Here is a 72,089-nt window from a genome sequence, read left to right as displayed (position 1 = left end):
GGAAAGTCCGACGGACTTTCCAGCGGTTTGTCCACCAGACTAAGTCCGCCGGATAGTCTGATTGTGTGTACGCGGCATAAGTGTAAAATAATGCACCTAAGGAAAAATATTTAATTGAGAGACTACAACATTGGGGGTATGGTGTAAGCCAGTACTACAGAAGATTTGGGGGTCCTTATTTCAGATGATTGCAAAATGGGCAAACAGTGTGACCAGGCAGTGGGAAAAGTGTATAGAATTCTGGGATTTATCACTAGAGGGATCACCAGCAAAAGGAAAGAAACTTCTGATCCCCCTATATAGATCTTTAGTTAGACCTTATTTAGAATACTGTATCCAGTGCTGGAGAAAGATATTGATAAGATAGGATGAGTCCAGAGACGTGTAACAAAAATGGTGAAACTTGTGGGGGATAAATCATAATCGAGAGCGACTTCAGGAACTTAAATATGTACAGTCTGGAGGAATGAAGCAAAAGGGGAGACATGATTGAAAACTTTAAGTACATCAAGGGGGAGAATAAGGTTCAGGAGGGCAGTTTTTCAATATGAAACCAAAATCAAGAACTGGAGGAAAGTTCAAAATTCATTTTAGAAAGTATTAATTTACTGAAAGGGCAGCTGATGCTTGGAATAAAGTACCAGCAGTGGTAGTAACACAGTCAATGGCTTTAACCACTTGACCACTGGGCACTTAAACACCCTTAATAACCAGACCAATTTTCAGTTTTCGGTGCTCTCACATTTTGAATGACAATTACTCAGTCATGCAACACTGGACCTATATGAAATTTTTGTCCTTTTTTTCACACAAATGGAGCTTTCTTTTGGTGGTATTTAATCACCGCTGGGTTTTTTTATTTTTTGTGCTATAAAAGAAAAAATACAGAAAATTCTGTAAAAAAATGAATTTTTCTTTGTTTCTGTTATAAAATTTAGCAGATTAGTAATTTTTTCTTCATAAATACTTCATAAATTTTGGCCAAAATTTATACTACTACATATCTTTGGTAAAAATAAGTACAAATTGGTGGATATTATTTGGTCTTTGTGAAAGTTATAGAGTCCACAAGCTATGGTGCCAATATCTGAAAATTGATCACACCTGAAGTACTGACGGCCTATTTGAATTCTTGAGACCCTAACATGCCAGAAAAGTACAAATACCCCCCAAATGACCCCTTTTTGGAAAGAAGACATTCCAAGGTATTTAGTAAGAGGCATGATGAGTTTTTTGAAGTTGTCATTTTTTCCCACAATTCTTTGCAAAATCAAGATTTTTTCTTCTTTTTTTTTTTTTTTTCACAAAATTGTCATATTATCAGTTTATTTCTCACACAGCATATGCATACCACAAATTACGCCCCCAAACACATTCTGCTATTACTCCCGAGTATGGCGATACCACATGTGTGAGACTTTTACACAGTGTGGCCACATACAGAGGCCCAACATGCAGGGAGCGCCATCAGGCGTTCTGGAGCACCCAGGACAATTCTGACATTTCTCTCCTACATGTAAAAATCATCATTTGTTTGCTAGAAAATTACATATAATCCCAAAACATTATATATGTTTTTTTAGCAAACACCCTGGAGAATACAATGGTGGTTGTTGCAACTTTTTATCTCGCGCGGTATTTGCGCAGCAATTTTTCGAATGCTTTTTTTTGGAAAAAAAAACTGTTTTGTGCTTAAAAAAAAAAACACAGTAAAGTTAGCCCAATTTTTGCATAATGTGAAAGATGAAGTTACACCGAGTAAATCGATACCTAACATGTCACTCTTCAAAATTGCACAGGCTCGTAGAATGGCGCCAAACGTCGCTATTTAAAAATCCCCATAGGCGACAATTTAATTTTTTTTTACTGGTTATATGTTTTGAGTTACAGAGGAGGTCTAGGGCTAGAATTATTGCTCTCGCTCTAACGTTCGCAGCGATACCTCACATGTGTGGTTTGAGCACCGTTTTCATATGTGGGCGGGACTTATGTATGCGTTCGCATCTGCATGCGAGCACATGGGGACAGGGGCGCTTTAAAAAAATAAATAAAAATGTATTGTTCATTTTACTTTATTTATTTTAGTTTGACATTTTTTCCCCAAAAATAAATTTTTTGATCACTTTTATTCCTATTACAAGGAATGTAAACATCCCTTGTAATAGGAATATGGCATGACAGGTCCTCTTTACAGTGAGATATGGGGTCAATAAGACCCCGCATCTCACCTCTAAGCTGGGAAGCCTGGAAAAAAAAAAAAAGATTCTGGATTTGATCGTATTGGCGAGTCGGTAGAAGCACCGGAGGGCAGCGGGAGGGGGGGGGTGTCTATGGCTGGGTATTGCAGGGTATCCCCGACTATGGCTGGGTATGGCTGGGTATCTCAGAGTATGGCGTTGCAGAGTATTGCGTTGCAGAGCATTGCAGGATATTGGAGGGTGTTGCAGAGCATTGCAGTGTTGCATGGTATTGGCGGGTGTTGCAGAGCATTGCAGAGTGTTGCAGGGTATTGGTGGGTGTTGCAGAGCATTGCAGAGTGTTGCAGGGTATTGGTGGGTGTTGCAGAGCATTGCAGAGTGTTGCAGAGCATTGCAGAGTGTTGCAGGGTATTGGCGGGTGTTGCAGAGCATTGCAGAGTGTTGGCGGGTGTTGCAGAGTGTTGCAGGGTATTGCAGAGTGTTGCAGGGTATTGCAGAGTATTGCAGGGTATTGCAGAGTGTTGCAGGGTATTGCAGAGCATTGCAGGGTATTGCAGAGTGTTGCAGGGTATTGCAGAGTGTTTCAGGGTATTGCAGGGTATTGCAGAGTATTGCAGAGTGTTGCAGGGTATTGCAGAGTGTTGCAGGGTATTGCAGAGTATTGCAGGGTATTGCAGAGTATTGCAGAGTGTTGCATGGTATTGCAGAGTAATGCAGAGTAATGGCAGGGTATTGCAGAGTAATGCAGAGTATTTGCAGGGAATTGAGGGGTTAATTTTTCGGTGAGCAGCGATGTGGGCACTGCAGATGCAGCCCACATCGCTGCTGACACCGATCTCTTCCCCCTCCGCTGTTCCGATCGGTACAGGGAGGGGGAGGGAGGAACCGGCGTCATAACATGACGCCGGTTTGTTTACAAGTGATCACTCCGTCATTTGACGGAGCGATCACGTGGTAAACGGCCGCTATGAGCGGCCGTTTACCGTGATCCGTGATGCGCCGGGTCCTGTGGACCCGGCGGTCACGGATGCTCTCGAGTGCGTGCCCCAGGGGGCGCGCGAGAGCGGAATTCTGGGAGGACGTCATATGACGGCCTCCCAGAGATAAGAAACCGCCCTGTAGCCGTCATTTGGCTATAGGGCGGTTGTTAAGTGGTTAAACATGCTTGATCTACAGTGGTAAAAATGTGATCCCCTTAGATTTTGTAAGTAAGTAAGACTGGCTACAGTATGTGCTCATGTGCTACGCAGATTAGTCCTGTCAATTTAAGAACGTGCTAACTCGTTATGTGTAAAAGAAACACCAGTCCACAGAATCTCTTTCCTCCATTCAAACTACACCATCATGGGCAAGACCAAAGAGCTGTCAAAGGATGTCACGGACAGGATTGTAGACCTGCACAAGGCTGGAATGGGATACAAGACCATCAGCAAGAAGCTTGGTGAGAAGGAGAAAACTGTTGGAGCGATTATTCGCAAATGGAAAAAATGATCATGAGAAAAGTGAGGCATCAGCCCAGAGCTACACAAGAAGAGCTTGTGAATGATCTCAAGGCAATTGGGACCACAGTCACCAAACAAACCATTGGTAACGCAATACGCCGCCACGGATTGAAATCCTGCAGCGTCCGCAAGGTCCCCAAGAAGGCACATGCACAGGCCCATCTGAAGCTTGTTAATAAGCATCTAAATGATTTAGAAAAGGATTGGAAGAAAGTGCTGTGGTCAGATGAAAACAAAACTTGCTGTTTGGAGGAAGAAAAATGACGACTATAACCCTTAGGCCGCGTACACACGGGCGGACTGTTGGCTCAACTTTGTCCGCTGAACAGTGTTTCAGCGGACAGTCCACTCGTGTGTGGGGCTGCAGCGGACAGTTTCAGCGGACAGTTTGACGAACAAAGTTTTTCGGAAATTCCGAAAAACTGTCCGCTGAAACTTTGTTTGAGCGAACAGTCCGCCCGTGTGTAGGCCACTTTCGAAATGAGCAAACTGTTCCCGCTCGGAGGAAAGTCTGCTCATTTCGAGCGCGTCTCCAGGTAGGCGGGGCCTGCGAAGGAGACGTCGCGGGCCCCGCCGCCTGGTATGGACTTAAAGGGGAACCCCAACGCCGAAAAAAATCGGCGTGGGGGTCCCCCCAAAGTCCACAACAGACCCTTGTCCGAGCACGCTACCCGGCCGGCCAGGAAAGGGGGGCGAGCGAGCGCGCCCCCCCTCCTGAGCCGTACCAGGCCGCGTGCCCTCAACATGGGGGGTGCCTTGGGGAAGGGGGGGCCGCGCGGCCCCCCCACCCCAAAGCACCTTGTCCCCATGTTGATGAGGACAAGGGCCTCTTCCCGACAACCCTGGCCGTTGGTTGTCGGGGTCTGCGGGCGGGGGGCTTATCAGAATCCGGGAGCCCCCTTTAATAAGGGGGCCCCCGGATACCGGCCCCCCCACCCTATGTGAATGAGTATGGGGTACAATGTACCCCTACCCATTCACCTGTAAAATAAAAGTACCCAAAAAAAAAAAACACAACACACGAGATAAAATATTTTATTGCACAGCTCCGGGGGCCTTCCGTCTTCGGGGGTCTTCTCGCCGGACTCCTCCGCTATCTTCGTGTAGCTCTTTTGCTAGCGGAGGAGTCCGGCTTTCTTCCTCCCCGCCGCCGGCCTCTTCTCCCGACTTCGGGGGTCTTGTCCCCCTCTTCGGTTCTTCTGCCGGGCCACCGCGCCTTCTTATAGCTCTTTTGCAGGCGGTGGCCCGGTCTTCTGTCGCCGCCTTCCGTTCTTCTGTCGCCGCCTTCGGTTCTTCTGCCGGGCCACCGCGCCTTCTTATAGCTCTTTTGCAGGCGGTGGCCCGGTCTTCTGTCGCCGCTGTCGCCGCCGCCTTCCGTTCTTGTTCTTCTTCTTGTTCTTCTTCTTCTTCTCTAGGAGATGTGGACACGTCGCTCTCTCCGGCCGGAATGCCAGAGCCGCGCTGAGCGGCCACTTATATGGTGACAATGGGGCGGTGTCACATGGTATATGTCACATGGGTTGGTCACATGGTGACCCCGCCCCCTTATGATGTCATAGTCCCCATGTGACATCAACCCATGTGACCAACCCATGTGACATATACCATGTGACACCGCCCCATTGTCACTATATAAGTGGCCGCTCAGTGCGGCTCTGGCATTCCGGCCGGAGAGAGCGACGTGTCAACATCTCCTGGAGAAGAAGAACAAGAAGAAGAACAAGAACGGAAGGCGGCGGCGACAGCGGCGACAGAAGACCGGGCCACCGCCTGCAAAAGAGCTATAAGAAGGCGTGGTGGCCCGGCAGAAGAACCGAAGGCGGCGACAGAAGAACGGAAGGCGGCGACAGAAGACCGGGCCACCGCCTGCAAAAGAGCTATAAGAAGGCGCGGTGGCCCGGCAGAAGAACCGAAGAGGGGGACAAGACCCCCGAAGACGGAAGACCCCCGGAGCTGTGCAATAAAATATTTTATCTCGTGTGTTGTGTTTTTTTTTGGGGTACTTTTATTTTACAGGTGAATGGGTAGGGGTACATTGTACCCCATACTCATTCACATAGGGTGGGGGGCCGGTATCCGGGGGCCCCCTTATTAAAGGGGGCTCCCGGATTCCGATAAGCCCCCCGCCCGCAGACCCCGACAACCAACGGCCAGGGTTGTCGGGAAGAGGCCCTTGTCCTCATCAACATGGGGACAAGGTGCTTTGGGGTGGGGGGGCCGCGCGGCCCCCCCCTTCCCCAAGGCACCCCCCATGTTGAGGGCACGCGGCCTGGTACGGCTCGGGAGGGGGGGCGCGCTCGCTCGCCCCCCTTTCTTGGCCGGCCGGGTAGCGTGCTCGGACAAGGGTCTGTTGTGGACTTTGGGGGGACCCCCACGCCGATTTTTTTCGGCGTTGGGGTTCCCCTTTAAGTCCATTCCAGGCGGCGGAGCCCGCGACGTCTCCGTCGCGGGCCCCGCCTACCTTGACACGCGCTCGAAATGAGCGGACTGTTGCCTCGTGTGTGGGCGAGTCCGCTCATTTCAAAAGTTGCGCGGACTTAGTACGACGAACAAAGTTTGCCGTATTTGTCCGCTCAAAAAGTGCCGTGTGTGGGCGTGTTCGTTCATTCAAAAGTTTGAGCGGACTGTTTGGCGAACTTAGTTTCGGCAAACAGTCCCCGCGTGTGTACGCCGCCTAAGAACACCATCCCTACAGTTTAACACGGAGGTGGAAACATTATGCTTTGGGGCTGTTTTTCTGCTAAAGGTACAGGCTGACTTTGCCTCATTGAGAGGCCAATCGACAGGGCCGTGTATTGTAAAATCTTGGATGGAATCTTCTTCCTTCAGCAGTCATAACACTGAAGATGGGTCGTGGATGGGTCTTCCAGCATGACAATGACCCAAAACATACCCATGGCAATAAAGGAGTGGCTCAAGAAAAAGCACATTAAGGTCATGGAGTCTCCAGACCTTAATCCTATAGAACATTTATGGAGGGAGCTGAGTAGCCAAATGACAGCCAAGAAACTTTAAGGATTTAGAGAAGATCTGTAAAGAAGAGTGGACCAAAATCCCTGCTGAGATGTGTGCAAACCTGGTAACCAACTACAAGAAATATCTTATCTCTATAGGTATAACTAGAACTTTTATGGCCCGGTGCAAGAATCCATGAGCCCCCCCCCCGACCCTAGCAGGGGCCCTTTCCTCCGAGTCCGGGGTCCTCAATCTCCCTCTATGCATCCTCATCTGCACAGAATAAATAGACAGGTATAGCTCTTTACAGAGCTTCCCATTCATTCACAAACTGAAGCATAGTAAACACAGTTACTATGCTTCCATTATGAATGGACAAAGTGAGTGCGGTATCAATCTCTCACTGTGCCCATTCAGAAAAGAAAGGGGCAGGAGCGAGGGCACTGTGAAAGGAGGGGGGAAGTGTAACAAGAAGGGGGTAGTATTATGGAGGGTAGTGTGACAGGAGGGTGGCAGTATTACAGGGGTGGTAATGTGATGGGGAAGCAGTATGATGGGGGAGGGTATTGTGACAGATGAGGGAGCACTCTGAAAGGAGGGGACAGTGTAACAAGAGGGGAGCAGTATGACGGAGGGTAGTGTGACAGGAGGGGGCAGTATGACGAGGGGGCAGAATGATGGAGGGGCAGTGGGAAGGGGGGTCAGTATGATGCAGGCAGTATGAAATGAGGGGGGCAGTGTGACAGGTGGGAGGGCAGTGTGACAGGTGGGGGGCAGTGTGACAGGTAGTAGGCCAGTGTGGCATGTGGGGGGGCATAGTGACAGGTGGGGGGACAGTGTGACAGGTGATGGGGGGCAGTGTGACAGGTGGGAGGGCAGTGTGATGTGGGGGGCAGAATGACAGGTGGGGGGACAGTGTGACAGGTGGGAGAGCAGTGTGACAGGTGGGGGGACAGTGTGATGTGGGGGGCAGAATGACAGGTGGGGGGACAGTGTGACAGGTGGGAAAGCAGTGTGACAGGTGGGAAAGCAGTGTGACAAGTGGAGGGATGTGTGACAGGTGGGAGGGCAGTGTGATAGGTGGGAGAGCAGTGTGACAGGTGGGGGGCATGTGACAGGTGGGGGGGCAGTGTGACAGGTGGGAGGGCAGTGTGATGTGGGGGGCAGAATGACAGGTGGGGGGACAGTGTGACAGGTGGGAGAGCAGTGTGACAGGTGGGGGGACAGTGTGATGTGGGGGGCAGAATGACAGGTGGGGGGACAGTGTGACAGGTGGGAGAGCAGTGTGACAGGTGGGGGGACAGTGTGATGTGGGGGGCAGAATGACAGGTGGGGGGACAGTGTGACAGGTGGGAAGGCAGTGTGACAAGTGGAGGGATGTGTGACAGGTGGGAGGGCAGTGTGATAGGTGGGAGAGCAGTGTGACAGGTGGGGGCATGTGACAGGTGGGGGGCATGTGACAGGTGGGGGGCAGTGTGACAGGTGGGGAGGCAGTGTGAAAGGTAGTGGGGCAGTGTGACAGGTGGGGGGCAGTGTGACAGGTGGGAGAGCAGTGTGACAGGTGGGGGGCAGTGTGACAGGTGAGAGGGCAGTGCGACAGGTGGGAGGGCAGTGCGACAGGTGGGAGGGCAGTGTGGCGGGTGGGAGGGCAGTGTGATAGGTGGGGGGGCAGTGTGAAAGGTAGGAGGCAATGTGACAAGTGGGGGGGGGGGCAGTGTGACAGGTGAGGGGGCAGAGTCACCGGTGGGAGAGCAGTGTGACAGGTTTTTTGCATTGATACATGTCCCCTGGGGCAGGACCCCGATCCCCAAACACTTTTTATGACAATAACTTGCATATTAACCTTTAAAATTAGTACTTTTGATTTCTCCCATAGACATTTAAAGGGTGTTCCACGGCTTTTCGAATTTTCTGCGAACACCCCAAATTGTTCGCTATTCGGCAAACAGCCAATGTTCGACCCGAACATAAAGCCCATCCCTAATTGAGAGGGTAAATCGGGAATAGATAGCAGTAAAAAACTGACAGGTGTTCTAATCCCTCTCCACTCTATCCAAAACTAAGAAAAAAGTTTTCTTTAGCTACACTTACATTTTTATGTATTTGCGTTTTAATTCAATTAAATTACTTTTATAAGGTCTTGAACCCTGCACCCTGTATATATTTGCGTCCTGAACCCTGTATATACTGCATCCTGAACCCCGTATATAATGCGTCCTGAACCCCGCACTCTGTATATACTCTGCCCCGATCCCTGCACTCTGTATGTAACAAACTCCTGAATTCTGCACTTGTTTTGTAGCGCACTCCTGACCTCTGCACACTTTAAGACCCTTCCACTGCAATTTAGCCAAACCCACTATTTAATGTGGAATGTTCAGGAAGAAAAGGGGGGGGGGGGGGTGCATAGAAAAAAGCCCTGCCTGGGATGCAGCCAGCCAGTGCGGGAACTCAACGGGGGTATCGTAGAACCCTGTGATGATTCTTGTCAGCTGCACCTGCCTGTGCTGTGTGCTCTCTGCCTTCTCCCCTGTGGCAACTGACCCCCTCCTCTGCCAGTGTCATTAGTACAGTGACAGTGTATAGTATTATCACTGTATTAGTGTCACTAGTGATGTCAGTGTTAGTCCGTTAGTGTACCTCCCAGCGAGGGTCTGTTAGCACCAGATTTACCTCCACTATCACAAGCACCGCTAAGCTGTTCTAGTTTAGCTTGAAGAAAAGGTGGCAACCCTAGTACACCCCTAAGTGAAAATGTCCAAATTGGGCCCAATTAGCCATTTTCCCTCCCCGGTGTCATGTAACTCATTAGTGTTACAAGGTCTCAGCAGGTGTGTTACATTTGGTGTTATCGCTCTCACTCTCTCATACTGGTCACTGGAAGTTCAACATTTCACCTCATGGATAAGAACTCTCTGAGGATCTGAAAAAAAGGAATTGTTGCTCTACATAAAGATGGCCTAGGCTATAAGAAGATTGCCAAGACCCTAAAACTGAGCTGCAGCACGGAGGCCAAGACAATAGAGCGTTTTAACAGGACAGGTTCCACTCAGAACAGGCCTTGGCATGGTCAACCAAAGAAGTTGAGTGCAGGTGCTCAGCATCATATCCAGAGATTGTCTTTGGGAAACAGACGTATGAGTGCTGCCAGTATGGCTGCAGAAGTTGAAGGGGTGGGGGGTCAGCCTGTCAGTGCTCAGACCATATGCTGCACACTGCATCAAATTAGTCTGCATGGCTGTCATCCCATAAGGAGGCCTCTTCTAAAGATGATGCACAAGAAAGCCTGCTGAAGACAAGCAGACTAAGGACATGGATTACTAGATGGTGTCAAGTGTGTCTTGTCTACACTCATGGTGGTGGGAGTGTCATGGACTGGGGCTGCATGAGTGCCGCAGGCACTGGGTATCTACATGATCCCATCCCTTCGGAGAATGGGCAGCAGGGCAGTATTCCAACATGATAACGACCCCAAACACACCTCCAAGATGACCACTGCCTTGCTAAAGAGGCTGAGGGTAAAGGTGATGGACTGGCCAAACATGTCTCCTGACCTAAACCCTATTGAGCATCTGTGGGGGAATCTTCAAACGGAAGGTGGAGGAGCGCAAGGTCTCTAACATCCACCAGCTCTGTGATGTCGTCCTGGAGGAGTAGAAGAGGACTCCAGTTGCAAACTGTGAAGCTCTGGTGAACTCTATGCCCAAGAGGGTTAAGGTAGTGCTGGAAAATAATGGTGGCCACACAAAATATTGACACTTTGGGCCCAATTTGGACATTTTCACTTAGTGGTGTACTCACTTTTGTTGCCAGTGGTTTAGACATTAATGGCTGTGTGTTGAGTTATTTTGAGGGGACAGCAAATTTACACTGTTATACAAGCTGTACACTCATTACTACATTGTAGTAAAGTGTAATTTCTTCAGTGTTGTCACATGAAAATAAGATATAATAAAATATTTACAAACGTGTGAGGGGTGTACTGACCTATGAGGGATAATATATATATATATATATATATATATATATATATATATATATATATATATATATACATATATACACACACAGTAACTTCAATCAAACTCATGAAGTGGTTAAAAAGACTGAAGTTTTTTTTACCTTTGTTGCATTCTAGGTAGGTAAAGGTAAAAAATCTTCTGTGTGCTGCTCCACCAACAGCCGCCCTAATATTCAACTGAGCCCCCTCTCGATCCAGCAATGTGCATGGGACCCTCAGCTGTCCTGGGTTTCTCTATCCTCACTGACTATTGTCTCCCACTGCTGTAAATCACGAGACTGAGTCACGGCTCTATGAGTCTTATGGATGTATAGAGCGGGGATCGGGAGCGAGCATACACCAGTGCTCCCATAGCAAGCGGCTTACTAATAGGAGCACTGGTGAAGGGGGAGGAGCCAAGAGCATAGCTGAAAAACAGAAAACCAAAATAATCCCAAACACTCAAATCAATTTAAAAATACGTCAAGGCAAAACAGAGTATATACCTCTTTATTGCACCTTTAGAAAACTTTTCATAAAATTTCAGAGCTTTTGCCAAATTACATTTCTAATTTACAGATCACATACAGAGACAGATTTCCTAAATTATATATCATAATAGATGTTGGAAAAGGCCACTTATTGGTAGGCCAGTACAGTTACAAAAAAAAAAAAAAACATCAGTAAAATCCTAAATGAGTGCTGATGGAGGGTTGGATCCAAAGGTAAGTATGTTCAGATGTGATGTCCAGTTTTAGGAGGCCGCTCTCTATCGTACAGGGTCCCCAGGGCAGTCCAAACGAAATGTAAATGTTGAGAACATTTGTACTAAGTCCAGTATATATGTATTCATCTTGGAGAAAGATCTGTAGTAGATCAAAGTCAACATGTTTTGGGGACTGACAACTTCCTCGTCACCAAGGCTTAGGTGCTGGTGGAGATAGAAGAAGATACTGGACAGTAAATGCACAAAAATCAAAGAATGCGAAAAACAGTGCGGGGGCCAGTTTGATAGTGGCTGTTAGACTTGTGCCTGCACTAATTGATTCTTTGCATTCCCTGTGCAGTATCTTCTCCTATTGCCACCAGCATCCAAACCCTGATGAAGTGATAGTTGGGAGCCCCCGAAATTTGTTGGTCTTTACCTTCTAATCTTTTATCAAGATTAAAAAATCAAAAAATATAAAAGCAGCGCTAAAGATCATAAATGTGCAAAAAAAAATATACAGTAATATGCAATGTGCAAAAAATATAATATTACATCATTATTGTAATCACACATAAAATTAACAATCCCATATAAAGTACAAATTATGCCAACAATAGGTTAACTTTAAAACATGCAGGTGAGTAAGAGTAAAAACATAAATGCATACATAATAATGACACAAATCACAATTGTGCAAAACTTATGTATCAATGAAAACGAAAGTCCTATATCATATTGTACCAATAAAAGTGTCCATAAAGTGAAAAAAAGTGTCCATAAAGTGAAAAAAAGTGTCCATAAAGTGCAGCATGGGGTCTGGTTTTGATGGCGACTTCTGCAACCCCTGTAGGTCCGACCCTGGAGGAAGCAATATATCCCAGCAGACTGTCAGCTTATGCGGAAGGAAAAATATGTAATGGCTTAGCATACGTGATGTCATCCGTTCAGGCCAATTCCTGATGCGTTTAGTCATCAATGATGTCCTCTTAGGGGCAGGAAACTAAACGCGTTGGCTTGGCCTGCACAGATGACATCACTAATGCTATGATGATACTCGTGGCTTTCCTTCTGCATGAGCTGACAGTCTGCTGGGATATATTACTTCTGCTTTTATACAAGAATGTTTCAAGGTACTTCTTATACATTTTAAATAAAGAGAATGGAACATAAAACAGGCTTCACTATGCTTGCCTTTTTTCTCTATATTTGACCTGATTGGAGCTGTTATCGAGTGACCACCACCTACCTGGATGCCGGGTTATCACACTTCTATGACCATTATAATTTATGGTCCACACCATTCGGTAAGAGGCATACGTTAATGCTGCGTACACACGACCAGACTTTTCAACATCAAAAGTCTGACGGAATGATTCCAGCAGACTATTCGATCGTGTGTGGGCTGCAGCAGACTTTTGATTTGCAAAAGTCTGACAGACTTTAGAAATGGAACATGTTTCAAATTTTTCCGCCAGAACTCCGCCGGACCCAGTTCCTACCGAGAAATCCGCTCGTGTGTGTGCTAGTCCGACGGACAAAAACCGATGCGAGGGCAGCTAATGGCTACTGGCTATGAACTTCCTTATTCTAGTCCGGTCGTACGTCATCACATTCGAATCCGTCGTGATTGTGTGTGGCCAAGTCCGTTTATTCGGAAAGTGCGTCAGAACTCTGTCAGAACTCCGTCAGAACTCCGTCGAAAGTCTGTCGGACCTAAGTCTGGTCGTGTGTACGCGGCATAACTGTTGTTGTATGGTGGCGGAGTTCATCTATCAACAATTTTATTTTGCACTTTATGGACACTTTTATTGGTACAATATGATATACGACTTTCATTTTCATTGATATATCAATTCTGCACAATTGTGATTTGTATCATTATTATGTATGCGGTTATATTTAATCTTACTCACCTGCATGTTTTATAGTTAAACTATTGTTGGGATCATTTGCACCTTATATCGGACTATTGATTTATGTGTGATTTACAATAATGATCTAATATTAGATTTTTTCCAAATTACATATTATACATTTTTTTTGCACATTTATGATCTTTATATATCGTCTGGGCACTGACCCCTCTCCCATGCTTTGGGGCTGTTACGGTTCCAATAAACCTTCTATTAAACAACATTTTGGAGTGATCTTGCAACTACTGACATGACTATATATATATATATATATATATATATATATATATATATATATATATATACATACACATACACACAGTGTATCTAACATGCAATTTTTTTTAAGTGATTAAAAAAAAAAGAAAGGAAAAGGTTTATTACATTGTTCTGTTTAGGTTACATGTGATTGGAAAACACTTAGGGGCTTATTTAAAACAGAAAGCGGATTCATAATACATATAGTTATATAGTTATTCTCCATAGCATAGGGTGCATTTAAGGAACCACCAATAAATGTAAGCTGCAGTGGGAGCCAGCTGTGGTAGCTCATGGAGCTCTGTCTGCATTAAAGTGACACTAAACTCTGGTTTAAAGAAAAAAAAAATTGTATTCACATATGTATTCTTAAGGGTCTTTTCACATGGGCGTTCCGTATGTTTGTTTTTCCTCAATTAGTGGATGAAAATGGACATACATGTATGTTTATGGGCTAGCGGATGATTATCCGCTGACATCCGCCTCTGTTAAGTTCAGTTTTATGAGATGGAAGAAAACCTATTTTTCTTCCCCCAAAATCTATACCAGTACCCTATCTGAGCATTCAGCCTGGCAGGTCAGGAAAGGGAGGGGACGGCAGCCCCTCACCCTCCTGAACCATACCAGACTGCATGCCCTCAAAATGGGGGGGTAGGTGCTTTGGGGGGGCAAAGGCCTCTTCCCGACAACCCTGGCTGGTGGTTGTTGGAGTTTGCAGGCGAGGGCTTATAGGAATCTGGAAGCTGTGAAATGTAAAAAAAAAACATTTTTTGACAAGTCCTATTAAAAAAAATAGCTCCGAGCTGTCTTCTCCCGATGCCTTCTTCTTTCTCGCTGCCGGTTGCCTGCTAAAGGGGCAGGCTCTCCGGGTGACATCATTGGGTAGCCGAGCCCCATGGCTATATAAGAGATGTCAGACAGCGAGCGACAACACAACGGAGGAACACAGCCACAGAAGAAGAGCGTCTTCTTTTTTTTTTATAAAGCAAGCAACCGGTGGCAAGGAAGAAGACGGCACCGAGAGAAGATGGCAACAGGGGAAGACAGCTTGGGGAGAAGATGGTTTGGAGAGAAGACAGCTCTTGGCTATTTTTTTAATAAAGGACTGGTCAAAAACTGTCTTTTTTTTTTTTTTTTTACATTTCACTGCTTTTTGGGGTGAATGGGTAGGGGTATGATGTATCCGATACCTTTGCACATGGGGGGGGATGGGGGGGGGCGGGATCTGGATCTTGTTAAAGGGGGCTTACAAATTTTGATAAGCCCCGTGCCCGCAGACCCTGACAACCACTGGCCAGGGTTGTTGGTAGGAGGACCTTGTCCCCATCAACACAGCGCAGGGTGCACCCATCTCCCATATTGAGGGCATGCGGTCTGGTATGGTTCAGGAGGGGGGGCTCGCTCGTTCCCTCCCTTTCCTGACCTGCCAGGCTGCATACTTGGATAAGGGTCTGGTATGGAATTTGGGGGGGGGGGACCACAAACCATTTTTTTTTTACACATGCAGCTGTCAGTAGGGAACCCCGACCCCGCCGACAGCTGGTGACTTGTCTGCTGTTAAAATGGTTGTAAACCCTTACAAACCACTTTGACCTACAGGTAAGCCTAGATTAAGGCTTACCTGTAGGTCCAAGAAATATCTCCTAAACCGTATAGACAGCGGCGCGCAGGCGCACTGGGCAGGCCACAGATCGTGGCGACAGATCGTGGCGACAGATCGTGGCGATATGCCACTCGAGTCGGCTCCCGTGCACATGCATGGGAGTGACGTCATTGCGGCTCTGGCGATTCACAGCGCCGGAGCAGAGAGACCCGGAAGTCACTCCGGGATACATGGCAACGGCGAACATGAAGATGGAGGACCGCTTCGTTCTCAGGTAAGTTACTCATAATGAGCTAGTATGCTATGCATACCAGCTCATTATGCATTTGCCTTGCACTCTAAGGACGCGGCCGGCTTCCCAGACATTTTTTTTGTGTAAAAAAACGGATGTCAGCAGAAAGCGGATGTAAAAATTTACATCCATATCTGTTTTTGATCCGTTTTTTAATAAAAAGAAAGGTGGCTGAACTGAACTAAAAAAACTGTGAAAGGACCCTCAAAAAAGTACCTTCTATTGCTCTCCAAGTCTACAAGTTATTTTTTTTTGCTGGTATCACCTGACTTCCTGTTAGAGGGTGGCTACATTCATTCTCCATGATTCCACTGTAGGTAGGAATGTAGCCACCCTTTCTTGCTTACTGCTAAGATGGACTATAGACTACAGACAATGGGATTTGCAGTGTGCATAAAGCAGGTCAAAAAAACACAACTAACAAGCCCTGCTTGTTTCAAACAAACAAAAATGAGCAGGAAGGAGAGGTTCGGCAGCTCATGGGGGGCAGTATAAGGAGGAAGAGACTTCTGCTCCGATCACCAAAACAATGTAGCTGCTCACCGAAAAAAAACATCTGCCCAATACATGCATAGGAGGACAACTTCCAATTTTATAGTGGTAGTAAACTGCAGCTTAAAAAGAAAAAAAAAAACTTCTGCAAGCCAATATCATAATGCGCTAGTATGCATTGCATACTAGCACACTATGCAAGCTTTACTTTAAAACAAACCCCTCCAGCAGCATGCTGTCATTTCTGACAGGGCTTCCATCTTCAACCGGTCTTCCTTACGAATTTATGGCATGCGGCTACTTGAGTGGAAGGGGGCGTGATAACGTCACTGCCGTGCACATGCATATGCGGCATGGGCTCTGAAGATCTAGCACGGTATGCTGGACCCTCAGAGAGCATGCAGGAGTGACGTCACCGGTGCATGCAGTATGACTTTCTCCTAAACAGTGCAAATTTAGGAGATATTCACAGTACCTACAGACAAGCTTAAAGGCTTACCTGTAGGTAAAAGTTGAAAAAGTGGATTTACTACCACTTTCAGTGAAGTTCCTCTTTAGTTAATGTATACGTATAGATTATTTTTGGAGAATAAGGATATTGTTTAGTGTCACTTTAAAGAAGCGGAGTAAGACCATGCTGCTGCATTATGAATGGATTGGTTTCCCCGTATAGAAAAAGAAATTACAGTAATTGCTTTACATTTGATACATAATTGTATTGCTAAGTAGGCAAAAAAACCTGCAGACCTTCAGCTGTTGATGAAATATGCATACAACCTTTGAAATAAAGAACGGAAAATATTAAAAGTGAACTCAAGAAATTATCTTTTTTTTAAAACTTGCATTGATCTGCCTAACCCACAGCTGGGTTACAGCTATATCTTTATATCTTGTATCTGGGAGGCTCCTGGAGATAGAGAAATTCACTGCCGTAGCCTGTACTACATACAGTCAGCAACTTGCGTTCTGTAATTTGAACAAAGGAGGTTGCTCTCTTGGCACCTCTGTCATTCATACAAAATATTTATTTTTTATTTTTTTTGTAATGAATACAAGGCTTTCTCTAATTAGACAAGTTGGAGAGAGGGGGCAATTGAAAATGGGCGGGCATGAACACTACCTTGTTCAATCAGTGAATGCAATTTATTCATTGAAAAAAAATACAAGAGTTTGTAGTTCCTCAACAGCTGAAGGGCTTTGGTTGTCCCACCTTAGTTAGAAGTCTTGGCATTACAAATGGAAAGACAAGCATGTGCAAGCCAGGTTGGAAAGTATAACAGTGCCATTTCCATTACTTAGTCTTGACTCAGAGAGCAGTAAGTGGGCCCTAAAGCCCTCACTGTACAATCAGTGGTTTCTGAATCGCACCGTCCACAGTGACAGTCAACAGCCACCGGATAAGTGTAGAAAGGATTGACATTCTCAGCACATCCTGGAATTTTCACAGTTTCATAAATGACCTCAGTGTACGTGCAGACACCTTGCTTCTCCGATTTCTGTGGGTACATTAAATTTGGATCCTGAAATGTAAGAGGAAAATATTTAGAACAAGGTGCAAAATATATGCACGTGTGTATAGATAAACTCATGTGTCGTTACTTTCTAAGAAAATAATAAATGTAAAAATGGACAGTTTTTAGGTTTGTAGGTGGGGTGCAGTATGGTACAGCGGCAAAAAATCTGAGTCAGGCACAATGGAAAAACTTTTTTGAAGTAATGCAGCAAAAGTCACAACAAATCCAGTGGGAAGGCTGCCCAAACAGGTAGACTCACAGTTTCCCTCAACATGAAGACAGCAGGTTTCAGCCAGACTGACAGCATCTGTTAAGAGAGCAGAATATGGCCTTGCCTTCTAGTGTCCAAGCAGGGTGGTGCCCAGAAGAGTTGCGACCCTACATTTTTCCTCCTCATCTGCAACCTTTCCCTACCACTAATACTATCCCAAACAGACAGTATATCTTTCCCTACTCTACTCACTTGCATAAACCGTGCCAAACCTGGGAGCCAGGACCTTAAATGGGCTCTGCCTGACCCAAGATGGCTGCCAGAGTCACATGGCAGCAGTCAACCTGATAGCTTCTCCAGTGACCCAGAAAACCGTAGGGGAACTTTGTTTCTCTTGACTTCCTCTGTAGCTGCAAGGCCACTGCAGTGGGGAAGGTAGATTGCAACTGCCTATAGGTTTGTACACAGAATATACTACATTTTTCCAAAGAGCACTGGAGGAGATCTGTCCTCAGCATGAACAAGCTGCATGTAATCTGATTCTACAGAAATAAACTGCAGCTCTTTCTGACTCACTTCTCTTCATACACCACAGATTCCTGCCTCAGCTTTCCTCCCACATGGCTGTGTCACAATTTATTGTTGCCTGAAACAAAGCAGTCAGGTTATGAACACAGTGACTGATATTTGGGGACAGCTGCAAAACAGGGTTAAATCAGACATGAATGAGTCAAACACTCATCTTTGGCTGCACTATTAACCCTTAGCAATTTACTGAGGGCTTTTGATTATTTTTTCCTACATGAGCCCTCTAATGCCCTGTATAGACGGTTGGACTTTCCGACAACAAAACCATGGATTTGGCTCAAACTTGTCTTGCATACACACGGTCACACAAATGTTCTTGGAAATTCCGAACGTCAAGAACGCAGTGACATACAACACGTACAACGAGCCAAGAAAAAGGAAGTTCAATATCGAGTTCTATAGCCTTCTGCTTGATTCTGAGCATGCGTGAACTTTTGTGCGACGGACTTGTGTACACGCGATCGGACTTTCCTCCAAGTTTTGTTGTTAAAAAATTAGAGAACCTGCTCTCAAACATTTGTGTGCGGAAATTCTGACAGCAAATGTTCGATGGATACCCGCGGTCGGACTTTCCGACAACAAGCTCACATCGAACATTTCCCGTCGGAAATTCTGATCATGTGTACACGTCATTAGAATTCATGTATTAAAGTGGAACTACACTGCATCTTAGCACCACAAACCAAAAATGCTTTTTTTTAATCAAATAATATTCAAAGAAAACTCCCCCATCCATTCAGGTCTTCATGCTTTATTTTTCTGAGAAGTGACTTTGAAAAACACCCACTAGCATTTCAGACTGTAGCCATCTTGACTAAGGGCAGATTAATTTAGTATTTACTTCCTGAAATCCATCTGCTCTTAGCTCAGGCATGCAGGCAGGAGGGTGTGCTTAGCTGAGAAAACCCCTCCTCCTCTCCTGAAGACTCCTGGGATGCTGACATAATTTGCCTAGGCCAGAAACCAGGAAGGAACTGAAGAAATGTAAAAAAAAATGTTTAAAACAAGTAAATATGATATACTTTTCTATCTATTTACTAATGCTAGCAGCATGGGGATTAAAACTAGTCCATGTTGATTGAGAGAATGAAGTTCCATTTTAAAGACTTTTCTGCATTCAACACTTTGAGCAGTGTTGGATACCTGTGTCCCTCGCTCTGTCATTGTTCCTTCCTTCAACCCCTACATCACTGCTGTGTCTTGCACTGATAACATAGTGTAGTATTCATAGGTTGGGCAGTCAGTCCTCCCTGTAGTAAAAGTCTCATTATGCAACTACAAAGCAGACACTTTTAACATGTGACAGTTGCTTGATCGTGCCTTTTCTCCGTGTGTTAGATTTTTACATATAAAAAAAATGTTTGTGCCTGGTGATTGGCCATTCAGGCCTGAGCACTACATCCTTTGAGGAAGGTCTCATGTTCCCCCATTAATAGCATCTGCAGGGTATTTCTCACCACTTTTGCAGACAAGCTGAGCTACAGAGGAGCATAGGTGAGTATTTGGGGAGGAGGGGGGTGTATATCAGTTATCACCTACCAAGAAAGTTTTGAAAGGACCTCTTAGCCCACGTACACACGGTCGGAGATTTTGCCAACCAAATCCGTCGGATTTTGCCCGTCGGATTTAGTCCGACGGATTGTGTCCGAAACTGTTGCATACACACGGTCGGGCCAAGTTGGCGAAAAATCCGATCTTTCAGAACGTGATGACGTAATTTTGTTACGATGGGACTACATTTAGGCTAGTAGCCAATAGCTTTGATGTAGGAATTTGATCTGAGCATGCGTGGCACTTGGTCCGATGAAAATGCTCTACACATGATCGGATTAGGTCCGTCCGGCCCAGTTGGTCGGGAAATATTTCCAACATGTTGGAAAATTGGGTCGGACGGAGATTCGGACGGAATCAGTCCGATGCATACCACACACAGTCGGATTATCTGACGACACGGTCCGATAAGACTCATTCCGACAGATTCTCCGACCGTGTGTACAGGGGCTAAAAAAGATGTATTATGTACATGTTGCTTATTTCTTTCACGGTCATTTATAAGAAAACAATGAGCATACTACATAAGCCTTTCTCAACCTTTTTAATATTGAGAAAGTCTTGTAATAAGGTTTCAGGTTGAGGGAACCCCAACTAATAATTCTATATCTACAATCACAGTATATTAGTGTAAAGGTCAATGGGAAGAATGTTCCTTATATTTGTTATTGGGAAGAACTCCCTCATTATGCTGGCCATAGAAAGAGTGATTTTCTTTCCTGCAGCCATAGCCAGTATTGATGGGGAAATCCCTCCAGTGAAGCCATTGTGTTTTCCTGGTGGGGGGAAGCTGTCCCTCTCTGGGAGAACACAGTGGCTATAACAGCCACTAACAATAACCACATGTAAAACCTGGCAAGCTGGTTGTACCCAAATTGATTGATCAACTTGAGTACGTTCAGTCTGCCCATACATGGTTTGAATCTCGGCCGGTCCCTGCTGAGCCAGCTGAGATTCGAACCATCTATGGTCAGCTCTACAGATAGCTAAAAAAGATCATTTATGTCAGTGGTTACTCATCTAAGTGGCAGAAGTTGCTCATTGCCCAAGGAACCACTATCAACCTCTTGGGGAACTATATGATGCCACAGAATCATGTTTTAGAAAGATTGTATTACATCTTTCTTTCAGAAATGGGTTTTTATTACTATGTTAGTTGTATATTGCTCTCTTATGCTGCATACACACGACTGGACTTTCCGACAGAAAAGGTCCAACGGAATCATTCCATCGGATATTACGGTCGTGTGTGGGTTTCATCTGACTTTTTTCTTCAAAAATTCAGACGGACTTGGAAATAGAACATGTTTCAAATCTGTCCGAAGGAATTCATTTCTATTGGGAAAACCATTTGACTGCATGCTGTTCCAACGGACCAAATACGACGCAAGGACAGCTATTGGCTACTGGCTATTGGACTTCCTTTCTAGTCCCATCATACGTCATCACGTTCAAAATGAACGGACTTTGGTCCTTCCGTGTGTAGGCAAGTCCATTTGGTCGCAACTGTGTCGGGAAGACCGTCGGGCCTTTTCTGCCGGAAAGTCCGGTCGTTTGTATGCGGCATTAGCATAGAGCTGGGTTGTTTTAGGTCCTGACCTCCACCCAGGCAAACATGCCTAAACACCTCTAGTGAGGTCTGTAGACATCAATATAAAAAAATCCAAGCCGTAATTATCTAAATTTGAAGAAGTAGCAGTGCCCTCGTTTTGCTTCCAACAGTTCATTTTTAGATATCTGATAACTCTACAACAATAAATCAAGACACATTAGGTTTGTTTTGGTTGGTGATCATTTTAGGTAAAGCTTCTGATTGCTAAAAGAAGGTCATTATACGCTTGAGGGGGATTTAAGTGCCCAGTAAGTAAGTAGTTAAAGTAGACCTTCACTGTATTTAGGCACTTTACATATTTCCCCTCCTCCTGTTAAAAAATCTGATTAAAACATTGTTTTTCTTTTTCATTAATATTATTTCACCAGATTTCTGTCCTGCACTTCCTGGTTTCTCCCCAAGGCATGAATGATGTTCCTCTCCCTTCTCCAAACCTCCTGGATAGTCATGTCACCCATCACAGGATGCTTCAGGCCAATGTCCAGCACACTGCTCATGTGCCATCAGGGGGCCCAGGTGCAAGAACCCAGAAAAGGAACTCCTGGCCCCCTGATGATGTCCATATAGATAGAAGATGGCAGCGCAGAGCATCAGGTTTTACCAGACAATGCTTTATTAGCTGAGAATGTGAGTATGTTTTTTTGAGAACAACTTAAAAGAGGGGAGTGGAGTTTCTGTTTAAGCCCTTGTACACATGGTCGGAGATTCCGACAACCAAATCCCTCGGAGTAATTCCGACGGATTAATTCCGAAAGAGGTCCGGAAGTGATGTTGCATACACACGGTCAGACTAAGTTGTCGGAAAATCCGATTGTGATGACGTTATTTCATTACGACGGGACTACGTTCAGGCTAGTAGCCAATAGCTTTGGTCTAGCAATTTGATCTGAGCATGCGTGGCACTTTGTCCGTCGGAGTAGGCTACACATGATTGGATGTCCGATAGGAGCATTTTGTCGGAAAATTTTACCGGCAAGTTGGAAAACTTGGTCCGTCGGATATTTGATCTGAGCATGCGTGGCACTTGGTCCGATCAAAATTCTCTACACATGATCGGAGTATGTCCGATCGGCCCAGTTGGTCAAAAAAAAAATTTCCAACATGTTGGAAAATTGGATCAGACGGATATTCGGACGGAATCAGTCCGATGCAGACCACACACAGTCGGAATATCCGTCAAAACGGTCCGATAGGACACATTCAGTCGGAATCTCCGACCGTGTGTACAAGGGCTAAGAGGCTCCCAGAGAGCTGAGTATAAAAGCTCTTCTATTGCAGTGAGCTTTGGTTTGGCTTTTCTGTAATCTGATAGGGTCACTTTTACATATCTTTTCCATTCTATTAAAGCAAATCTGTCATACGAGGAATATGGGACTCCCATTACTGACCTTCTTTTGAAACTGCAAATTTTCTGGCTGTTATGCTGACCCACTGGCTTCAATTCTTTCTGAGCCACAGGTGATGGAATTGACAACACTCAAATGCAGGTCAGAAAAGCCAAAAAGTAAGCTGTCCACGGACATTATAGTTACAGTATTGATTCATATAATTCAGCCCAGGGGGCTGAACAGAAGAAATCTAAAGCTGGCCACAGATGGATTAAAAATCATCTGGTTCAGCAAGGACTGGCTGAATTTCAATCCATTCATGGTCTTTCCCGCTCAAAGTAGTCAATTTAATGATTGGCTTCTCCTGAATGGGAATGTTGGAACATTTGATCGGCTGTAGTGCTGATCAGTGTATTCTGACAGTGGAGGAGTCTCCGCTCTCAGAGTTGTCCTCACTGTCAGAATATGATAGCACAGAGGGGAGGATTTCTCTAGCCACTTTGTTTGAGTGGATGGGGTAATCTGTTTGGTGTAATCTGTTTGGACCTGCTGGCTGATTGAAAAAAAAGATCGATTTATGGCCAGCTTAACACATTCCTCCATCCATGCTAAAGACAAAAATCATTGCTATTGTAATCTGACTGGCAGTAGCCCCAGCAGTTGGAGCATCCAAACAGTGCCTACATCTGAGTGCATGTAGGTGCTGTTTGGCTGACAATTTTCCAAAAAGATAAAAGTCGACTTAACAATCAAATTTTGTTGAATGGAGCAGTCCTAGCAGGGCAATACACTGCTTGAATTTCAGTTGATCTAGCAGAAACCTTAACAAAATAGAGCAAAGTATGGCCAGTTTTAGCCAAGAGAGAAAATAAGAAGTTCTTATTTGCATACTTGCAGCAGGTCAGCAAATGAATGTACTGAAGCAAAAGGGGAAAATCACAGCAGCCAGGCAGTTAGCATTTTCAGGGGAGGTCAGACTTGTCAGAATCCACTATTCTCTTTTAGCAAGTTTTCTTTAACTGCTTTGTGAGCCCTTAATAGGCTTATTATTTCTTTACATAGATAAAATGAAAAATAATTGAATGTATTTGATGGTGCCACCACATAAAGCAGAAGTAAACCTAAGCTGTAGAAAACTGTGAGAAGGCAGCTTGTTGTTACATAAGAGACATGCTATGTAACTTTTGCAAAAGTACACACTTAACCTGCCTGCTGACAGTTTTCTATTGAATACACATGCGCAGCTCAGCATGTATTCCCGACACACTCCAGCTGTGCTACAATTCCTGACTCCCCTGCATATACGCGGGATGATGTCACCCCCTACCTGCCAATCAAGGGGCTGAAAACCTGGCTCCTAGGGAGAAAATTACAGTGACTGCCGCAGAATGTACAGTGAGGGAAAAAAGTATTTGACCCCCTGCTGATTTTGTACGTTTGCCCACTGACAAAGAAATGATCAGGCTTTAATTTTAATGGTAGGTTCATTTTAACAGTGAGTGACAGAACAACAACAAAAATATCCAGAAAAACACATTTCAAAAAGTTATAAATTGATTTATAACTTGGCTAGTAGGCTGAGTGTCCTCTGATGGGTTGTCGTCAATGTACCGCTGTGCTGTGATGGCCTTAGCATACAGGTTTTGGATACATAAACTTTATATAAACTCCTTATCACACTCACCTTGGTGTAGCAGTATCCTGAGCACCAAGTTGCATTCACAGAGACGCAGGCTCCACATTCCTCCTTTTCGAGCACAATCGTAATATTAGACAGCTCACAGGTTGCACTCAGCATAACATTCCAAAACAGAACCAGCCCGTACAGAAATATCTTCTCCATTCTGATTGAGAAATAACACATTTTAGTCTCACGTACTTCTGAATGTTTATTAAAAGATTTTTAAAAAACTTTTAATACCTAAAGCTGAACTCCAGGCACTTAAATACATAGCTAGACCTGGCAAAGGATTTGCATTTTTGGTCTCCCAGACCTGAGGATTACACAGCTCTGCCACACAGTACAGCCCTACCTGGTAATGGGGGGATCTGATCTTTTTCTGCTGTATTTCCTCCCTTTAATTACAGGCCTTCTTCTCACCCCTACCCGGTGACTGGCAGTGAAAGGGGAAATGGCACACAGATTAGCTAATCCCTCTGCTACTCTGCTGTCTCCTTCAGTAAGCATTCTTCTAGCACTGCAACAGACCTATTTGCCTCCTACAGCCTTGGCTCACCCCTCTCCAACCCAGGGCCAGATTTAGACTAGGCGACCCAGGGCACTTCAGGTTTGGGGGGCCCTCATAGGCAGAGTTGTCTTACATTCTCAATGACAGTCACACATTTCAAAATGCATGACACAATGTAATTCTTAGGTCACAAGTGCACACACACGCAATCATAGGCCACCTCCCTTAAGGCTGTAAGTGCTATATGTGTAGTTCGCTTGAGCTGCCAATTGTTTTTATAATCGATACAATATACCAGCCCTGAGTAAAACCTTTTACAGAGGTTGGCAGGCAGAATTTTACTTCCCAAGATACATTTAATAAAACAAATGATTTTTTTTATTAATATATATTTAAATTACTTTATTATTTATATAATATTTTATATTGTTTTTGTATAAATATCCTGTCAGGGGTCCAGGGCAGTTGCCCCCCTATTAATCCATCACTGTCCCCACCTTTTCTGCCTCTCCAATCTAAGCACTGAAAGTATGATCTCTGTAACTTACATTTGTGATGAGATATCGATAACCCAGTCTTAGCTTGATAAACAGACAGTGACTCAATGAAGACGACACCTTGCAGATCTTGTGAAGTATAATCCATAATATTGAACATCGGATAGGTCAAAAGATCATAATGTGATCCACTCCATGAGACATGAGGCTGAGATGCATTACTGGGAAAATGAACAAAGGATGGCGCTAACTATACAGAATAAGACTGAGCTACAGGAAGGGGAGGAACCAGGAACAGAATACAAATAACATTTAAAGAGGAAGTAAACCCTGATGGGTTTTACTTCCTCTTTATTCCCCTGCAAAGTAAAAGCATAAATGGTATAGTATGCATCACATACTAGCCCATTATGTTGCACTTACCTGCAAACAAAGCCAGCGATGGAAGCATCAATCTTCACCCGGAGTCACATGACGACACTCCCGCGCATGCGTGCGAGAGCCAACGATCACGGCATGGGCCCTATAGAAAAGGCGCGATCAAAGTGTGCATGCGCCGATGACGTCGGTGCAGGTGTATATGGCAAATATCTCCTAAACCGTGCAGGTTTAGGAGATATTTCAAAATATTAAAGGCTTACCTGTACTGAAAAGTGGTCTGTAAGGGTTTACAACCACTTTAAAGGTATATCACAAGCATGTGAACACATGACACTCCCTGTTGAAATCTATGATTTCTATTATTAATAAACTTTATTCCAAGTCCAAATATAAACAAATGAAGATTCTTTTCCAGAAACATTTGCAAAAACAAGAGGGAGGGGAAGAACAAGGGAAAACAATGCAAACATTAACATAATACTTGGAGATGTTGATCTCGAAGGTCCAAGCTGTGACAAGGAATAATCCTTCTTCAGAAGGGAAGGCAGTAACATGCACCAATTCTTCTTACCTCCCTTTGAATCAAGTTGGTGACTTGTGAGACTTGTCTTCCTCTTTGGACAAAAGAAGTACTAGTTTCTTTATAGGCCTGAAGTAAAGGTGTGCAGAACCTTCTTTCATCACTTTAACTTCTACTTTCTGTACTTTTCTGTCGTTACTTGGCATAGTCTTTGTAATAAGACCCATAGGCCAATGACTGTGATGGAAATCTGTCTCTTTCAAGAGAACTTATGCCGCGTACACACGACCGGACTTTTTGACAGCAAAGGTCCGACTGAGCGAGTCCGTCGGACAATTCGATCTTGTGTGGGCTCCATCGGACCTTTGCTTGCCAAAAATCCGACAGACTTTAGAAATAGAACATGTTTTAAATTTTTCCACCGGAACTCCGCCGGACCGAGAAATCCGTTTGTGTGTATGCTAGTCTGACGGACAAAAACCGACGCTAGGACAGCTATTGGCTACTGGTTATGAACTTCCTTATTCTAGTCTGGTCGTACGTCATCATGTTCGAATCCGTCGGACTTTGGTGTGATTGTGTGTGGCCAAGTCCGTTCATTCGGAAAGTCCGTCGGAACTCCGCCGAAAGTCCGTCGGACCTAGTCCCTCAAAGTCCGGTCATGTGTACGCGGCATAAGTCTCCCACGTGTAGGTTGGGTTTGCTAGTTTGCCATTTACTGCAACATTGAAAGGTACTCCATCTTCCAGCAGTTCCAAAACACATTAGCAAGATGTTGAACCCTTTTCCACTGATGCTTGTAAAGTTTAGGGTAATAAAGTTCTTCTGTGGGAATAGTGGCTATCCCAATTTTTTGGGAAAGAAGAGTGACTAAGATTTCATGGGTAAGCTGGGAAGTTTTCTGGTCCAGTAGCACAGAGTCTAGGATTTTTCTTGCAACTCCAATTATGCGTTCCCAAGAGCCTCCCACATGAGAGGAATATGGTGGGTGGAATGCCCATTTACACTTGTCATTAAAGAAGTTCACTATCACTAAGTTGTCTCAGCAGTATCTTTCCCTGAATAGTGAGAGATGCTAAGAAACCCAACGGATCATAAATGCTGTTCACTGTAGACAAAACTCCTTGCTTTGTGAAGGGCTTGTCACAGACTGATGCTTGAAATGTGAATGTGTCTTGCTTAACATTCCAAAGCAATCCAAGACTGAGTTGAATTTCTTCACACTGATAGCATAGTCATCAGAAGGAAAGGCTCTCATAACCTTGTCACTGTTGGAGATGATTTTGTGACGTCTCAGGTTTGCAGTGACAAGCATGTTCTGGGTTATAGTGAGAAGGTCGATAGCTTTTTGTGTAGGCAGAGATTTGAATCTTTCAGACGCGATAGAGGAAAAGCTGATACATGGCTTTTCCTGTTTACACAGCGATTAGCTTATGTGGTAAAAAGCCTCTGTCAGAGGCTCTTTACCTAGATCGGAGTTGCAGTGTGTCAATTTGACAAACCACACCACTGATCACCGTGCTGCGCATCCCCACGGGCGCGCTGGCTTGTTATCCTCAAAGAGGTCAAATGACGTCCAGCCAGGATAACAGAACCACCACCTGGCTGTGGGCGGGAAGTGGTTAAGATGTCTCAGCTGAGTAACAGCAGGATATCAGTACTCTCGCTGAGGGCTGGTATTTGTTCAGCTATGTCCTTCAAGTGAGAATGGTGAAAGGCAGTTTCAGGAGTAGGGATCTCCTCTTTGTTGCTTGGAATCTGGTTGCACTCAGTGATAGTTGGCAAGAACTTGTGTAGTGCCGGCACAAGTGCTTAGGGTATAAAGGTAGAGCATCTCCTATTGTGTTCAACAGCTCAAAAACAGTGTTCTTGCAAGAGATCTGTTACTCTGATCCTCCAGAATAGTATACAGTCATATGGCCTTTTCGGGTTCCCCTTTGGGGTATACACAACCAAGCATATCTTTGCACAGGATTTGTCACAGAGTCCTTCTCTACAGAATTCTGTACATGTAGAGAACACTGAGGTGGAAGGTGCTGTTTGATCTGTGCGCTCCCTGCCTTGCTTTGCCTCAGGAAGATTGTTTGTGAGCATAGTAGAGTTCTGCAGATATTGATGAAGAGCTTGCACATGGTCATCATCGTCACACTGATGATACAGTACTTTTACAGTCCTTTGCAAAGTGTTCTGTGGAGGCACAGCATTTTTAGCAAACCCCAAATGTCTTCAAAGGTTCCTTACATTCTTGTAGAGTTTTCTTTTTGAAGCCGATACATTTCTTAAGTGGATGTGTATCGGACATTGGTGATTTGGGTCCTCAATTTTCTTGTTTTGATCAATCTTTTCAAGACCTGTAGCAGGCGCAGGTAGAACATTAGTCCTTTTCACTGACACTGGACCTCCTACATGTATTCGTAGGTCTTGGAGGGGGTGAACATTCTTAGGCCCCCTGTACATGGGACGCTGCTAAACGTATGTTCAGAGGCAGTTGGACGCTTTTTTTCAACTGCCCCTGAACTCATTCAATGTTGACCATGTACACAGTGTTGTTTATTGCCGTTTTTAGGAAGTTGTGTTTAACAACTTTTCTTTGAAAGCAAAAAATGGGTTCAGACGCCGAAAATTTCCAAGTTTCAGACGCCAAACACGACTAAACGCAGTAACCCACATTTCCTTTATAGTTGTTTTTTGGCATTAAAAAAAACCACGGCTTGTAAATGCCGCAAAACTGACGTTTTAAATGTGGGTTACTATCTGTCACGTTAAATCGTTCAGGAGAGGTTGTAAAAACGTCCCGTGTACATGAAGCCTTAGAGTCTGCAATTCTTTTGATGAACTCGCAGAAGTAGGAAAAGGGAGGAAAGGCAACTTGATGTTTTTCTTTATACTTTCATCCAAGCACTGCCCATTTTTCTTAAATGCCATATGGTAGCTTGAGAACAATAGGGTTGATGCCACGAGGGGTGTCAAGGTAACTGAGACCAGGTAAGTTGATGTCAGCCTTAGCAAGTTGAAGCTCTAATTGAACATCACTGAGTTCTTGAAACTTAAGATTTTCTCTAGAAAAAAATCTTTGGGAAGCTTTGCAACCTTTTGAATAAGGCCTCTTGTACACTGCAGCTTAAAAAAGCTCAGTACAGCTTACTTTTTTACTGAGCTAAAATGCAGCCCATTAATTGTAATGTGCCTATGCACACAGGCGCATAAACAAGCACTGTGTATTCTTCAGTAACAAACAAAAAAAAAAAAAAAAGAGAGAAAAGAAAAGAAAAATCTGCATTTTTGGTCAGTAATTTACACCTCATGCATGCAAATATACATGAATGCGTGCACACATTTGCATATTCAGAGGGTTTGGCCTCCAAGATACCGGGACTATTCTAGCGCTCCTCTCCTACATGTAAAAATCATAATTTTTTGCTAGAAAATTACTCAGAACCCCAAAATATTATATATATTTTTTTTTAGCAGACACCCTAGGGAATAAAATGGCAGTCATTGCAACTTTTATCTCACACGGTATTTGCGCAACAATTTTTCATATGTGTTTTTTTGGGGGAAAAAAATGTTTCATGATTTAAAAAATAACAAAACAGTAAAGTTAGCCCAATTTTTTAATATAATGTGAAAGATGATGTTACGCCAAATAAATAGATACCCAACATGTCACGCTTTAAAATTGTGGACACTCATGGAATGATGCCAAACTTCAGTACTTAAAAATCTCCATAGGCGACGCTTTAAATTTTTTTACAGGTTACATATTTAGAGTTACAGAGGTTTAGTGCTAGAATTGTTGCTTGTAATAGGAATCATTCGTGACAGGTTCTCTTTATGGAGAGAGGCAGGGTCAATAAAACCCCACATCTCTCCTCCAGGCTGCAAAGCATGAGATCGGAAAAAAATCCACGATCCCATGCTTACCAGCTTTGTTTACAACCGCGGCTCGGACGTGATGTCATAACATCGCGCTGGGCCTCCGACGGTCATAGAGATGACAGATGACCGGTACTTTATGCTTGTCATCCGACGGTGGACAATTCTTTTTCTGGGTTCCCGATGGCACGGGAGAAGCACTGGATGGCGGCGGGAGGGGTGGGATGTCCCCTCCCATTGCCTGTAAGAACGTTCAAGCGGCGAAACCGCTCTGTGAACTCTGATGTAAAGGGGAACTCTTGTTCTTAACTTCATAGGATTAGAAATTTTATTTAATAGCAAAATATATGTATAGTTTATACTATAAAAAAAATTGCTGTGTGCCGCTAAAGTGTTCGGGTTTGACTTGAAGAAAAGGTGCCAACCCTAAGTCCAGACCGTAAGTAAATAAAATTATTTCTATAAGTAAATAAAAGAAATTGCAAATGTTTTTGGGTACATTCAGACCTTTATAGAACAGAATGCTGCCATTACACAAGGGAAGTTTTTAGTATTTTAGTTTTGCAAAGTGTGAATGCAGTGGCATAGTGTTTGTTTCCAGTGGAGCACCCATGGTTCCCTCCTGGTAGAGATTAGCTCAGGCATATTCCTAGTTTAAAGTGGTTGTAACCCCTTACAGACCACTTTGTGCTACAGGTAAGCCTATAATAAGGGCCGGTTCACACTGCAGGCGATGCGAGGCGACACCGACTTGCCTCGCCGCGACCTGCCGCGACCTCAGCGGCAACTTGCAGATGACTTCTGTATAGAAGTCAATGCAAGTCGTCCCGAGGTCGCCCGAAAGTAGTACAGGAACCTTTTTTCTGAGTCGGAGCGACTCGAGTCGCTCCTCTCAGAACGGTTCCATTGTACAGAACGGGGGCGACTTGTAAGATAGCGGCGAGGCGAGTCGTGTCGCCTCGCATCGCCCGCAGTGTGAACCGGCCCTAAGGCTTACCTGTAGCTACCCAGGATATCTCCTACACCTGCACAGTTTAGGAGATATCCCCTGTATTTTTATGTGCCGACGTCATCGGCACATGCGCACTGACACAAACTGAAGCAAAGGCACGTATGTGCCGTTGCTTCAGTGAGTGTGCCGTTACTGCAAACATGCGCATTAGTGACGTCATCATCGCTCTGGCCATTCACAGCACCGGAGCTGCGATACCCAGAAGTAACCCCCGGGAGTGATGTCGGCCGCAAGGGCTTCGATCTCAGGCGAGTATTACATAATAATGTATTACATAATGAGCCAGTATGCTATGCATACTAGCTCATTATGCCTTTGTCATGCAGGTGTTAGTTTTTTTAAGTGGGTTTACAACCACTTTAAAATACTATGCATACTGATGAAATGGTGCAAATTCTTAGGGCATTTTGTGATTTGTCATATTTTTTCAGAACTTCAAGCAACTGGAGTGGAGAGGAGCACTATGATGATTATGATGACATTTCTGAAAGTGAGGCAGGGCCTTCCGTGGACAATTCAGAACCATCCCAACCTCCACAGACTGAGGAGGTGTTACCACTGTCTCCTAGGCAGAGTGTGCAGGTATTTTTTTTGTTCATGCTCACTCCTCTATTCTCTTTATCTCCCTGTCTCTTTCATGCTCTCGCTCACGCTCTCTCTCCATCTCTCTATCCACACCTCTCTCTCCCCATCTATCTCGCTCCCCCCCCCCCATCTCTCTCGTCATCTCTCTCTCATATCTTTTACCTATCTACTCTTAGTTTCTTTTTATCCCACTAGGATAGTGCAGCAGAAGAGCAAAGACCCATATCTCATACAGAATATGGGGAGACACCTAGAAGACCATCGCCAACAGCACCCACAACTACCATCCCGTATGGAATCTGAAATACTTGAATTTATAAGGGAAATTGAAAGCCAAGCAGTCAAGTACTAGTTCTGAGGTTTTAGAAAATAGTAATAAAAGATGTGTTATTTGTAAAAAAATAAATAAAAATGGGTAGCATGCTGCCATAGTATCCTGCCCATGATTGAAGATCTCTCTGACCAGCTGGCATTGCAGACTACCGATGATATTTATTCATATTTTGTGGCCTGCAAAACAGCTAATAGGAACCATGTTCCTCCTCCGGATGTCACTGATCAAAGACCTACCCTGTCCCAGCTCAGCCCATCCTTCACCTACTTTCCATGGCTGCTGAACCTACCTCCAGCATACTCAGAAACCTACCTACAGTACCACACTCCATCATATCCACTACTGCCCTCCACCATCCAGTGCCAACCTCACAAGTATCCATGGACCATGCTCAGAGTCCTGATGCAACTGGTTGCTCTCAGTATTTTGAGTACCAAAATTTGTAGTTTGTAATTTGAACGTTATTTGGTTTTGGCAAAAAATGTTAAGGCATAATAATGTTTTTTCTGCCTAACTGGATTGAGATAGTGGAGGATTTGGAGGACAAGTTAACGAAACACGTTATTGAATTCATCAGACGGGACACTTTTTTACCTTTTTGTTGGGTTTTGATGCTCACATGACCATTGGCCTGCAGTTGCAACTAGGTCTGTCCCATAATCCTTAGCTGCTGGGTAGGCTATGTTGTCACTCTGGCGCAGTCTGTCCCTGCAATTCTGCTCTACCCAATTGAGGATCTAGACTTTGCTGTGAGCCTTAGGCTTTTACTGGAGATGGATTCTATCAGTCACTGTGTGCCTGATTTAACAGGAACTATATTCTGCTCTATAGTCAGTAGCTCAGGCGCTGACCTTGATTTTTGCCATTTGAGACTGGGTTCACACATATGCAAATTAGATGCAGATTTTTCTGCATCCAATTCGCATGTCGGGAGACTGTGACTGGAGCCGGTTTACACAGCTCCAGGACGGCTGTGGTGCAAATTACACTGGAGCCCTGTGCATCTACTGGATTTTTGTATATAGCGCTGCCTATTTCCAACCAAGGAGATATTCCATCACTCCCTGTTCTTGTGACACCCTGCCATTGGACAGAGAGTGAGACTGAATCTCCCCAATGGGGATACAGACGTAAATAAACCAATTCCAACCTTTTCCCTACCTTTGTAAAAAAAAAAAAAAAAAACTTTAGGCTGGGTTCACACTATTTGCAGAGCAGCTCTCAGCAGGGGTCCAGTGCGTCCCTGTTCACCATTTCAGGTGCGAATCAAAGGTCAGAATTTTTGCCTGAATTTGGACCTGAAATGGAGCCAAAGACGCACAGGACCCTTCCAATTCGCATGACGCTCTCCTTTCATGCGAATTGGATGTGGTGAAAACCTCATCCAATTTGCATAAGTGTCAATCCAGCCTAAAAGTCTACTTCAAACCATATATTGTAATAAGGGGTTGCAGTCAGGCTGTATAAATAAATGCATATGTTTTCTTAACCAGTATTTGAAATTGTCCCTTGTCAGTAGCACACTGAAGATTCGGACTACTGCTTGCCCACTATAAAGGGGGAAGTTCACTAAAGTCAGCCATAGATGGATCGAATCTCGGCTGGTTCAGCAAGGACTGGTCGAGATTTGATCCATCTATGGGCAGGCTGATTGTACCCAAGTTGATCCATCAATTGACTTGGGTACACAACCAGAATGTCAGATTTTTTGCATGTAATTATTTCTAATGGCTAAAGCCACTAGCAGTAATCACTGTGTTCTCCTGGCAGGGAAGGCTCCCCGTGCCCCCCCCCCCCCCCGCCAGGAGAACACAATAGCTCCATGGTGGGAATGAATCGGTTTTCCTTCATGCAACCTATGGCGGAGGAAAGAAAATGGAGTAACCTGTGGCTTGCCTAAGGCCCCTTTCACATGGAGCGAATCCATCCAAGTGGAATCCACCTGCTTAGTGGGTGATCTTTCCGTTGATTCCCACTGAGCAGGCGAATGACACAGCCCATTCTCCTCTTTTGGGAGGTCAGATGGAAACAGAATGCATGTCTGTTTCCATCCGATTGTCATCCGATCTGTGAACGAATGGCGAACGTATTACCATACATTGGTTTTCAGTGGATTTTATTGGCTTGGATGCCCGGCGGGTGTTAGTGGACACATGCCCGGTGACATATGCTGCCCCATAGAGAACAATAGGTGGTCCATCAGGTCCGCCTGCAAAAATGGGCAGACCCGATCAGTTCGCTGATGTGATAGGAATCTGGTGAAGCTGTGCATAGTAACCAATCAGCTTTTAATTTCAGCTTGTTTAACTAAACTTAGGATTTCATAGGGTGACATGATTAGCCCCAGGAATAAGGAAAATAGTTGCCCATGCCTACCATAATTTTTCTTTCCTGGAGACTCATTATGTCAGTCTACGAAATCCTAGTCAGACATGATTAGGCCCAGAAAAATTGAATTGGTTACTACCGTGTTTCCCAGAAAATAAGGGGTTTTATATTAATTTTGGCAAAAAATTAAACAGTAGGGCTTATTTTCAGGGTGGGTCTTATCATGTAAAGTGTATTTGCCAGTTGCTGTGCCCCCTGTCTTCTCTCCCATTCTCCCTTCCTGCCTGTCAGCTCAGGAGTCATTAGCATTAGTCAGGAGTCATTAGCATTATTAGTTAAAGTAAAAATATTAAAGAAACATTGAACTAAAAAAAAAAAAAAAAAAAAAATTAATAAAGTAAAAATATCTTCATTACAGCACTGCCCGACGCTTACATGACCCGCTGAAGCTCTCTCCTGTGCTCCGCGAACTGCAGAAGGAGGTGGCGAGATCCCCCCTGACAGCAGGGAGAAGAGGAAGACAGCAGCGGGAGGTCAGCTGAGCGCCATTGTAATGAAGGTATTTGGCACAATAATATTACAGAAACCCACACATTGTACATTATACAATACTGTAATTGTGTGGACTATAGGATTTTACAAACACATTAAACTATGGCTTATTTCTGGGGTAGGGCTTATATTGCAGCCCTCCTGGAAAATCACAGTAGGTCTTATTTTTGGGGAAACACGGTATGCACAGCTGCACCAAATTGTGTGTGCACCCGCTTTAGTAAATCCCACCCCAAAGTGCAGCCGCCTGACACGCCTTCTGCACATTGGTTGAATCAACAACAATCCTATCCAAGCAGTGGTATTGATTGGACCACTCTGCAGGGGGTGTGTCAGACCCCTGGAGATTCAGACTGCTACAGATCACAGTCAGATTTCCAGCATGCTACTGGCACAGGTCAATTTCAGCAAAGAACTAATATATATTAAACAAACAAAATAAAAAAAAACGAATGTTTTACTTTTTAAGCCGTCTGGCGGGATACCCTTATTAACCACTTGCTTAGTGGGCACTTAACCCCCCCCCCCCCCCTGTCCAGACCAATTTTCAGCTTTCAGCGCTGATGGACTTTGAATGACAATTACGCGGTCATACAACACTGTACCCAAATGAAATTTTTATCCTTTTTTTTCCCCACAAATAGAGCTTTCTTTTTTGGTGGTATTTGATCACCTCTGCGGTTTTTATTTAAAAAAAAATGTAAAAAGACCGATGTTTAACCACTTCAGGACCGCCGTATTGCCATTGTACGTCAGCACAATGGCACAGGCAGGCACAATCACGTAGATTTACGTGATTGCCTTCCAGCGGGTGGGGGGTCCGATCGGACCCCCTCCCGCTGTTTACGGCGGTCCGATTCGGTCCAGGAGCGCTCCGTGATGAGGGGATGGCCGTTGGTTTTCGGCCACCCCCTCTGGATCGCTCCTGGCCAATGAGAAGCTTCCTCCCCTGTGTATTGTTTACACAGGAAGGAGGAAGTGATGTCATTCTCCTCGGGGCGGTCTTTTTGACCGGACTACGAGGAGAAGACTAATAGTAAGTGTGCACCAACACTACACTGACATGTAGGAACACACAGGCACACAAACCCCCCCCCGATCCCCCCCCGATCGCCCCCCGATCCCCCCCCAGTCACAGTGTCACTGATTGCATTGATCATTTCTTTACTGATCAATGCATTCAGTGTCAGTTGTGACAGTAAAAACTGTCAGGACAGTTAGTGTTAGGTCCAGGGTAGCCCCCTATCACCCCCCAATAAAGATTTAACCCCCTGATTGCCCCTAGAGTTAACCCTTTCACCCCCTTTTGCCAGTGTCACTAAGCGATCATTTTTCTGATCGCTGCATGTGTCGCTAGGTAGCTAGTTATTTTTTTAGGTTCACCGCCAGGTTTTTATATCGCTAGGTACCCCGATATACTACCCAATAATGGTTTTAACCCCCTGATTGCCGCTAGTTAACCCTTTCACCCCCTTTTGCCAGTGTCACTAAGCGATCATTTTTCTGATCGCTGCATGTGTCGCTAGGTAGCTAGTTATTTTTTTAGGTTCACCGCCAGGTTTTTATATCGCTAGGTACCCCGATATACTACCCAATAATGGTTTTAACCCCCTGATTGCCGCTAGTTAACCTTTTCACCCCCTTTTGCCAGTGTCACTAAGCGATCGTTTTTCTGATCGCTGCATTAGTGTCGCTACAGTCGCTAGGTAGCTAGTTATTTTTTTAGGTTCACCGCCAGGTTTTTATAGCGCTAGGTACCCCGATATACTACCCAATAATGGTTTTAACCCCCTGATTGCCGCTAGTTAACCCTTTCACCCCCTTTTGCCAGTGTCACTAAGCAATCGTTTTTCTGATCGCTGCATTAGTGTCGCTACAGTCGCTAGGTAGCTAGTTGTTTTTTTAGGTTCACCGCCAGGTTTTTATAGCGCTAGGTACCCCGATATACTACCCAATAATGGTTTTAACCCCCTGATTGCCGCTAGTTAACCCTTTCACCCCCTTTTGCCAGTGTCACTAAGCGATCATTTTTCTGATCGCTGCATGTGTCGCTAGGTAGCTAGTTATTTTTTTAGGTTCACCGCCAGGTTTTTATATCGCTAGGTACCCCGATATACTACCCAATAATGGTTTTAACCCCCTGATTGCCGCTAGTTAACCCTTTCACCCCCTTTTGCCAGTGTCACTAAGCGATCGTTTTTCTGATCGCTGCATTAGTGTCGCTACAGTCGCTAGGTAGCTAGTTATTTTTTTAGGTTCACCGCCAGGTTTTTATAGCGCTAGGTACCCCGATATACTACCCAATAATGGTTTTAACCCCCTGATTGCCGCTAGTTAACCCTTTCACCCCCTTTTGCCAGTGTCACTAAGCAATCGTTTTTCTGATCGCTGCATTAGTGTCGCTACAGTCGCTAGGTAGCTAGTTGTTTTTTTAGGTTCACCGCCAGGTTTTTATAGCGCTAGGTACCCCGATATACTACCCAATAATGGTTTTAACCCCCTGATTGCCGCTAGTTAACCCTTTCACCCCCTTTTGCCAGTGTCACTAAGCGATCATTTTTCTGATCGCTGCATGTGTCGCTAGGTAGCTAGTTATTTTTTTAGGTTCACCGCCAGGTTTTTATATCGCTAGGTACCCCGATATACTACCCAATAATGGTTTTAACCCCCTGATTGCCGCTAGTTAACCCTTTCACCCCCTTTTGCCAGTGTCACTAAGCGATCGTTTTTCTGATCGCTGCATTAGTGTCGCTACAGTCGCTAGGTAGCTAGTTATTTTTTTAGGTTCACCGCCAGGTTTTTATAGCGCTAGGTACCCCGATATACTACCCAATAATGGTTTTAACCCCCTGATTGCCGCTAGTTAACCCTTTCACCCCCTTTTGCCAGTGTCACTAAGCGATCGTTTTTCTGATCGCTGCATTAGTGTCGCTACAGTCGCTAGGTAGCTAGTTATTTTTTTAGGTTCACCGCCAGGTTTTTATAGCGCTAGGTACCCCGATATACTACCCAATAATGGTTTTAACCCCCTGATTTCCGCTAGTTAACCCTTTCACCCCCTTTTGCCAGTGTCACTAAGCGATAATTTTTCTGAACGCTGCATCAGTGTCGCTAGTGTCGCTAGGTAGCTAGTTATTTTTTTAGGTTCACCGCCAGGTTTTTATAGCGCTAGGTACCCCGATATACTACCCAATAATGGTTTTAACCCCCTGATTGCTGCTAGTTAACCCTTTCACCCCCTTTCACCAGCGATCACAGTATAAGTGTCACTGGTGACGCTGGTTAGCCAGTTAGTTATTTAGGTTCCCCGTCAGGTTTTTATATAGCGCCAGGGACCCCCATATACTACCTAATAAAAATTTGAACCCCCTGATTGCCCCTAGTTAACCCTTTCACCACTGATCACCGTATAAGTGTTACGGGTGACTCTGGTTAGTTTGTTTTTTATATATAATCCGGAAGGCAGTGCTTGGGTTTTTGGGGTCCCGTACGTGGCTAGGCTCCCAAAAAGTCCCCCACATGTGGTATCCCCGTACTCGGGAGAAGCAGCAGAATTTATGTTGGGTGTAATTTGACTTCTGCCCATAGCATGTGTGAGCAATATATCATTTAGTGACAACTTTGTGCAAAAAAAAAAAGTTTTGTAATATTCCCGCAACTTTTGGCAAAATATAAAATATTCCATGGACTCAACATGCCCTCTCAGTAAATAGCTTGGGGTGTCTACTTTCCAAAATGGGGTCATTTGGGGGGTTTTTGTGCTATTTTGGCATTTTATGGCCTTCGAAACTGTGATAGGTAGTGAGGAGTTAAATCAAAAATTTGCACCCTTAGAAATCCTGAAGGTGGTGATTGGTTTTTCGGGGTGCCGTGCGCGACTAGACTCCCAAAAAGTCCCACACATGGTATCCCATACTCGGGAGAAGTAGCGGAATATATTTGGGGTGCAATTCCACATATAACCATGGCATGTGTGAGCAATATATCATTTAGTGACAACTTTTTGTAAAAAAATTTTTTTTTTTTTTTTTTTTGTCATTATTCAATCCCTTAGGACAAAAAAATAAATATTCAATGGCTCAACATACCCATCAGCAATTTCCTTGGGGTGTCTACTTTCCAAAATGGGGTCATTTGGGGGGATTTGTACTGCCCTGCCATTTTAGCACCTCAAGAAATGAGATCGGCAGTCATAAATTTAAAGCTGTGTAAATTCCAGAAAATGTACTCTAGTTGTAGACGCTATAACTTTGCGCAAACAAAAAATATACGCTTATTGACATTTTTTTTTACTAAAGACATGTGGCTGAATAAATTTTGCCCTCAATGTATGACTAAAATTTAGTTTATTCGATTTTTCTTATAACAAAAAGAAGAAAATATCTTTTTTTTTCAAAATTTTCGCTCTTTTTCCATTTATATCGCAAAAAAAAAAAATCGCAGAGGCAATCAAAATACCATCAAAAGAAAGCTCTATTTGTGGGAAGAAAAGGACGCAAATTTCGTTTGGGTGCAATATTGCATGACCGCGCAATTACCAGTTAAAGCAGCGCAGTGCGAAATTGCAAAAAGACCTCTGGTCTTAAGGTGTTTATTGGTCCGGAGCTGGAAGTGGTTAAAAAATTTTTTTTATAAAATTTTGCAAACAGGTCATTTTTCTCCTTCATTGATGTACGCTGATGAGGTGGCACTGATGGGCACCGACAGGTGGCAGTGATGGGCACTGATGGGTGGCAGTGATGGGCACTAATCAGCACTGGTTGGTTCACTGATAGGCAGCACTGCTAGGTGGCACTGATTGGCACCACTGGTGAGCACTAATAGGTGGCACTTGTGGGCATTTATAGGTGGCATTTATGGGCATTGATAGGTGGCACTGGTGGGCACTGGCAGGTGGCAATGGGAGGTGGCACTGGCAGGGGGTACTGGTGGTACAGACGAGGCAGAATTGCCTATTCCTCTTTGGGAACTATGTCCCTTGCACATAAGCCAGTTGATTGGCTTTTTTTTCTCTCTGTCAGCGTGAGGGAAAAAAAAAAATGATTACTGAGCTTTTGTTTACATCATGTGATCAGCTGTCATTGGCTGACAGCTGATCATGTGGTAAGGGGCCGGGACTGGCCCCTTACTCGGATCTGTGAACACCTGAGTCTCAGTGACTTGGTGATCACAGCACTCGCCGCATATGACGGCCTCCCGGAAATTCAGGTCCGCGCTGTGCCCGTCATTCAGCTATAGCGCGGACGCCAAGAGGTTAAAATATAAAGGTTTAATTGGGCTTTAAAGACAACAGACCAAAATATTTACAGCTGAGGCACTGGTGAACAAAAGGAACCAGTATGCATTCCCAGTTGGAGAGTCAGTGGGTACATTTCTAAACCTGCCATTTCTAGTTACAATAATAAACACTTTATCATTCAATCAAGAGACTGACTACAAAAGACTGAACTCTATGGTAAGTAAAGCAGGCATGCAGTATTACCTTTATCTCGGTGTTGGTGGATCCTAGACACTGAGAACATGTAATCAGTTCCTTTATACCCAACTCTCACCTTGAGGATTTATCAGGGAATTAAAATGTATCAAGTTTGGTCTGTAGCTGGGATTAGTACCTGGGCTAGACACTCAAGGCTTGACAAAATTACTGACATTTTGCAGCCCACGCAAATCACTCTGAGACAGAATGTAGCCAAGGACCCGAAATACAAATTAAGCATGATTTCTTGTTTTTCTACATTGAACCAAATACAAAATGGTGACATTTACCTACAGTGTTTGTTGTGCCTGGTGGCTGTTTTCCTTATTACTCCTACTGATATAGGTCATCAATTAAAGGGAAAGGCATATGATATTGTCAATAAATGCGTATTTGGAGTTATTATTGCAGTATTTAGTCATTTTTGTTGTATTAAAGCGAGTTCCACCCACATTTTTCACTCCTCACCATCCTTAACCACTTCAATTACCGGGCACCTTAAACACCTTCCTGCCCAGACCAATTTTGAGCTTTCAGCGCTGTCGCACTTTGAATGACAATTGCGCGGTCGTGCTACACTGTACCCAAATGAAATTTTTATCATTTTTTCCCACAAATAGAGCTTTCGTTTGGTGGTATTTGATCACCTCTGCGGTTTTTATTTTTTGCTAAACAAATAAAAAATACCGAAAATTTGAAAAAAAAATGTTTTTTTTTTTTGTTTCAGTTTCAAAACTTTGCAATAAGTAAGTTTTCTCCTTCACTGATGGGCAATGATGGGGCTACACTGATGGGCAATGATTAAGGCGGCACTGATGGGCACCGATGAGGTGGCACCAATGAAGTGGCACTGATGAGGTGGAATTGATGGACACCGATATGTGGCACTGATAGGCGGCACTGATGGGTGGCACTGATGGGCGACACAGATGGGCACTGATAGGTGGCACAAATTGGCACTGATAGATGGCAGGGATTGGCATGGATGGGCATGGATAGGTGGCACAGGTGGGCATGGGTTAGTCGGCACAGGTGGGCATGGGTAGGCGGCACAGGTGGGCATGGTAGGCGGCACAGGTGGGCATGGGTAGGCGGCACAGGTGGGCATGGATGGGCACTGATAGGTGGCATGGATGGGCACTGATAGGTGGCACAGATGGGAACTGATAGGCGGCATTGTATTCTAATATATTGTACTAATGGATGCCAATCAGTGCCAATCAATAATGCATGCCAATCAGTGATGCCCATTGTGGGCACTGATTGGCATCCATTATGGGCACTGATTGGCATCCATTGTGGCACTGACTGGAATCCCTGGTGGTCTAGGGTGGCATACCTTGTCCTGGGCATCCCTTGTGGTCTGGTGGCGTCCCTGGTGGTCCAGTGTGGGCATCCTTGGGGGGGGGGGGCTGTTCTCATAATCGATCAGCACAGACCCCCCCTGTCAGAGGAGCAGCCGATCGGCTCTCCTCTACTCACGTCTAACAGACGCGAGTGAGGAAAAGCCGATCACCGGCTTTTCCTATTTACACTGTGATCAGCCGTGATTTTACCACGTGATCAGCCGTGTCCAGAGTCTCCGTCGGAGACTCTTTACCGAGATCGTAGTTGCCGGGTGTAAGACTGACACCCCGCAACAACGATCGCCGCGATGCGCGCCCCCGGGGGTGCGCAGCGGCTCATAATCCTGATCACGTCATATGACGTCCGGTCAGGTTTATGCAACCACTTTTCCACCGTCTATTTGTTATAGGGCGGGCGGCAAGTGGTTAAAATGAATTGGCAATTTATTTTTATTTTTTTCTGTTCACTTACCTGATATATGCCTATATCTAATTTCACTTTCTCCTCTAGGGGGCCGTGGCCACAGCCGCACACGTCATTTTTGGTCTTGCATTGGCTCCTGGGAGATCTTGGCCAGCTTAGCATTGCACGGCTCCAGTAAAATTTAACATTGGCGTCTATGGAAAATCTTGCACCGCACTGCACATGTGCGAGATTGGCAGGTGCACACTGGGTAGCCAGCATCAGGCCTGGACTGGCTATAGGGCCGCAGGTGGATAATTATGCACGTACATGCAGTGGTGGGAGGATCGGAAAGTCCCTCATTAGCCCGCCCACCATGGCAACTGAAAAACAAGGTTCGCACATGTGCCCCTCAGCCACCATCACCTGGCAACCAGGACGCTAGGAGAGGCGAAGCCAAAGCCACTACCTTCCCTATATGCGGCCGCAGCACCTTGCTGGCTTGCAAGTGAGGGAGGCGGGTCTCATACTCGCCTTCTGCACATGAAATCCGACGAGGTGCTGTGGCCACATATAGGGAAACTAGTGTATGCCCACTCCTCTTTCCGCCAGTGATACGAGTAATATCGTGTTTATCGCCGTATAACACGCACTTTTTTCCACTTAAAATCAGGGGAAAATCGTGGGTGCGTGTTATACGCCGATCCCCCTCCGTTTCAAAGCTTCTCTGCAGCTCTTGGCGGCTTTCGCCTATTTTTGGCCACACTCAGCTGTTCTCGGTGGCCTTCGGAAAGCCGAAAGCCGCCGAGAACGGCCAAAAATAGCTGAGAATGGCCGAGTGTTGCCACAAATAGCAGAGAACGGCCGAAAGCCGCCGAGAGCTCCTGAGCGCCGCCGAGATACAGAGGACATCCGCTCTGTATCTCGGCGGCACCATTTTTAAATGGCAAATACACTGACAAGGCTGCAAATGACTAACAAGGCTGCAATGCAAGGCTGCAAATAACACTGACAAGGCTGCAAATAACACTGACAAGGCTGCAAATAACACTGACAAGGCTGCATTGAAGGGCATTTAAATGTAAGTTTTTTTCCTTAAACTTCCCTCCTAAAAGTTTTTTTCCTTTTAAATTCCCTCCTAAACTTGGGGTACATGTTATACGCCAATAAATACTTATAGCCTGGCTCTGTGATTAATAATTTATAATTGGCTCTGTGAGTAATAGTTTATAACTGGCTCTGTGAGTAATAATTGGCTCTGTGAGTAATAATTTATAACGGGCTCTGTAATAGTTTATACTATAACTGGCTCTGTGAGTAATAATGTATAATTGGCTCTGTGAGTAGTAATTTATAACCGGCTCTGTGAGTAATAATTTATAATTGGCTCTGTGAGAAATAATTTATAACTGGCATTATGAAATACTCACCTTAGAACGAGGCCTCGGCATCTGATCCCGGTCCACACCTATGGAGCTGACATGTCCCCTCTGCATCTCTTCCGGGTTCACGGCTTCCGGCGATGTGAGTGGACGGAGCCGCAATTACCGTATTTATCGGTGTAAAACACGCACATTTTTCCACTTAAAAGCAGTGGAAAATCGCGGGTGCGTGTTATACGCGGATCCCCCGCAATTCTGAGCCTCTTTCAGCCGCCTTCGGCTCTTCTCGGTCGGCTTTCGGCCGCCTTCGGCTCTTCTCGGCGGCTTTCTCTACAGCCTCAGCTGCACTGGACAGTTAATAACCAGAAGGATCTATACAGAGGCTTTTGTTCATTCACACACTGAAGCATAGTAAACACCGTTTACTTTGCTTCAGTTACGAGAAACCATAGAGCAGGCATGTCCAAAGTCTGGCCCGCGGGCCAGTTGCGGCCCGCGGTCCGGTTTTGAACGGCCCGCCTGGTCTTTCTCAATTTAGTGTGCCGCGGGATCAGGGCTGTCAGATCAGCCGATCCCCGCCACTGTGAGAAGCTCTGTGAGCTTCAAAAGTGAAAGTAAAGTGCAGAGGATTGTGCTGTGCTCTCTGCTTCCCCCTACAGTGCAGTACCCGGCTGAATGTGGAAGCTGCAAAGGTACTGTACTATAAGCTAGATTCGTGCTAAAAAGGCCTTTATTCATGTGTGTGTATGTATGTATGTGTATGCATGTGTCTGTATTTGTGTGCATGTATGTCTGTATGTGTGTGTGTATGTGCACATGTGTCTGTATGTGTGTGAGTGCACATGTGTCTGTGTGAGTGCACATGTGTCTGTGTGAGTGCACATGTGTCTGTATGTGTGTGTCCACATGTGTCTGTGTGTGTGCACATGTGTCTGTGTGTGTGTGTGTGTGTGCACATGTGTCTGTATGTGTGTGTGTGTGTGTGTGTGTGCACATGTGTCTGTGTGTGTGTGCGCACATGTGTCTGTATGTGTGTGTGTGTGCACATGTGTCTGTGTGTGTGCACATGTGTCTGTGTGTGTGTGTGTGCACATGTGTCTGTGTGTGTGTGTGTGTGTGTGTGTTTGTGTGTTTGTGCACATGTGTCTGTGTGTGTGCACATGTGTCTGTGTGTGTGTGTGTGTGTGCACATGTGTCTGTGTGTGTGTGTGCACATGTGTCTGTATGTGTGTGTGTGTGTGTGTGCACATGTGTCTGTGTGTGCACATGTGTCTGTGTGTGTGTGTGCACATGTGTCTGTATGTGTGTGTGTGCACATGTGTCTGTGTGTGCACATGTGTCTGTATGTGTGTGTGTGCGCACATGTATCTGTATGTGTGTGTGTGCGCACATGTGTCTGTATGTGTGTGCGCACATGTGTCTGTATGTGTGTGCGCACATGTGTCTGTATGTGTGTGTGTGCACATGTGTCTGTGTGTGTGCACATGTGTCTGTGTGTGTGCACATGTGTCTGTATGTGTGTGTGCACATGTGTCTGTATGTGTGTGTGTGCACATGTGTGTGTGCACATGTGTCTGTATGTGTGTGTGCACATGTGTCTGTATGTGTGTGTGCACATGTGTCTGTATGTGTGTGTGCACATGTGTCTGTATGTGTGTGTGCACATGTGTCTGTATGTGTGTGTGTGTGTGTGTGTGTGCGCACATGTGTCTGTATGTGTTAGTGCACATGTGTCTGTATGTGTGTGTGTGCACATGTGTCTGTATGTGTGTGTGCGCGCACATGTGTCTGTATGTGTGTGCGCACATGTGTCTGTATGTGTGTGTGTGCGCACATGTGTCTGTATGTGTGTATGTGCGCACATGTGTCTGTATGTGTGTGTGCGCGCACATGTGTCTGTATGTGTGTGTGCACATGTGTCTGTATGTGTGTGTGTGCGCACATGTGTCTGTATGTGTGTGTGTGCACATGTGTCTGTATGTGTGTGTGCACGTGTCAGTATGGGTGTGTGCACATGTGTCTGTATGTGTGTGTGCACATGTGTCTGTATGTGTGTGTGCGCACATGTGTCTGTATGTGTGTGTGTGCACATGTGTGTGTGCGTGTGTGCACATGTGTCTGTATGTGTGTGTGCGTGTGTGCGCACATGTGTCTGTGTGTGTGTTTTTTTTTTTTTTTATTGCACTGCACCAAAAGCACCCTACATTTTCCAATGTGTGGGGTACCATTAAGAATTAACGGTGCCCCCTAAAGTGCAGAGTATTCGCCTGTGTGTTGGGAATGAGTGCGACAAAGGCAAGAGAATTCTTGTTGGACCGTGCATTAGTGCTCGGATGGACACACTTAGACCACATTTTCAATGGTTCAAAGAATGTCAGGCAAAATGGTCGGCCCCCAGGCATGTTCACTTCATCAAATCTGGCCCACTTTGAAAAAAGTTTGGACACCCCTGCCATAGAGGTATAAGGGACTTTAAATGTATGTTTTAAGTAGGATGACCACATTTCCAAACTGCCATTCAGGAACACCCCTCTTCTTTAGGGACCGGTTTCCTGGAACAAACTTTTGATAAGTGTGAAGTCGACTGGCGGATGGGTGGTGGTCTGTGAGTCTCAGGAGAGCATTGACTGTCTATAACATGGACTTTCTCTATACATCAGGGACTGTCCTTACCCAACAGGGTTATGATATGATAGTTACAGTGCCTTGCGAAAGTATTCGGCCCCCTTGAACTTTTCAACCTTTTGCCACATTTCAGGCTTCAAACATAAAGTTATAACATTTTAATTTTTTGTGAAGAATCACCAACAAGTGGGACACAATTGTGAAGTGGAACGAAATCTATTGGATATTTTAAACTTTTTTGGAAAATAAAAAACTGAAAAGTGGTGCGTGCAAAATTATTCGGCCCTTTACTTTCAGTGCAGCAAACTCACTCCAGAAGTTCAGCGAGGATCTCTGAATGATCCAATGTTGTCCTAAATGACTGATGGTGATGAATAGAATCCACCTGTGTGTAATCAAGTCTCTGTATAAATGCACCTGCTCTGTGATAGTCTCAGGGTTCTGTTGAAAGCGCAGAGAGCATCATGAAGACCAAGGAACACACCAGGCAGGTCCGTAATACTGTTGTGGAGAAGTTTAAAGCCGGATTTGGATACAAAAAGATTTCGCAAGCTTTAAACATCCCAAGGAGCACTGTGCAAGCGATCATTTTGAAATGGAAGGAGTATCAGACCACTGCAAATCTACCAAGACCTGGCCGTCCCTCTAAACTTTCAGCTCAGACAAGGAGAAGACTGATCAGAGATGAAGCCAAGAGGCCCATGATCACTCTGGATGAACTGCAGAGAACTACAGCTGAGGTGGGAGAGTCTGTCCATAGGACAACAATCAGTCGTACACTGCACAAATCTGGCCTTTATGGAAGAGTGGCAAGAAGAAAGCCATTTCTCAAAGATATCCATAAAAAGTCTCGTCTAAAGTTTGCCACAAGCCACCTGAGAGACACACCAAACATGTGGAAGAAGGTGCTCTGGTCACATGAAACCAAAATCGAACTTTTTGCCCACAATGCAAAACGATATGTTTGGAGTAAAAGCAACACAGCTCATCACCCTCAACACACCATCCCCACTGTCAAACATGGTGGTAGCAGCATCATGGTTTGGGCCTGCTTTTCTTCAGCAGGGACAGGGAAGATGGTTAAAATTGAGGGGAAGATGGATGCAGCCAAATACAGGACCATTCTGGATGAAAACCTGTTGGAGTCTGCAAAAGACCTGAAACTGGGACGGAGATTTATCTTCCAACAAGACAATGATCCCAAACATACAGCAAAATCTACAAAGGAATGGTTCACAAATAAACGTATCCAGGTGTTAGAATGGCCAAGTCAAAGTCCAGACCTGAATCCAATCGAGAATCTGTGGAAAGAGCTGAAAACTGCTGTTCACAAACGCTCTCCATCCAACCTCACTGAGCTCGAGCTGTTTTGCAAGGAAGAATGGGCGAGAATTTCAGTCTCTCGATGTGCAAAACTGATAGAGACATACCCCAAGCGACTTGCAGCTGTAATCGCAGCAAAAGGTGGCTCTACAAAGTATTAACGCAAGGGGGCCGAATAATTTTGCACGCCCCACTTTTCATTTTTTTATTAGTTAAAAAAGTTTCAAAAATCCAATAGATTTCGTTCCACTTCACAATTGTGTCCCACTTGTTGGTGATTCTTCACAAAAAATACAATTTTTATATCTTTATGTTTGAAGCCTGAAATGTGGCAAAAGGTTGAAAAGTTCAAGGGGGCCGCAAGGCACTGTACACTTGGTAGGGGGACAGAAGACAATAAAAGGACAGAGGGGTTGGTTTATAAAACAGGGAGCTCACAGTACGCCCCGGTACAGCGGGACTTTTAAAGCGGAGGTCCACCCTAAAGTGGACCTTCCGCTCATTGGAATCCTCCCCCCTCCGGCGCCACAATTGGCACCTTTCAGGGGGGAGGGGGGTGCAGAGGTACCTGTACAGTACAGGTATCTGCACCCACTTCCGGGATAGCTCTCTGCGGAATGGGGCGTAGATTACGCCCCTTTCCGAAAGTCCCCCGCTGCCTGCTGGGAAACACACAGATCCCAGAGGCAGCGGGTCCATCCTTATTGCGCAGCGCGACTCGCGCATGGGCAGTAGGGAACCGGGAAATGAAGCCGAAAGGCTCCACTTCCTGATTCCCATACCCAAGATGGCGGCGGCAGCACCCGAGAGACGATCGAGAGATCGGCTTCGGGTGCCGACATCGCGGGCGCGCTGGACAGGTAAGTGTCACTATTTTAAAAGTCAGCAGCTGCAGTGTTTGTAGCTGCTGGCTTTAAAAAAAAAAAAAAGGACTCCCGGCGGACTCCCGCTTTAAGGCAGACCAAAATATGAGTAAAAAATATATTACAAATTTATTCACAAAAATAATACACAAAATCGTTTTGCAGGACAGTATACAAATCCATACATATATCAATGAGTGGAATCATACATGTAAATATATAGTCTGCACAACATCAAAGGTTTCATATATGATTTTATAATGTGAACTCCAAAAAGCCTGACATGTTTCAGGAAAACATTCCCTTCTTCAGAGGCATATCTAAGGAGAACAAATAGCTGTAATCATTTATTTGTAAATGAACAAAACTACTGAGAATAAATCTCATATCAAGAGTAAATATTTGTGTGTGAATATATATATATATATATATATATATATATATATATATAGATATATATATATATATATATATATATATATATATATATAATATATATATATATATAGATATATATAGATATATGTATATCAAAAATGTTGTCTGCCAGAATTATTGATAGATCACCCCACAGAGATGCACAGCCAGAAAGTGCTTGGGACCCATAGGTGGCCCACATCAAACCCACACATAGGTCTTATGTTGTGCTGCTGGGGGAACATACTATCTCCATGTGTGGTGTCTAGGCAGTTGATTCAACATTCCGATTATCCCTCCACTTCACTGCGAGCAAATTATTACATCTCAAGCAGGCTTTCTCCGCCTGTCTAAGCCGAGATTATACAAGCCGTTGGGGGAAGCCCCAGCGATTAGATAGCACAGTGCCACATGCACCAATTCCACAATCAAAAAGGTGATTAAAAGGGGTAACCTTGTGTAATAATTGTCCATGTAGAAGTGGTACCACTTTCCAAATAAGGGTGACACCAAGTCCCAAACAATCTTGGCAGTGCTTCCTATGTAGTCTAGTCAGTTGTGGGGCTCCATGTGACTATCTTTTCCCTTGTAAACCATAAAACTATATGTATAGCCTGTTGCCCTGTCACAGAGCTTATACATCTTGATCCCATATATGGCACACTTTCTGAGGAGATACAAACAAGCGGCCAGAAAACGTAATCAGGGACTCATCAACGCAGACAACTTGATTGGAAGTAAACAATTTTTTGGAGCCGATCAAATCCATGGTCACCCTGAGGACGACAGAGTTCACTGTTGTTGAAGTTCATAAACCGCTAGATCTGCTCATATCTAGCCTTGGTCATGGAAGCAGAGAACATATGATGAACTGGGTCAGTGGACCAATATGACCGCAAGGAGGGATAGGCCCAGAAAGGTATTAAATTCAGAAACCGTAATAGGTTTCCAATCTCTGGCAAGGGTCAACTGGGGATTAGTGCCGATGAATTGACCAGCATACAAATTGCTTTGGTCCACAATAGATCTATAGAGATTTTCAGTGAAAAACAGCGAATAAAAATCAAGTGAGGTAAAATCAACTGTTTCCACCTGAATTCTGGGTTGGCCAGTGAATGGTGGAAGTATGAGCACTGCATAAGTGGTGGGCTCCCAATTAGGAATGGCAAATGCAGCTGGAAGGGCACTATGGGCTTGACGGGCCTGTCTTTGTCTTCTTAGTGACTGCAGGACACTACTTGTGCTAGCCACAGCACCAGCTTGAACTGCACTTATGGGACTTGCCACGTCACCACCTGATACTGCAGTGCTGGCTTGTCTATGATCAGGATGTACTAGGCCGCTGGTACTTGCCAGTTCACAAGAAGGATGAGCAGCACTAGTACTGGCTCTTTGCTCCATATGAGAGCCTTGCGGTTGTTGCACCTCAACAAACAGAACGCAGTCAGGTACACCTGACCTTAGCAGGGACCACTACTCCGTCATCAGAGGTATCTGTCAGGGTGCCGTTGCTGTCTACCGGTTCATATACTGAACCTGAATCTGACAGTGAGGCGGCTTTCCCTTCACTCTCATTTGTCATGCTCAGCAACATGTACAGTGCCTTGCGAAAGTATTCGGCCCCCTTGAACTTTTCAACCTTTTGCCACATTTCAGGCTTCAAACATAAAGATATAACATTTGTATTTTTTGTGAAGAATCACTAACAAGTGGGACACAATTGTGAAGTGGAACGAAATCTATTGGATTTTTGAAACTTTTTTAACTAATAAAAAAAAGAAAAGTGGGGCGTGCAAAATTATTCGGCCCCCTTGCGTTAATACTTTGTAGAGCCACCTTTTGCTGCGATTACAGCTGCAAGTCGCTTGGGGTATGTCTCTATCAGTTTTGCAAATCGAGAGACTGAAATTCTTGCCCATTCTTTCTTGCAAAACAGCTCGAGCTCAGTGAGGTTGGATGGAGAGCGTTTGTGAACAGCAGTTTTCAGCTCTTTCCACAGATTCTCGATTGGATTCAGGTCTGGACTTTGACTTGGCCATTCTAACACCTGGATATGTTTATTTGTGAACCATTCCTTTGTAGATTTTGCTGTATGTTTGGGATCATTGTCTTGTTGGAAGATAAATCTCCGTCCCAGTTTCAGGTCTTTTGCAGACTCCAACAGGTTTTCATCCAGAATGGTTCTTTATTTGGCTGCATCCATCTTCCCCTCAATTTTAAAGATCTTCCCTATCCCTGCTGAAGAAAAGCAGGCCCAAACCATGATGCTGCCACCACCATGTTTGACAGTGGGGATGGTGTGTTGAGGGTGATGAGCTGTGTTGCTTTTACGCCAAACATATAGTTTTGCATTGTGGGCAAAAAGTTCGATTTTGGTTTCATCTGACCAGAGCACCTTCTTCCACATGTTTGGTGTGTCTCCCAGGTGGCTTGTGGCAAACTTTAGACGAGACTTTTTTATGGATATCTTTGAGAAATGGCTTTCTTCTTGCCACTCTTCCATAAAGGCCAGATTTGTGCAGTGCACGACTGATTGTTGTCCTATGGACAGACTCTCCCACCTCAGCTGTAGTTCTCTGCAGTTCATCCAGTGTGATCATGGGCCTCTTGGCTGCATCTCTGATCAGTCTTCTCCTTGTCTGAGCTGAAAGTTTAGAGGGACGGCCAGGTCTTGGTAGATTTGCAGTGGTCTGATACTCCTTCCATTTCAAAATGATCGCTTGCACAGTGCTCCTTGGGATGTTTAAAGCTTGCGAAATCTTTTTGTATCCAAATCCGGCTTTAAACTTCTCCACAACAGTATTACGGACCTGCCTGGTGTGTTCCTTGGTCTTCATGATGCTCTTTGCACTTTCAACAGAACCTGAGACTATTACAGAGCAGGTGCATTTATACAGAGACTTGATTACACACAGGTGGATTCTATTTATCACCATCAGTCATTTAGGACAACATTGGATCATTGAGAGATCCTTGCTGAACTTCTGGAGTGAGTTTGCTGCACTGAAAGTAAAGGGGCCGAATAATTTTGCACGCACCACTTTTCAGTTTTTTATTTGCTAAAAAAGTTTAAATTATCCAATAGATTTCGTTCCACTTCACAATTGTGTCCCACTTGTTGGTGATTCTTCACAAAAAAATAAAATTTTATATCTTTATGTTTGAAGCCTGAAATGTGGCAAAAGGTTGAAAAGTTCAATGGGGCCGAATACTTTCGCAAGGCACTGTAGGCCTTTTCACTAGTGTACCTCTGATTGGACATTTTAGCCTCTAAATTTATAGGTACATCTAGTGCGACTCACAGGCAAAAAGAGCCCCTGATGGTCAGAGACTGCTTCAATCGCTATGACACAGCTCCTTTATTCTTGACCATCGGGTTGTTACGCCACCTTCAGGAGAGGACTAGGCAGAACATGTTAAGATGTACAAAAAACAGAACTTTCTAGGTCCGCCCAAGGGGCGGTCCCTTCAGTAACAACCCCCAGCCTGCTTCCTGCAGCCTCAGTACGTCAACAAGCAGTATAATGTAATCAATAAGAGGGGAGGGTGCTGTGTCAGTGAGTGAACTCTAGAGAAAAGTATTTTACGGTGAGTACAAAAATCCTATTTTCTCTTATGTTCACTGACTGACACAGCTCCTTTATTCTTGACCATCGGGATGCCCCCAAGCAGTGTCATAACGAGGGGTGGGAAACAGCATAAAAGAACTTCACCCACAATTAGAAGTGCTGCTTAACAGGGGAGACACAACCTTATCTAACCGCATCAGAACTTGCGGTAACAATGCAACATTGCATTATACCCAAAGGTAATTGTATTTTCTTTAAACAGAAAAAAGAAGAGCAGAATTGCAACATTACACGGCCTTTGCGGGCAAAGCAGGCATCAGATAATGCGCTTACATCCACTCTGTAGAAAAACGTTTGCGGCTAAAGCAGGCATCAGATGATGCCCTTACATCCACTCTGTAGAATTTGGTAAAAATGTGAACAGACGGCTAAATCTCCGCCTACACACCAGAGCGACTGACAATCGAGGTCGGAAGCCCAAGAGGCCCCAATTGTCCTGGTAGAATGGGCCATGGCAGGAAGGGGGGCACCTACCCCTTCAAGATGTAGGCCTGTACCACATCTGTCTGATCCACCTGGAAATGGTGGTCGACAAGACCGCCATACCTCTTTTCGGACCAGCTACCGAAACTAACAGAGAATCTAACTCCCGAAGGGGAGCTGTAGCAGAAAAATATATCTTTATAGCCCTGACCACGTCCAGGGAATAAAGGGCCACCTCTTAGGATGTGCCGGTTCAGGACACAAAGATGGTAACACAATATCTTCATTGATGTGGAACGCTGATACCACCTTCGGCAGAAAGGAAGGTTGCGAAGGCAACACCACCTTATCCTTATGGGTAACCATATAGGGCGACTTGCTAGACAAGGCCACCAGTTCCGAAATCCTCCTGGCCGATGTAATGGCCACTAGAAAGACCACTTTCTGAGAAAGAGTCAACAAGGGAATTTCTCTGATGTTCTCAAGCGGCGGTTTCTGAAGCGCCGATAACACCAGGTTCAGATCCCACGGGAGTAACAGTGTACACACCGGAGGAACTACAAGTCGGACCCCCTAACCAAAAGTGCTCACTAGAGAGTGAGACACCAGGGGTCACTGAAAAAAGACAGCCAAGGCTGATATTGGTCCTTTAATGGTGCTTAAAGCCAACTTCTGGTCTACTCCTTGCTGTGGAAACAGCAGGATCCTGGAAACTGAATAGGTGCACAGATGCCATCCTTTCATCTCACACAGAGAGAGGTATGCCTTCCAGGTACGACGGTATATCTTCCAAGAAGAAGATTTCCGTGCTCCCAACATAGTTGAGATCACCGAGTCCGATAGGCCTCGGTACCTTAGCATCTGGCTCTCAAAAGCCATGCCGTTAAAATCAGCGATGGTAAAACAAGATGGAGAATCAGACCTTGACACAGAAGGTCCTCTCGCAACAGCAGTCACCAGGGAGCCTTCGCAAACCAGGCGTACTAGGTCGGCGCATCAGGGACGCCAAGGCCAATTCCGGGACATTAGTGTTACTGGAACCCCCTCGGCCTGCACTCTGCGGAGCAGACGTGGTAGTAGCTTTATCGGAGGAAAGTCGTAGATCAGTCAGTACGGATTTCATGGAACCACCAGTGCGATTGACGCATCTGCCCAAGGATCTCTTATCCTGGATATGAATCTCGGCCCCTTCGGAATGAGACGGGAGGCCAGGAGATCCATGTCTGGTGTGCCCCACTGCAGGCACAGTAGCCTGAACATCTCTGGATGCAATGCTCATTCTCCTGGGCCCAGTATCTGGCGACTTAGGTAGTCCGCCTGCCAGTTTTCAACTCCCGGGATGTAAATAGCCAACAAGTCCGGTACCTGTCGCTCTGTCCACTGAAGGATGTGAGCAACCTCCCGTGCTGCAGCCGGGCTACTTGTTCCTCCTTGATGGTAGACCAATGCCACCACCGTGGCAATGTCTGACCTGATCGGACGCCCTCCTAGTCTCATCGACTATGTGGAGAGGCAAAGCCTGATCTCTTGTAGTTCGAGCACATTCGGCAACTTTTTTTCCACACCCAACCAGAGACCCTGTGTCGACTGTACTCCCAGTAATCCACCCCATCCAGTCATGCTGGCATCTGTTGTGATCACAGTCCAATGCAAGGGTAGGAACGACTTCCCGGACCGAAGTGCCGGGGACCTCAGCCACCAAAGCAGGGAGTCCCTGATTGACTGGCTCACCTGAATCTGCCGATACAGGGATAACGGAGATTTGTCCAGTTTTGTCAAGATCTCCTTCTGCAAGACTCTGGTGTGAAACTGGGCGTACCGTACCGCCTCGAAGGAGGCCACCACGAGGCCCAGAACTCGCATGCAGAAATGCAGCGACGACCACCTGCGGTTCAGCAATAGATTTTCCCGGCTCTGAGAGTCTGCAGTTTTGTCTGAAGGGAGAAAACTCCCACTTCCATGGAGTCCAGCGGTAAGCCTAGGTACTCCAAGCACCCCCCCTTCTGTTCGTGGCAGGTGTCAGCGAACTTGTCACCGCTAACATCCGCCACTCCATAGAGGTTAATGGAGGTTTCGATCAGGTTTTGCCTGAAAAACTGACAGGCGGATCTGATCAGAAAGCCTGTGGGAAAGGGGCTTTAGTGTTCAGGTTTGGCTTCAAGAAAGGGTGGCAACCCTAACGTAGGCATACATTTCACTCCACAATTAAATTAACCCCTTCACTCTCTGTCACTGTGTCACCAAGTGCAGTTTTCAGATTTTTCACTGATCACTGTACCGGTGTCACTTGTGACACTAATCGCCATTAGGGCAGCTAGTACTAGGCCCAGGTAGGTTTAGGGTACCCCCCTAATAAAGGTTTAACCCCTTGCTTGCCCCCTGTTAACCCCTTTCACCCCGTCACAGTTTTACTATTATAGTGTACAGATCTCTTTTCTGATCACAGTATTAGTGTCACGGGTGACGCTAGTTAGTTAGTTAGTTTAACTGTTAGTCTTTTATAGAGGGTACCCACATATATTACTGAAAAAAAAAAGGTTTAACCCCATGATCGCCCCCTGTCACCAGTTATTACCATATTAGTGTCACGGGTGACACTGGTTAGTTTGTTTTTTATAGCATTATGGCACCCGCCATATATTACCTAATAAGGGTTTAACCCCTGATCACCTGGTGGGGGACATCAGCTAGGGCAAGTCTCAGTCCCAGGTAGTGTCAGATTAGTGCCAGTAGCACCATACACCATACACCTTCCTTACTAGTATAGTGTCTTAACAGATCAATATCTTTGACATGTTTACCCCTTCCCGCCGAGCGTACGCAGATGTGCGTATTCGGCTTCCGGGGGTTATACCGGGATGATGCCCACACACCTGCAGGCATCATCCCGGTACACATGTTTTTTAGAGCCGGCGAGCGGCTGTTATGCCGGAGGGAAGCCCACCCCCCGCCGCTCTTACAGGGGCTCCCGTTCAATCGTGAGCCCCGATCAGACATCTGCCGCTTCTGGCGGTTAGAGACAGACTGGAATGAAGCGGTAAATGGCTTCATTCCAGCATCCTAATCGTAAACCCGGAAGCGACGTCATGACGCCACTTTCCGTTTACTCGACTGCCAATGGCGCCGGTTTAAAAAAAAAAAATACAGTATTCAGAATCGCAGAGAACGGCGATCTGAATACTTTGAAGTGTAAAGGAGGGATTGGAGGTCTTTTAGACCCCCGATCCCTCCATAAAGAGTACCTGTCACCACCTATTACTGTCAAAGGGTTTACATTCCTTGTGACAGCAATAAAAGTGATCAAATATTTTTTTTTAAAAACAATTTATTATTAATTAAAAAAAAAAAAAAAAAAAAAATGTTTTAAAGCGCCCCCCCCTCGCCACAAGCTCGCGCAGCAAAGACAACGCATTCGGAAGTCGCACCCGCATATGTAAACAGTGTTCAAATCACACATGTGAGGTATCGCCGCGATCGTCAGAGAAAGGAACTACGACAATGGGGCCCGGGAGCTGCTTGCCATCAAGTTGGCATTGGAAGAGTGGAGGTACTTGTTGGAAGGTGCAGTCCATCCTGTGTTGATTTACACTGACCACAAGAACCTCAAATATTTAAGAACCACCAAGCGCCTGAAGCCCCGGCAGGCCCGCTGGGCCCTGTTCTTTTCCTGATTCTGCTTCCACATCACGTATCACCCTGGCTCGAAGAATGTGAAACCAGACGCACTCTCATGCATGTATGACTGCTCCAAAGACTTTGCTGCTCCAGATACTATTCTTCCTGTGAGCACCTTCTTGCTCGTACAACCGGATCTGCTGTCCCAGATCAGAGAGGCGTCTTTAAACTCTCCCTCTCCTCCAGGAATTACCTTGACAACCAGGGAGGGTCTGTTGTAGAAGGACAGTCAAGTCTTTGTTCCTGAGAGCATCCGAGTAAGAGTCCTTGCCCTTCTTCATGACCACCCATTAGCAGGGCACTTTGGGGCTCGCAAGAGACTGGAACTTGTGCAGCGCACTTTCTGGTGGCCTGGCATAAAGGAGTTTTGCAAGAAGTACATTAATTCTTGTCCCCTATGCATCCGGAGTAAGGCAACTAGAAACCGAGCCTGGGGACTGCTGAAACCTCTTCCTGCACCTGATCAGCCTTGGCGAATGATCACCATGGACTTTATAGTTGAACTCCCACCTTCCGAGGGCTGCACAGCCATTTTTGTAGTCGTGGACTGACTTTCCAAGATGGCTCATTTTCTACCATTGAAAGGGACTCCATCGGCATCTGAGACAGCCCGTATCTTCATCAAGGAGATCATTAGACTACATGGGGTACCCGCTAATATAGTGTCAGACAGGGGGGTCCAGTTTACATCCCGGTTCTGGAGGGCTCTGTGTGAGAGTCTGAAGATAGAGCTGGCCTTGTCATCTGCTTATCATCCCCAGACGAATGGGCAGACTGAACGAACAAATCAGACTCTTGAACAGTATATCAGATGCTTCACGTCTTTCAACCACAGGACAGTCTCAGTTTTTTGCCAATTATGGGTTTCATTTATCATTTCTCCCTGATTTTCTTCCAGAATCTTCAGTGCCAGCAGTCCAGGACACAGTGATCTTTCTCAGTCGTTACAACCAGATTCTACAAGAAACTATAACCAAGGCCCAGGCAGACAGTAAGAAAGCCTTCGACCATAAGAGAAGGGGAGAATTTGTTCTTCAAGTCGGGGATCAGGTATGACTTTCTACTTCTAATCTCAAGTTAGCCTGTCCTTCTAAAAAACTTGCACCCAAGTTTTTGGGCCCCTTCCCAGTGAAAAGATGAGGTATCTTAGATGAGGTATCTTACGAGTTGTCCTTACCTGAATCAATGAAGGTGCACGCAGTTTTTCATGTATCCCTGCTTAAGCCTTCGGTACCCGACCCTTTCCGAATAGAGGAACTAGACCACCTGAGCCCGTTTTAGCCGAAGTGAGGAATATGAGGTGGAGGCTATTCTTGACTGTAGAAGATGGCAAGAGCAAAGACAGTTCCTGATAAAGTGGAAGGGTACGGCCAGGAGAGCAACTCTTGGGAGCCTGATAGCAATCTACATGCTGGGAGATTAAGTCGGGCCTTTTTCTCTGCGTATCCTGAAAAAATAGACGTGTTGGGCACCCGGAGGTTGCCCCTTGTGGGGGGGCAATGTCAGGGCTCTGCTCGCGCTTTGCAAGCAAATCTGCGTGCGCGCATGCGCACACGCGCCGTTAGGCAGTCCAAGCATTGGCGTGTGTGTGTGCGCCAGTATGCACCTCAGGCGCACGCACGTGTGCGCGCTAGCGCGACTTGGCGCCAGTGGCCCTATTTAAAGGTACAGCTGCATGTGTTCTGTGCTGTTTGTCTGCAGCTTGTACCTGAAACCCCTGCTACCTGTCCATCTGATTACCAATACTGACCCGGCTTACGTTTGACTCTGCTGATCTCTCCTGCCCTGATCCCGGCCTGCCTGACTCTGTGTATGGACTACCTATTTGCTGCTGAACCCTTTGCTAGCCAGTGACTATGCCTTTGTCTGTTTGACCCGGCTTGCCTGACCAACCCTCTGCTTGTTCCAAGCGTTCTGAGTCCATCCGTGATCCGCTGCTGCCGTTTCTGTACCTCCTTCTAACTGGTTGCTGCTGGTCCTCCTGCTTTGCCTACTTCTGCCAGTTATGCCAGCTCTGCCAGCCTCCTCCAGCCTCAACCATTTCCTGCAGTTCCAGCCATCTGGAGGACCATCTACACTGCCTGCACCAGCTGCTGCATCCAGCTCAGAAGCTCCTACCCTGCAGCACTCACGGGACCACTGTCTTCATTCCAGTGGGCCCTGAACTAGAGTCGTAAGAGAGGTCTTCTTCCATCAAGTCAGGCTCACCACCCAGGTACCTAACAGAAGCAGACGTGGCAAAGTTTTAGTGGAGGAAAGGCGTAGATCAGCTGGTACTGATCCCACGGAGCCACCAGCGCGTCTGACGCGTCTGCCCACGGATCTTTTGTCCTGGACACGAATCTCGGCACCTTCCGATTGAGACGGGAGGCCAATAGATCCACATCAGGTGTGCCCCATTTTAGCCACAGTAGCCTGAATATCTCCAACGCCCATTCTCCTGGGTCCAGCATCTGACGACTCAGATAGTCCGCCTGCCAATTTTCTACCCCGGGATGTAAATGGCTGACAGGGCCGGAACGTGTCGCTCTGCCCACCGAAGTATGTGAGTGACCTCCCGAGCAGCGGCTGAGCTTCTTGTTCCACCTCTGTGATTTATGTATGCCACAGCCATGGCGTTGTCTGCCTGTATCCTGGTCGGACGTCCTTGAAGACACGTTAACCACGTGTGGAGGAACAGCATGATCGCTCTCAATTCAAGCAGATTGATCGACAACCTGGATTCGTCTGACGACCAGAGGCCCTGAGCCGACTGAATCCCCATCACTCCACCCCAGCCTGAGAGACTGGCGTCTGTAGTGATCATCGTCCATTTCAGAGGAAGGAACGATTTTTCGGACTGAATCACCTTGGACCTCAACCACCATATCAGAGAGTCCCTGACTGGCTGGCTCACCTGGACCTGTCGATCCAGGGACAACGGAGATTTGTCCCATTTTGTCAAAATCTCCTTCTGCAGGACTCTGGTGTAGAACTGGGCATAAGGTACTGCCTCGTAGGAGGCTACCATGAGCCCCAGTACTCGCATGCAAAAGCGGAGTGACGACCACTTGCGGTTCATCAGTAGCCTGACCGCAGATCTGAGAGTCTGCAATTTGTCTGAGGGGAGAAAGACCCTCGCTTCCCTGGAGTCCAATAGTAAACCCAGGTACTCCAGACACTGGGTCGACAACAAACACTGACTTCTTTTGGTTCAACAGCCACCCAAATTCTCACAGAGTCTGCATGGTGATCGCCAAATCCTCCTCTAATCCTGAGGCAGAAGATGCTCTCAGGAGGAGATCATCTAGGTAACCCACGATCGAGATCCCGCTTTGTCGCAGCAACCTCAAAATACTGAAGCCAGTACTTTGGTAAAGACTCGGGGGGCTGATGCCAGGCCAAAGGGAAGAGCCACAAACTGGTAATGGGCTTCCCCAACTGCCAAACGCAGAAACTTTTGATGCCGAAGGCTTATAGGTATGTGCAGGTACGCATCCTGGATGTCCAAAGATGCCAGGGAGTCCCCTTGATGGAGTGCAGCGACTACTGAGCGAACTGATTCCATTCTGAACCTCTGCACTTTTACAAAGTGATTGAGGGCTTTTAAGTCCAAGATTAAGTCCTTCTTGGGAACCACAAACAGATTTGAGTAGAACCCCTGGAAACGTTCCGATTCCGGAACTGGTACAATCACCCCCTGATTCAGCAAGTCCCTTACTGCTCCTAGCAGGGCCTCCCGGCGAACCGGAGACGCGGGTATGCTGGAGGGGAAGAATCTATTTGGCGGCCAAGAGAGAAACTCTATCTTGTAGCCTGTGGAAATCAGGTCGCAGACCCATTGGTCGGATAACCGGGAGGTCCACCGGGCTGCAAACTTCCAAAGGCGACCCCCCACCCGATACGTGGGTGAGGGCAAACCTTCATGCAGTAGCACATTTGTTCGCAGGCTTGCGTTTCAAGGGACGCTTTTGACCGTCCGTGGACGTCCTGTCGGGCTGGGAATGTTTTGTCAAAGCACCGGGCAGACGAAAAAGCCACTTGTGAGCGAAAAAAGAGGGCCTTTACCAGTGGCGGGGCTCCTTAGACTTCCTGGCCTGTGGGAGTAGTGTACTCTTACCACCCATGGCATTTTTAATAATGTCATCCAACGAAGCTCCAAAGAGCCGGTCGCCAAGAAATGGAAGATCCGTCAGGGCTTTTTTGGATGCCTGGTCAGCAGTCCAGCATTTAAGCCAAATCAGGCGCCTCAGCACCATAGCTGACACCGAAGCCCTGGATAGCAGAGGGAGAGTATCCAGGGCCGCATCACAAACGTACTTAAGCCCTTGCACTAGTTGGTCTGCTAGTTCCACGCAGATAGGGGAGGCGTTTTGCTCTCCCAATTCGTGGTGCAAAAGTTTTGCCGACTCTGCTGTCTGCTGTCTGCGACACCAGTGCAGATGCCAGTACTGGTCGCACGGCTGACCCCACAACCGTAAACAAGGAACGAGCCACCGCCTCGGCCTTCCTATCCGTGGGGTCCTTGAATGCAGGAGTCCCCTCAACCGGGATCGTGGTTACTTTATTTAACCTAGATACTGGGGGGTCCATGACCAGAGGAGCCAACCATTTTTTGAGAAGGCTTTCCTCAAAGGGGACCACCATGTTTTTGGGGACCAAAAAGGTCATGTGCGGCTGACCCCATTCCCTGTCAAAATAAGCCAAATTCGGGAACACCATAGGTGAACGTGCTGGCTTGCGGGACCCAAAAGGGACCGATACATCAGCAGAGGGATCCGCTGGCTCCTGGATCTTCAGGGTATCACGCACAGCTGTGATAAGTGCTCCAAGAAGCGCTTTGTCACGCCCTGACCCAGACGGGGAATCATCCTCACTCTCTGAATGGTCCTGGTCAGCCTCGTCTGATAGGTCAGAGCAGGGGTCACCAGCCGCAGCAGGGCCTGAGTCTGCATCAGAGCTCTCCCCAGAGGACAAGGGGGGGTAGGGGCCTTTTATGCGCACCTTTCCTTCCACGCACCGCCTCTATTTTAGCAACAAAGGAGTTAAGGACCGCCGTCAGGGTGTCCATGGGCACAGCTCTATCCGCAGGTGACCCGGTTGCAATAGCCTGGATTTCGGGGGAAGAAACACCAGTTTCTGAAGCCATGCTGACCTTACCTCTGCCACCTGCAAGGCGACTTAGGACAGTGAAGGTCCCACCCTCCTGCTGCCGCCGCTGGGGGGGGGGGGATCCTAGCGCCAGACTCACCACCCTGGGACATTCTGTGATGGTTACTAGCCGTGCCTGTAGTCCCCAGGAGGTTACCCAAGTGCAAAGTGAGGAAACTGTGCCGGCAGCAGCTGTAGAAAATAGCGGTGAAACGATCTGCAGCGCTTGCACCAGCGTTCAGGGAATTGCCATCCAGCGTCCTCTATACACAGTGGACACAGGAAACAGCATGTGAGAGTACATGTAATGCTGTCACAAGAGAACTGCGGTAAAAAGAGCGCTCCGGCTTTAAAAAAAATGGCCGCCAATGCAACTAATAGGAAAATCCTATAGAAAATGGCTGCTGAGGCTCACAAGGGGAACCTGCTTTGCCCATAGTCAAAATGGCCGCCGGACAGCGCCATGAGGTGACAGGAAAAATCAGAGAACAGTGCTGCCTGCATTTAGCAAGAACACCTCCACAGACACCTTTTGGGACCCCCTAGACCGGGACCAGGACCAACGCTAGCCGCACAGAGCCCCCTACATGTGAGAGACCCAGCGAACCAAACACACACACCACCTGCAGCACATGCAGTCACCCCCCGGAGGGGGAAAGGAGGGGAGATAGGGACGTGTGAGAGAGAAGAAGGAAGTGAGGTGGCCCCTGAATCGACCTCCCAGGGAATGCCCAGCTGCTCACCCCACCGAAGCAGGGAGAGCCGTACTTACCAGTCCTGAAGAGCTGGGAGACATTCCATCACAGACCTACTCCTGCGCAATTACAGGGTAGCTGTTGGTCCGGTATACTGTGATCCAGACATCAGTAGCCCGGTCATATGTATACCTCGGAGCATTGAAGCTCACCGACCACCTCTGGAGCTGAGGTATGTCATGGCCTGCCAAGCCTTAGCTGCGGCCTGCACACGCTCGATGGCCGGACTGAGGAGACTACAAGGATAACTTAACCAGCCTGTCACCCAGCCGGCTGTTGATAGAAGATCCCAGGATCTTTCATCTTGCGCAAAAACATCAAATCTGCATCAAAAAAATTGATTAAAGGGCCCGCAGGGTTCCTAGGTCTTTCTCCTTCACTAGGCAAAATAAAACTGAGTTCTGCCTGGGCAGCAGAGAGGGTTGTTAGCACAGGGTCTGCCCCCGGGGCGGGACTAAAGTTCTGTGTATTGTGTTACAATTTTTGCCTAGTTCTCCTAATGGTAAGCTAACAAACCCATTTCGTTACAGAGAGGAGCTGTGTCGGTCGGTGAATATAAGAGAAATCATCATTTTGTTGCTCGAAAATTACTCAGAACCCCCAAACATTATATATGTTTTTTAGCAGAGACCCTAGGGAAGAAATGGTGGTCATTGTAACTTTGTATCTCGCACGATATTTGCGCAGCATTTTTTCAAACGCATTTTTTCGGGGGCAGACAGTTTGGGGAAAACAGTAACGTTAGCCAAATTTTCTTTACTTAACCGCTTCCCGACTGCCTTGCGGGCATACGCGTGCCATCGGGAGCACCGCGAGCGAAATCGCGGGTCCCGCGGACTCGATGTTCGCGGGGATACCTGTGCTCGTCTCACAGTGAGGAAGAACGGGGAGATGCTAATGTACACAAGCATCTCCCCGTTCTGCCTAATGACACACTCACTGATCACAGCTCCCTGTAATCGGGAGCAGTGATCAGTAATGTGTCACACACAGCCCCTCTCCCCAAAGTTAGAATAACTCCCTAGGACATACTTAACCCCTACAGCACCACCTAGTGGTTAACCACTTCACTGCCAGTGGGATTTTTACAGTAATCAATGCAATTTTTTAGCATTGATCGCTGTATTAATGCCAATGGTCCCAAAAATGTGTCAAAATTGTCGGATGTGTCCGCCATAATGTCGCAGTCACAATAAAAATCGCTGATCACCATTACTAGTAAAAAAAAAAGTTATTAATAAAAATACTATAAAACTATCCCCTATGTTGTAGACGCTATAACTCTTGTGCAAACCAATCAAAAAACGCTTTTTGCGTTTTTTTACCAAAAATGTGTAGAAGACTACGCAGCAGCCTAAACTGAGGAAAAAAATAGTTTTTTTATATTTTTTGGGGGATATTTATTATAGCAAAAATATTATTTATTATAGCAAAAAGTAAAAAAAAAAGTGTTTTTTTCTCCAAAATTGTCGCTATTTTTTTTGTTTATAGCACAAAAAATTAAAACCGCAAGGTGATCAAATACCACCAAAAGAAAGCGAAAGGGAAAAAAAAGGACGTCAATTTTGTTCGGGAGCCACATCGCACGACTGCGCAATCGTCAGTTAACTCGACACAGTGCCGAATCGCAAAAAGTGCTCTGGTCTTTGGCCAGCAAAAAATAGTACAGACTACACTATATACTCTGCAGAAAAATTGGGCACCCTGCCTTTGGCCAATCATGGCTCTCTCAGCAGAGCATGCTGTGATTGGCCAAAGCTTGCAGGTCAGGTGCATGCTTTGGCCAATCATCAGACGCTAATGCACTGCGATCTCGCACCTGTTTTGGAGTGGGACTTCCTGTCCTACTTCCTCCTTCCAGCTGTCTAGGCGCCCCCTCCCTCCCTGCAATGTTCTGGGACACATCACAGGTCCCAGAACATTGCCTGGCCATTGACGGAGCGCAGCGCTGCTCACGCATGAAGCCATAAACTGTCACAGCCAGGCACCCACACTCACAATGTCGGCGCCACGAAAAGGAGGGGGAGAGAATGGAGGCTTTGGGAGGCCGCTTCGCTGGGCTGTGGAACAGATGAGTGTCAGTTTATTAAAAGTCAGCAGCTATAATTTTTGTAGCTGCTAGCTTTTAATAAACTCAAAAAACAGTGGCACTCCGCTTTAAGAATTCCAATAGAACAATGTCTATAAATAAAGAGCTAATCTCAATTGCAGGAATGGACATTTAAATGGACCTTAGCGCCATCTTGTGGTTCAAAACTACAAATACCATATAACAATACAAAATACCACCACCATTGACAATTTAGTAAACACAAACATACAAAAACTTTACCATAATACAGTATACAACAAAATAAACTAAACAAATTCATAAAGGATGCTCCAGTGGCGGTGCGTCCATAAGGGCGCACGGGCGCCACCCCTCTCTCCATTGCTGACTGATAGATTATGCATAGCATGAATCTACCCATGACCGCCACTGCCACCCCTTATTCAGGCGCCCGGTCCCTTTTTGGGTGCCTGAATTACAGTGGTGGGGGGTGTTTTTGAAGCACCTGATTAGAGCCATAGGCTCTAATAGGCGTCAAAAAAGGTGACCCGGGTGTGTTAGAACAGCAAATGAATATTCGCTTTCCTAACAATGAACTGCCTCTCCGCCAATCAGGTGATCGGGTCTGTTACCCGTCCCCAATGATGCATTGTAGAAATATCATCACACTGCATTTATGAATGAAAACTGCCAACGCTGCTTGCAGTGGTCATTCATGCAGGAGCCATGTCAACATAGTGTTAAACAGAATGCCGAATCCTGCAGACCACATTGGGAGACCAACTTCACTGGTGTAGTGTCCATGCATGGCTGGTTAAGAAGAGGGATATTGTAAGTATGTCATTAGTACGGGTGACAGAAAGTCTCTTTTATATTAAGCATGCAGTTGTTGCTAATATGCTGCCTAGAGCTCAGTATTAGGATAGAGCTCCGGTGCCTTTTCAGCAGTCTTCATTTTTTCCCCTCTACTGCCAGATGAGAGTTTAAAATCAAACATTTACTGTGGCATGTTTGGCAAATTATATACAATCTTCACCTCTAGACCTTGATTCACTGTAAATACAAAACCAAAATAAAAAGTTTTGGGTATGCACTTTACATTCACGTTCACATAATGCTCACATGTTGCCTGCTAACACCTTTTCCTTTTAGGGTTCATATGACTGATGGGTTTATCAATCATCCCTCCCATTATGACTACAAATAAACACTTGGGTGGTGAGTGACATTGGTTTATATTGGCCACAGCAGCCCTTTTATTTAACTATAATTAACAAAACTGCTGCAGCTGTGCATACTAACCAATCAGCTTTCAGGTTTTAGCCCCAGTTCACATCGGTCCAATGTAACATGGCAAATCGGAGCCTATTGCTGGCAACGGCACTGTTCGAATCGGTGTGACGCCGACTTTGTGACGCCACACCGATTTCCAAAAGTAGCTCCTGCACTACTTTTGGTGACTTCAGGGGTGATTTCAATAGACATTTGTGCATGAACCCATACAGATGTCTTTCAAATCTCCCCCGAACTAGCAATGAAATGCAGATTTGAAAACGTGCGAGTTCAGCTGAACCCGCCTCCAATGTAAACGAGGGCTTTTTGTCAAAGCTTCAATGAGAAAGCTGAAGCTAGAAGTTGATTGGTTACTATGGGCAGCTGTACCAGATTCTATGTGATTCTAATAGTTTTAGAAAATCCACTTCTATGTATAATAAAATAAAATAAAGACACACCAAATAAATAACAATTTTTGTCAAGTGATATCAGGAGGGGGTCTTTAATGCAGTAGGGTTGTCTTTAGGGATGGTAGTAGTAGGGCCCGGGTGGGGGCTTTATTTAGGAGTCTATGGAAGGGTGAAATGGTTATAAATTGGGGGTCATTTGGTCATATGGTGCTTCACGTTTAGTGTTGGCTGTTATACTGGAGACGTAGGTTGGGGAAAGAAGTCAGAAATTGGTAAAATTGAAACCGTTCTCAAACCAGAGGTGTGCGAATAAAAGAACAAGGCTGGATCTTAGCCAAGTCTTTAGGCTTGCAATTAGTCAGTCCAAGTAATCCTTCTTCTTGACTTCTTTTGGATTACAAGACAATCACACACAGCTGCACGCTTCCTATCATTGTGAACCGTGGATCACGCAGGTCTGATAAAGTGCACCATAGAAAGAACGTGAAGTGGTTTTGTATATATTTTCATTAGATTGAAAAAAAATGATATACACATTATCTCACAAAAGTGAGTACACACCTCATTTACATTTTTGTAAATATTTTACTATATCTTTTCATGTGACAACACTGAAGAAATGACACTTTGCTACAATGTAAAGTAGTGAGTGTACAGCTTGTATAACAGTGTACATTTGCTGTTCCCTCAAAATAACTCAACACATTGTTTTTTTTTTTACTAACGGAACATCCACTTTGCACTGCAAGTGCACTTGGAAGTAAAGTCGCTGTAGATCCGAGGGGCACATGCAAGGAAAATAAAAAACAACATTTTAGCTTGCACATGATTGGATGATAAAATCAGCAGAGCTTCCATTCATTTCACAGCTAAAATAACGAAGGAATGGCTTCACAACTCCGTGACTGTTCTTCAATGGCCCAGCCAGAGCCCTGACTTAAACCCAATTGAGCATCTCTGGAGAGACCTAAAAATGGCTGCCCACCAACGTTTACCATCCAACCTGACAGAACCGGAGAGGATCTGCAAGGAGGAATGGCAGAGGATCCCCAAATCCAGGTGTGCAAAACTTGTTGCATCTTTCCCAAAAAGACTCATGGCTGTATTAGATCAAAAGGGTGCTTCTACTAAATACTGAGCAAAGGGTCTGAATACTTAGGACCATGTGATATTTCATTTTTTATTTTTTAATAAATCTGCAAAAATGGCAACAATTGTATGTTTTTCTGTCAATATGGGGTGGTGTGTGTACATTAATGAGGGAAAAAATGAACTTAAATGATTTTGGCAAATGCCTGCAATATAACAAAGAGTAAAAAAATTAAGGGGGTCTGAATACTTTCCGTTCCCACTGTGTATGTATATATATATATATATATATATATATATATATATATATATATATATATATAGATATCACACACACACATACATACACCGGGAGAACTCAGCAGCCAGAAGCAGGCAATGGTGGGAATAATTAAACATCTACGGGATGTCACCAGCTCTGTGAGATGTGCTGACCTTGACACAAGTAGCAATTCCTATGAGCTTTGCCAGTGTCCCTGTAGACCTCTTTTACTGTGCACTGATAGAAATCAGTGTCTGGAGGAGTGTAGGGGAGAGATAGCCTTAACCTTCACCTGTCACTGGAAAAATGAACCAGTAAGGCGGCATGCTGCGATGTGACTACGCGCTGGGCCTCTAGATGGAGGTAATAGGTTATTTTATTCTCTGCTTTCTTTCTCACTGAAGATTGCATTACCAAAGGGAAAACCTGGGAGCTCGGAGAGTCTGGGTCAATCTCCTGTTTGCTGCTTATTCGTCAGTGTTGTCATGTTACAACAGAATAATTGTACGCCGCCTTTGAGATGGGAAAGAGGGACATATTACAGCACAACTTACTGTATGAAAAGAAGCCCTGCCACATATACAGTTACATGGATCATGAAAAACTAGTCTTTTCTCTTTTTCATTTTTTTTTGTGTTATATAATTGATTTTCTTTATTTCTTTTTTCCTGTTATTTTTCTTTCTTTTCGTTTTTGTTTTATATATAACCTACAACTTTATATACCTTATAACTTTTATACATACCTTCTTCTGTTTTATATACATCTTCTGTAGTTTTGGATGCAGTAAGGTTCAGACCGCTGCCAGTTTATTTTGTGCTGTCTATGTACCAGTGTGGAGATTTCCCTTTACATCCCATTCCAGACATGCAACAGGAAGTTAAAGGATATCTCCCAAAGTGAGGGGAATTCCTCTCCTCGGGCTAGTTTAGACTAGCGCTAGCTCTCTGAAGAGCAGGGCCAATCCTAGGGTCATAGACGCCTGGGGGCAGAAATATTTTGGGTGCCCCACATGGGGTGGTCATCTTACTCCTCCCAGTCTGCACAACCCCCCCTTACCCCAGTCTGCACAATTACCCCCCTTACACAAGTCTGCACAATTACCCCCTTACACCAGTCTGCACAACCCCCCCTTACCCCAGTCTGCACAATTACCCCCCTTACACCAGTCTGCACAATTACCCCCTTACACCAGTCTGCACAACTACCCCCCTTACCCCAGTCTGCACAATTACCTCCCCCCAGTTTGCACGGGGGGAGTAAGAAATGAGAGAGAAGTAGAGGCAAAGCAAATAGAATTCAGGGGAGAGAGGGAGTTGTGCAGATAGCTCACATAGCTTCCCCAGCCGGTTAGTCTCCACAGGATTCCATGCAAATGGCTGGAGTGTGGGTGGGGTTTGGGCGGAAACAAATGGGAGGAGGAATATCGGACTGGACAGGTGGCCGAGTGGGGAAGGAGCTAGGAAGACTGTGGCGACTGGCGACAAGCAGATACAGCCCGACACGTGTGTTTGTGTGTGAAACAAACAAAAAAGGGAGGATGGAGGGGGGTGTTTTTGAAACACCTGATTAGTGCCATAGGCTCTAATAGGCTTCAAAAAGGGTGAACTGCAAGCGCAAAGCAGTTCACCCAGGTGTGTTAGAAAAGCAAATGAATATTCACCTCCTAACACTGAACCGCCTCTCAGCCAATTAGGTGCACGGGTCTGTTACTTGTCACCTGATTGGCTGAAACGGTAGGCACTACGATTGGATGCCTATCTGGGGAGGAGATGCATGGAGGACACAGGAGCGACTGTCTGACATGCTGCAAGGTCCCACCACTCACCCCGCCACCACCGAGACAGGGTAAGTGCCGGGCAGACGGCGAGTAGGCTGTCATAGTGGCACAATTCGATGAGCACAGTGACAGTATTTGTTGGGCACAGTGGCAGCATTTGATGGGCACAGTGGCAGCGTTTGGGCACAGTAGCTGCTTTTAATGGGCACAGTGGCTGCGTTTGATGGGCACAGTGGCAGCGTTTGATGGCACAGTGGCTGCGTTTGATGGCACAATGGCTGCGTTTGATGGGCACAGTGGCTGCGGTTGATGGGCACAGTGGCTGCGGTTGATGGGCACAGTGGCTGCATTTGATGGGCACAATGGCTATGTTTGATGCGCAAAGTGGCTGTTTGATGTGCAAAGTGGCTGTGTTTGATGGGCACAGTGGCTGTTTTTGATGGGCACAGTGGCTGTGCTTGATGGGCACAGTGGTAGCTTTTGATGGGCACAGTGGCAGCTGATGGGCACAGTGGGCTTTTGATGGGCACAGTGGCAGCTTTTGATGGTCACAGTTGGCGTTTGATGGGCACAGTGGCAGCTTTTGGGGCACAGTGGGCGTTTGATGGGCGCAGTGGCAGCTTTTGATGGGCACAATGGGCGTTTGATAGGCACAGTGGCAGCTTTTGATGGGCACAGTGGGCATTTGATAGGCATAGTGGCTGCTTTTAATGGGCACAAACAACTTACTTCTACGTTCCTTGACCGGCCTGGACGCTGGTGCAGTGCAGGGACAGGGAGTCACTCTCAGCAAGGCAGGCAGCTGCAGCGGAGCAGCTCTGCTCTCTTTCTCTCTTCAGGAGCCTGGAGGACTACTTCAGACCAGGAACCAGACATGCGCCGAGTCCGCTCCGGCTCCACTCCCTCGCCCCAGGCAGCTTCAGATTAGTGGCAGTAACGCTAACACCCACGCACCATACAATTCCCTTAGTAGTATAGTGTCTGAACGGATCGATATCTGATGAGATCTATACTAGCGTCCCCAGCAGTTTAGGTTCCCAAAAATGCAGTGTTATCGGGATCAGCCCAGATACCTGCTAGCATCTGCGTTTAGCCCCTCAGCCCAGCCAACCCAAGTGCAGTATCAATCGATCACTGTCACTTACAAAAATACAAAACACATAACTTCAGCATTTGCAGAGTCAGACCTGATCCCTGCAATCGCTAACAGTTTTTTTTGCAGCGTTTGCAGCAGTCGCTGACAGTCAGGAGCTTTTTTACCTGTGAGTCTCACTAGTGTACCAGTAAATTTAGAGACCAAAATGTCAAAGCAAAAGTACACTAGTGAAGGGGCCTACACGTTTCTGAGCATGACAGGTAGAGAAGAGAAAGTCACTCATCTGTCAGATTCAGGCTCAGAATACGAACCTGTAGACAGCAGCGGCCCCCTGACAGATAGCTCTGACGACAGAATAGTGGTCCCTGCCAAGGTCAGGCGTACCAGACCCCGTTCTTCTGCTGTCGCTGAGGTGCAAGAACCGCAGGGCTCTCGTATGGAGCAGTGTCAGTATTAGTGCCACTCATCCTTCTGGTGAACTGGCAAGCACCAGCGGCCTAGTACATCCTGGTCGTACATCCAGCACTGCAGTAACACTTGGTGACGTGGAGAGTCCAGTAAGTGCAGTTCAAGCTGGCGAGGTGGCTAGCATAAGTAGTGTTCAGCTGCCACCAAGAAGAAGACAAACACAGGCCCGTAAAGCCCATAGTGCCCTTCCTGCTGCATTCGCCAATTGTAATTGGGAGCCCATTACTTCTGCAGCACCCGTACTTGCCCCCATTCACTGCCCAACCCGGAATTCAGGTGGAAACAGTTGATTTTACGTCACTTGATTTTTATTCACTGTTTTTCACCAAAGATCTCTATAGATCTATTGTGGACCAAAACAATTTGTATGTTGGTCAATTCATCGCTGCTAATCACCAGCTGACCCTTGCCAGAGATTGGAAACCAATTACGGTTTCGGAATTAAGACCTACTTACTTTCCCTCGACATGGGCATAACTAAAAAGAGTGAGTTGCGGTCATATTGGTCCACTGACCCAATTCACCCTATGCCCGTGTTCTCTGCCTCCATGACCAGGGCAAGATACGAGCAGATCTTGCGGTTCCTGCACTTCAGCGACAATGAACTCTGTCGTCCTCGGGGGGACCCTGGATTTGATCAGCTCTACAAAATTCGGCCCCTTGAAAACCACTTCAACCAACAGTTTGCAGCCTTGTTTACTCCCGATCAAGTTGTCTGCGTTGATGAGTCGATGAGTCCCCGATTAAGTTTTCTGGCCTTATGTCTACCAAACAGTATCTTACCAGCAAGTGTGCCAGATATGGGGTCAAGATGTATAAGCTCTGTGACAGGGTAACAGGCTATACATATAATTTTATGGTTTACGAGGGAAAAGATAGTCACATTAGCCTGTTCTTTTTGCGATTCTGTGGTGTTCCCTCCCTTTCTTCCCACTCCCCCCCCCCCCCCCCTCCTAGGTGGGTTCTCCCTGCGATGTTTTGGTTCCTCAGTTTGGGCTCCCTGGGACCCCACTGACACTGGATCCAGAGAACAATTCCTTTTCTGTGAAATATTGTTTTTGTTTGTGCCGCATGCTCCCTGGCACCCTCCCACCCTCCCACCCTCCCTGGTCTATACAGTTGAATTATTTTGCTCTTGTGAATTTTGTAGCATTGTAGCCATATATCTATGGTTTTAACATCTGTTATATGCCTTTTCAATTACCATTCTTC

At 45.8% G+C, this 72,089-nt stretch overlaps 1 protein-coding gene across 1 annotated transcript; it reads right to left on the bottom strand.

Annotated features, from left to right (window-relative positions):
* Positions 1-15,236: 15,236 nt before the first annotated feature.
* Positions 15,237-40,511, bottom strand: FSHB (follicle stimulating hormone subunit beta). Its single transcript, XM_077460862.1, has 3 exons — positions 40,483-40,511; positions 24,411-24,570; positions 15,237-17,442 (listed from the first exon to the last, which is right to left on the bottom strand). The coding sequence occupies exons 2-3, from the start codon at positions 24,567-24,569 to the stop codon at positions 17,218-17,220; spliced, it is 384 nt and encodes a 127-aa protein (XP_077316988.1). The 5' UTR covers position 24,570; positions 40,483-40,511; the 3' UTR covers positions 15,237-17,217.
* Between the last annotated feature and the right edge of the window lie 31,578 nt (positions 40,512-72,089).

The sequence above is a fragment of the Lithobates pipiens genome, unplaced genomic scaffold (genome assembly GCF_037356315.1).
Source record: "Lithobates pipiens isolate NorthernLeopardFrog02 unplaced genomic scaffold, aLitPip1_a1.2 Scaffold_10, whole genome shotgun sequence".
NCBI classification, from domain to species: Eukaryota; Metazoa; Chordata; class Amphibia; order Anura; family Ranidae; genus Lithobates; species Lithobates pipiens.
This window is presented reverse-complemented; position numbering and strand designations above follow the sequence as displayed.

Excerpts from the sequence above, each read along its gene's own strand:
- FSHB (XM_077460862.1), bottom strand. The coding sequence starts at position 24,569 with ATGGAGAAGATATTTCTGTACGGGCTGGTTCTGTTTTGGAATGTTATG. Across the intron at positions 17,443-24,410 it reads CAGGATACTGCTACACCAAG|GATCCAAATTTAATGTACCC; the intron begins GTGAGTGTGATA and ends CTTACATTTCAG.